Below are 71,657 nucleotides of genomic sequence, written 5' to 3' on the forward strand. Positions count from 1 at the left end.
TATATATATATTTTTTTTGGTGGATTATTTATTTATTTATTTTTTTTTATATTTTTACAATTTTTTTTTCCATTTTTTAACACTTTTTGAACTTTTATTCTGTTTCCCACTATGGGACTTTCACTTTTTTTATTCTGATCGCCTGTATAGCACAGGGATGGAGCACCATCCCTGAGCTATACAGGCTGTCAACGCTGCAGATGCAGAAGATACTTTGGTCATGCACTGCGCATGACCAAAATATCTTCCTGCTGTCTGATGACCTGGATGTTGTCATGACGACATCCGGGAAGCTGCGGCAAACAGCGCTGGAGGCCGGGAGAGGAGGTGAGTATTGCGATCACCTCCCCTTGCCCCCGCAATGTTGCGATCGACTTCGATCGCAGCATTGAGGGGGTTAATGTGCCGGGAGCAGTGCGGGACCGCTCCCTGCACATAGTCACAGCTAATACCTGGTGCTATCAGCTGACACCCGGCGGCGATCGCCCCGCACCGCTTGTGTGCGGGCGCGATGGCCATATGACCTAATAGTACGTCATTGGTCCAATCGGCCCAGCTCACCATGATGTACTATTAGGTCACACATCAGAAAGGGGTTAATTTTTAGTGTATTATTGGTTTTAATGATTTGTAATCATGAAAATTATATGTAGATTTATTTATTTCTAAAGCCTGTATGCAATTATCAATCACATCAGTGCCTATCTATTTAAAGCACTCAGCGTGGTATACATTCTGGAATCACCTGATGAAGGGGACAGATCGTCTCTGAAACGCGTTAAGTGTTGAATAAATCGACTTCTCTTGCCTAACCTGGTGGTTCCTAACTCAGAGCGTGGCGACCTGTGGATCTCCACCACCCACTGTTCATTATCTTTCGCTGTATCATGGCTCCTGAGCATGATGCCGTGGAGGGCAGAAGGTGCTGCAGTGCTCCAGGACCGCAGTCATTACCGCTTAGTATCAGCTTTGTGTCTGGCATGCACAACTACCAGAGGTGAGTGGAATACCTCTCACCCCTCCATCTATATGCTGGGACATTCTTCACATGGCGTGCCTTCTCTTTTTGGTTTATTTTCTCATTTTTCTGTCTGTGAGCATAGAGCTGATGTGACTTGCCAAAAAGCACAGGTTTGTTTCATCTGTCCAAAGGACATTCTCCCAGAAACTTTGGAAAATTCCCGTCTTGCCTTTTTTCTGATTTGCTTTGAACAAAGGTTTCCTCCTCCTCTTCTTCCATGAATTTCACTTTGGTCAAGACAGCGACAAATGGTGCGATCTGACACTAATGTACCCTGACCTTGGAGTTCACCTTTAATCTCTTTGAAAGTTGTTCTGGGCTCTTTTGTAACCATTCAAATTATCCATCTCTTCAATTTGTCATTAATTTACTCTTGTGGCCACATCCAGGGACATTGGCTACCGCCTCATAGACCTTAAAGCTCTGAATAATATGTGCAAATGTTGTAACAGGAACATTTGTTTGGAGATGGTCTTATAGCATCTACCTTTAACATGTTTGTCTATAATTTTCTTTCTAATTTCCTGAGACAGCTCTCTCCTTACCTTTCTTTGGTCCATGTTCACACACCATGATACCTTTGCAGGAATTGTCTGGTCCAAATTGATAAGTCTGCGGTCACTCTGTGTGACTGCAATAAGATGAAAAACTTGGCACTCAAGATGACTCAATGAATTTTGAGAATTTAATAGTAGAAAAAGTAGTACAAAACAAACGTTTCGGTCATGTAAGACCTTCCTCTGTGTACAGAAATTTTGTTAGTGGACATGTGTAGCTCCCCGAGGGTTCGGCCGCTACAGGGGTATTGCACCTCTACCAGAGGTGTGATATTCCACTCCCAGGTAAGGATGGAGTGTGGACCAGGACTCAGTTAGCTGCATGCAGCACACACACCCCATTTCCGAGGGACAGCTCAACGGTGCTCCCACTAGACAGAAGTGCAGGCACGACCGACCATGTCCCTGCTGGAGTGGGGAGGGAGGGGTGGAACACCCAGTGCTGTAGGGGCAGATAGGGGGCGGTTCCTGAGCATAGGAAGGAGCCCATTGGTTGCTGGTCACCTGGGCTCATGGCTAGAGGGAGGTATAAAAGGTGGGCACCATCTTAGATCTAGGTTCGTTCTGTGGAGAGGAGAAGACAGGGAGCAGCAGCTCAGGCTGAGTGCTGCTCCAGAGGCAGGCCTAGGGAAGAGGCCGGGGCCTGAGAGGAGAAGGAGAAGTGGGCCTGGAGAAGAGGCCGAGGAGGAGGTGAAGGGGAGCTGAGATTCTAGCTCATCTCAGCTCCAAGAGAAAGGAACAGAAGCAGAAAGGAACTGCAAAGAAGGAGAGACAGAGAAACAGAAGGGCTCAGGAACAAGAAGGTGGAAGGGACCCTAAGAACCCACGAGAATCCAGGGTGAAGGGTCAGGCAGATTAAGGGTACCGGATCCCAAGTTGGTGGAGGAGAAACTACCCTCAGCCAAAGACCGGTCGTCGTGATCATATATTGGTGCGACACCTCATCAAACCTGCTAGGAAGGCACCATATAGGACAGCGGAGGACGGGGCCCACGTTTAACCGCACAGGTCCGCGGCAGCTGGACAAAAGTGGGTCACTGGTGAGGCAGGCCAGAGAAAGGATAAAAGGGGGTCCTGTGCCATGCTCCTGAACTGCCTGGGAGTTGACCGAGCCCCTCACCTGGTGGATGCAGCACGGCTCGGGCGGTCACTGCTGGCCGAAGTGACCTGGAACAAACGAACTGTGAGTAAAGACCCTGGACTGTAACTTGTTGTCTGTGTGCTCCTTCGCGCCTCCAGCACTATCAGCACCGGGACCCGCACTACCATCACTCCCAACATCCACTACAGTGCCCTGGGGCTGCACTCTTCCCGTGGGGAGTCACATCACCTCAGCTGCACCCATCATCAGCCCCAGCTGACTGCCTTGCAGCGGCGGTTCCTAATAACCGCAATCCACGGGTGGCGTAGTCGGACATTATTTGGAGCGCATAGCAGACTACCACTGGCCTGACCACCCTGAGCCGCGGGACCGGGCCGCCACTACTACTACCCCCATCGTTCCCCTATCGCCCGGATCCGCGTGCCCCACGGCCCAGGGGGCGAGTCACATGAATGAGAGGTGCAGTGTCCAGCTTCTATATAAACCACTGTGTGGTATCTTATAACAAGGGTGATGGCGGTGGGAACACGGTGTCTGTATACGTCACTATCAATGCTGATCTGTGTAACATCCCCTCCATCACCTGATGTGACCCTGTTGAGTGTTGCGTCTCACATATTGGAGACAGCACCCACATTCCAACAGGTAAACAGTAAATGACATACCACAGGTTAGATGTTGGTAAAACAGAAAAGTTTCTCCTGTCACCTTCGATTGAAAGTAGGTACATCCATGCTTCAACACTGTGTAGCATAAACGCTTAATGTTTGCATTTGGGAGCTATTGGGAGATTCTTAGAAGGTTTATCCCTACTGTTAAAGGAAACCTGTCATCAGGATTTTGCTAAGTAAACTATAGGCATTGTCAGGTTGGTGCTGTTACACTGATTAAAATGATATCTGGTTTGAAGAAATCTGTCTAGTGGTTCTTGTTTAATCTGTTTGCAGCTTGGAGTTAATGAGATGCTTGTGCTTCGAGACCGGCCTGTGGGCAGGTCTTTTTTTTGGTTCTCTGGCCTCATTGTCATCATTCTGGGCTTAAATGACAGGTCACTGAACCTTTAAATACTGCGCTTGCACAGATAGATGCTACTGTGCATGCACCGGCGCCATTTTGTTGGAGGCAAATTTTTTTTTTTAAGACCACAATATTAAATGTGCAGTATTTAAAATAGGAGGAAGGTCATGGAAGGTTATTTAAGCCCAGAGCACGAGCATCTCATTAACTGCAAACACAGATTAAAATGATACCTGGGTTGAAGAAATCTGTCTTATGGTTCTTGTTTAATCAGTGTAACAGTGCCAACCTTTCACTACCTGTAGTTTACTTATCAAAATGCTGAGACAGATTAATTGACCACCAAGGTCACATACACAATTAGTTCTCTATAGTAGGACAATGAGACTCTGTTCAATGTCTATAATAGCAAATCATATAGAAAAAATGACGTATAGGAACATAATTTTGCAAAAAAATCATAAATTTATTAATACACATTAATTAAAAAAACATCCATATTGAAAAAGTGGCATAAATACATAAGTAGTGAGCTGTAATAGAGATGCCAAGACCAATACAATCATATAATAAATAGATTAAACCTACATAGTTGAAGAAAATACGGGCATGGGTATGTAAACCACATGCCCTATCCCAGCTGTAAGCATAATATCAAAGCTTCAATGCAAATGCTAAGGTGCGCAGTGCATAAATAGTTGATATAAAAGTAAATCCATTTAGCACTTGAAAATAAGTGGGAATGTAGTATTACTCACATATGTATTGTTTGTCAGTTCAGGTATCGTCACCCCTACGCGCGTTTCGGCGCTGTGCCTTCTTCTGGGGGTTATAGTATGTCTGGAACCGGTATCCCTTAAGTATTGCTTATTGTCCAATGGGTGAAAGTAAGACAGGACGCAGCTATTAGAATAGCCAACCTCTCACCATAATACATACATATAGAGTCACGTGTGCCCCTGTATTACCACTCACATCTGGAAGTATATAGTAGGACCCCTTCGCTTCAGGACGCAATCATCCGCCCCTCGCCCCCCGTGATAACAAACCACACCTCCCAGGTCACATGAGCGGGAGTTGCTATGACGCGTCGGGACACAGTCATCTGCCCCTCGCCACACATAAATACAAGCCACACCCCCCAGGTCACATGGACGAAAATCACTGTGACATCACAATCTGACCGACGGGGAAAGCCCATAACAGGGGACATAGCGCTATAATGTGGTAAGTATACATTATAAAACGCCCAACAAAAGTGTAGATAAATGAATATAGGAAGTGGACAATCGGATCTAATGAGAAGAGTCGTGGCTAAACCACAGCTATTTAACCCAATAGTGCCCAACTAACGCAATAATGAACCAATCACAGAATAATAAGTGTGAACAGATAACATATCACAACGGAAACAAATCGCAGATCAAAAGAAGCAGGATATATCTCAGTAGATGCATAGCTGTGGGACCCCTTCCCCCATATAATTGCCATCAGTAGCCAATTATAATCAAAAGACATTCTTCATATCAATTGTATGGCTAATGTTAATCCAATATTGTAACTAAATATTACCGAAAAATACTGTCCATGGGGGCATGACGCCATTGCCCCAACGGAGCGCACCAGTCAAAAACCACAAAAAATGCGGTGTAATATGTACATATAAAAGATACAGTACACTGTGTAATGGAGAAAAATGATAGAAACATTCAACAATTAAATCCTACACAATAGGTTGTAAGCATAAAATACAAAAAACACAATACACCGCATAATACAGCTCAATATCAAGTATATCCAGCAATTAGATGAATTCATTCGTTGCGTAGCTTTTCTTTGTCCCAGTAGATGATAATATCTCTGTGACCTATTGTCAGTAGTCCAGGAGAATCATTGATTAATCAAGATGTATAAATCGTCCACAGCCATCCATCAATAGGAGTAACCAGCAGAAAGAGACACGGAAGGCAGCCGCAACCAAGGACAAAAGAGTATGTACTAAGGAAAAAATGAACATTAATTAGACAACAGAGGATAAAACAAGGGGGGGGGGTTAAAAACATCATTAAAATACCGATAAATCTAGCGGGTGCAGGGGTGGGGGAGAGATAGAGGCAATCAGAGGAATGGTGAAAAGCTTAAGGACTCCTTGAGGCCCTGAGGATGTAATGTTTGCAATAGCCAAATCCATCTGGATTCTTTCTGTGCAAGTAGGCGACTAGCACTACCTCCACGCAACGTACTATAAACATCATCGATGCCTTTAACTTGAAGACCTGATGGATCACAGGCATGATAGTTTTTAAAGTGTCTAGGGATTGTTTTCAACAACTCCAAATTATCCTCAGTGGCTGCTGCCATAATATCACGTCCATGTTCCCTCGCTCTGGTCTTTAACATCCTAGTGGTCAGACCTATGTATACCAAAGAGCAAGTACATGTAACGTGATAAATGACATTACGTGTTGTACACGTAATGGAGTGTAGGATAGTCAATTCTTTCCCACTAGATGAAAGAAACTTTTTAGTATGTTCAATGTTTGGACACGAAATACATGAACCACATTGGGTACAACCCCACGTTTGTCTTATTTTAGCCAGTCCTATTTCGGCAATTTTCTTCTGAGTATTAGGTGTAAGGTAGCTCCTTACCAAGTGATCTCGGAGGCTCGGAGATTGACGGGCTGTGACTGACGGATACATAGGCAAATATTGGCGCAACGTCTGATCTGCAAGTAAAATGGGCCAGTGTTTCCTAAGCACATCACACATTTTGCGCCATTGTGTATGGTACTGTGTCACCATCCTGACACAGTTCTCTTGTTTGTGAGCTCGATTAGAATACATTAATTGTTGACGATTACTGTTTTTGGCTCGATTATAGGCATGCTTAATACTTCTTCGACTATATCCGCGATCTAAGAACCTGTGTTTCAATTCCTCCGCTCTCCTTTCAAAATCAACCTCTGTTGAACAAATACTCAAAATTATCAAAATCCTGATGACAGGAGCGCCGCATAAAATCAGGAATATGCGGCTATTATGCTGCGTGGGAAACTAAGTCTAAGGGACTCCATCTTTAATTAAAAAAAATCCTCGCTCCGACGTCATCCATGGGTCTTCAGCTCTGCTAGATCTTTGCCATCAGACAAATATGTCTGCTGACAGATGAGCAGGCACAGAATGACACTGGAGCACTGTTACTGTGTAGTGCGGCGCTATGTTGCTTTTTTTGTCATTTCATGTAGTGTAGAAATCTTGGGAAAAGTGTGGATTGTGCTCTGGAAGTGATCAGTTATAGCTAACTATGTTATTTTCTGCAGAGATAAGTCCTGCATAGAAGATGTGATATATCGGTCTGCAGATAAAGAACTTGTGAGTATGTGTATTACCTATACATTCACACTGACACTATATACAGAGCTCCTGTGTATAATATCAATGGTGATCATTGTATTACCTGTACACTGACACTATATACAGAGCTCCTGTGTATAATGTCACTGGTGATCACTGTATAACCTGTACACTGACACTATATACAGAGCTTTTTTACATTTTTATTATTTTAGTACTATTTGTCACTATGTGGTGCCATTGTGTGCTTTGGTCATGACATGACGATATTTGTCCCTTGTATGTGGTATTATTCAGTCACTATGTGGTGGTAATATGTGGTCTCATGGTGTGTCAGTATTTATACCTTGTATCTGGTACCATTTGATCACTATGTGGTGGTATTATGTGCTTTGGTCATGGTGTGGCGGTATTTGTGCCTTGTATGTGGCATTATTTGGGCACTATGTGGTGGTAATATGTGATCTGGTCACGGTGTGGTGGTATTTCTGCCTTCTATCTGGTAATATTGGTCTTGGTAGAGTGGATTGTGGTTGGTCATTTGTTTTATCTGATATCAATAAGGGGAAACCTCTTTATTTCCAATAGATATTAAATACTTGGATGTTTAACCCCTCCCTAACCCCTCTGCAGTTACAGAGGTTCACCAGAGAAAGCAAGTTGGCATCTGGTGTGATTTTCACCTCTGTATTTATAAGACAAAACCAGGAGTGGGTGAGAAATGCATAAAACATGACCTCGGATTGCTCCACTCCTGGTTTTGTCTTATAAATACTGAGGTAAAAATCTCACCAAATACTCAAAGTGCCACAATCTTCTGACAGTGCGGATTCCACCAATAAATAAGTGATCACCTTCCCAACTTGTGCATCGCTGATAACTTGTTTTCACCAATAAAAACCCTTTAATGCAAACTACAGTAATTGTACATCGCAGTTCTGGTGAGCGCACAGTGATGGGCAGGAGCCGCCAGTATAATGGGTATAACGGCTAACAGGTATTTGCAAATAGCTGAAGGGTGGGCCCGGGTGGGTGGGCCCCTGGAGTTAATTTCCCTGGTGGGCCCCAGACACCCCAGTCCAGTAGGATCTTGTCTGTGTTGTCAGAGGAGAAAAAATATATTTTTTCCCTTCTGGGGATTCTGAGCAGATCTTGCCTTCTTCATCCTGATCAGAATCAAGGGATTGTATGTCCTCTTCTGAGCTTAGCTCCAGCTCCCATCTTGGTCTCTTAGCACGGGGACCTGGCTGAGATGTCTGTGGGGGAACGAAATTAGAGATTGAAGTTTGCACCTCCTCTCTAATCATGGACCTCATGTCAGATAGAAAATTAGACTGTTCATCCCTGATGATTTTAGAGGTCCACCTCTCACATAGCTGTTTCCCAGGCAATTTTATACTGCAGAGAGCACATCTTCTAGATTTCCCTGAGACCTAGACAGCCCTTTTGGGTGCAGATACTGGTGCAGCAGGGGCTCCCTTGTCCTAGAATTGTAAGAATGGGGAAGATACTAAGTATACAGGATTTTTAATAGTGAGTAATTGACGCGCCCCCTCGGCCGTGGGGTACTCGGCAGCCGGGCCTCTGTGTATGCCGGTGGGGGATATCACGGTGGCTGGCCCGGTCTGTGACCCAGGGCGGTCAGCAAAAGGGGAAATATATAGGGGATTTGGAAAGTTCGTGGAACGCGGCAAAAGGGAGCCGCCGCTGTGGAGCAGTCCTCTGAAGCTGATGTTACTGCAGCAGGGATGGTCTGGCTCCAGGGCAGTGTAGGTAGTGTAAGTTGCGCTGGGCGTTGTAGTGCAGGGAAGGAAAGATGGCGCAGATGAAAGGAATGGACGGAGGCAGTGTGGTGCAGTCATCCGAGTCTTTACTCACAGTTCTTATGATAGTTCCACTCGTGCACTTTACAGGTGTCAGCCTCCCACGTCGCGCTGCGTTCACCAGGCAGGGGTTCAGCACTTCCTCAGGCCGATTAGGAGTACCTGACAGAACCCCACTTTCTTGTGTTCCTAGCTAGACCGTCTTCACGCTGGGTCTTTCTCCCTCCTGCCCTGCGCTTCCCCACTCTCAATCCCGCTCGGGTGCTCTGAAGTCCTTCCTGTCTCGTCGGAGTTCCCGGACCTGCTTGACCCTCACGGGGATTAGAATGAGGCTTCGGCAACTGACTATATAAGCCAGAAGTCTCCGGTTTTCCCAGCCGAGACTTAGAGTCACACGGCTGGACCAGGGGCCGATCCCCTTCTTGCGGCCTACGATCCCTCTGTCTTCTGGCAGATTCGGGGCGTACGGGTGCTGTCCTGCACTCGCCGTACCCCCTGGGATCCCTTACTTAGAACGGAGCCTACTCCTCTGCTCCCCACCTGGGCCTCTAGGACTGGGCCCTACATATGGAGCAGAGGTCCTAAAAAGCCTCTGCTCCCAGACTGTCCTCACTCACTCACTCCTCTTACTCCACTGCCACCCTAAGATGGCTTCCCTTTATATACCTACTGTCAAAGTGCTCCCTCTAACTACTTCCTCCACCCACACCCACTACTGGTTCCCCCTACCTTTAGGTTCCCCCCACTCCAGCCAGGGACAGGGCTCAGCAGGAAAACACATTGCATCTTGCCCTTCCAGCCGGCCTGGAGTAGTGTAGTGTTGGATGCAGGTTTTGGGGTTCCGGGCAGCACTCCCTCCTTACCTGAGAGAAGGTGATACCACACCTCTGGGTGAGGTGCAGTACCTCTGTGGCGACTGAACCCTCAGGGGCGCCACATAATCTCTTTACCAAATACTCACATGTACCAGGGTCTGCTCTGCAGGGGCATCTGATCGACCAGAATCCAAAAGGAGGAGACAGTTAAGCAAAAGGCATCAATAGGTGGGAAATACAGCTGGGAAGAGCGGAGGCATTGGAAGTGCTTCCACACACCCAAAGTACTTCAGCCTCGTTTGCTTATCGATTCAAATGCAGCTTTCTCTGTAACGGAGGAATAGACTCTAGCAAAAGGAAATACTGTACTTGTATTTGCAAGAGTTACATGTGCATATAAATAGTTTGAGGCGTGTAATCCTTCTGACAGATTCCTTTTAAAGGGTACCTGTCCTTTCAGGTGACTAGTCAGAACAGGCTGTCACTATTTCTGGTTATTATATGACTTGAATCGTGTGTTTTCATCAGTTTCCCCTCTGCAGGCTCTATCTCTGATTTTCAGTCCTCTCTGAGCTAGTGGGTGGAGATTAGCTACTATGATGTCTATACCGTACACGGACATGATGGATTCTTGCTGCTCTTGCTCTAAGCACAAAGACAGTAGCAACAGAAGCAATGTGGACATTATACAGCATTACTGTGCTGTGGCTGTAAATCCATCAAAGAGAAATACATTACCTATAAGCTGTGGCTCCATCCACCTGTGTCTTTTTGTCTCTGCCCCCTCCTCTCTCTTCCCTCTCCTTGCAGTATAAATGCAGGTGTAACCTGACACCTCACTGTTCTGGCAGTCTATCTTGTTTTGTCCAAGACAGATTTGAGTTTGTTTTTATTCCTGAGCAGGGCAGTATTAGCCGCTAGGCACTGGAGGGCGGGTGCCTAGGGTGGCAGGTTGCTGGGGCGCACTAATCAGCTTCTTGTCCAAATGGAAGAAAACACATCTGAGTAGTAAGGGGTGTGGGATAAAGGGGTGCAGGGTGTGTGGTATAGTAGGTCGACTCAGCTTCTTAGAGGTAGATACAGGAACATTTTCTGTTTAAGTTTTCAACTGATTTATTAAAATTGTACTGCATAAACCAGTCCAAAATTAGGAAAACAAATAGGTTCAGTTCTTTTTAACATGAGCACAGCTCTGGTGCTCTCATCTACAGACACACCAAACACTGAATGAGTCCAAAAGCTTCGTATTTACCTTCTGCCCCATACCCTGGGGTGGAGATATGGTGAACAGCCTCCTACCCACTCTTTAGCTGTTCACTAAACCCAGCCCTTAGCATGGTCGATTAACCCCTCTCAGCACTTAGTATGCTGGAGCATTTTTCCGGGTTCATATCACTGATGGTAACATCCTGATTGACACATATTTCCCCTCCAGTATTTTACCAGTGACCTTCGCACAGTTGATAAGTGTGCATGGATATGCAGGGTGTGTGGGATAGAGGGATGCAAGGGGGTGCTGTGTGCGTGAGCTAGCGGGGTGCGAGGCGGTGCAGGTTGCTTGAGTTAGTGAGCGAGAGCGGTGCAGACTTTGAGAGGGATGCTCTGCCAATATATATGACGCGCCCCCCTGGGCCGTGGGGTACCCGGTGCCGGGCCGGTAGATGCTGGGGGATGTCACAGTGGCGGTGACCCGGTCCGTGATCCAGGGCGGTCAATAAAAGGGGTTATATTTACAGGGGATTTTTATAGTTTATGTTAAAGTTTGTGACGCCACCTGTGGAATGCGGCTAAAGGGAGCGGCCGCTGCGGAGCAGTCCTCTGAAGCTGATGTTACTGCAGCAGGGATGGTGTGGCTCTCCACAGGAAGAGCTAGCTCCAGGGCAGTGTAGATGTTGTTGTAGGTTGCGCTGGGCGTTGTAGTGCAGGGAGTGATGGCGCTGCAAGAAACACAGACAAGGTGGTGCAGTCCTCTGGATCTTTACTCACGGTTATTGCAGTCCAAGTTACAGACGTCAAGGTAACTTCCCATGCCGTGCAGCATTTACTCAGTGAGGGGTTCAGTCCACCCCCAGGTAACTCCGGAGTACATAGCAGGACCCCCTTCTGTGTCCTCTCTCTGGCTGTCTCCCTGAACCTCATACCAAGTGTCCCAGTCCAGTACCTGTGGGCCTTGGCGGGCGACGTCTGTTCCGTCCCCTGGGTCCTATATAGCTACCTTCCTGGTGAGACTGGTATGGAATGTTGGCTACTGGACATGAAATACTGCAGCCTCCGGTTTCTAGCTAAGACGTGCAATCTTCTACTAGTTGAGGGACCAGTTCCCTGTATGCAGCCTGACCCCTCCACCTCCCGGCAGATTCGGGCGCACGGGTGGCCTCTCGCACTGCCTGTACCCCTGGGATCCTTTCTTCTGGTTCCTGGAGCCTTCCTGCTCCCTCTCCTCTCCTTCTCTTCTTCCTCTCAGCCTTGGAACTCACTGGCTAGGCCCGCCTCTGGAAAAGAGCTCCTACAGAGCCTCTGCTCCTGGCACTTTCCTCCTCAGACTAATCTGTCTTTCTAAGATGGTTTCTCTTTTTATATCTTCCTTCTATGTGCTCCCCTTAACTACGTCCTCCACCCACACCCCTTTCCTAGGTTCCCCCCACTCCAGCCAGGGACCAGGGACTGTGCTCTCCCGTAGGAGCAATCTCGCCCCACCCTCTGAAGTGTGGTATAATGAATGCAGGTGTTGGGGTCCTGAGCTGTACTCCTTCCTTACCTGAGAGTGAGATACCACAGCTCTGGGTGAGATGCAGTACCTCTGTGGTGACCGAACCCTCAGGGGCGCCACATATATATGTGTGTGTGTATATAATATAATGTGTGTATGTATATAATGTGTGTGTGTATATATCTATATATATCTATATATACACAGCTCATTTTCATTTTCTCTGATTTTTCTCTTTCTAGGTCTATTTTTGAGTAAAATGTACATTGTTGTTTTATTCTATAAGCTACTGACAACTTGTCTCCGAAATTCAAAGCTAAAAATTTTGTATTTATTTGCAGCAAATGAGAAATCGTCAAAATAATAAAAAAGAAACAGAGAACCAGAGAACCAGTGCTGTCAGACCTCAAATACTGCAAAGAAAACATGTTATTATTCATTTAGAAACAACAATACTCCTGTTTTAACTCAGGAAGAGTTCAGACATCAATATTTGGTGGAATAACTATGATTTTTAATCCCAGCTTTCATGCGTCTTGGCTGCTTTCCACCAGTCTTTCACGCTGCTTTTGGGTGACCTTATGCCACTCCTGGCACAAAAATGTAAGCAGTTCTTCTTTGTTTGATGGCTTGTGACTATCCATCTTCCTCTTGATTACATTCCAGAGGTTTTCCATGGGGTTCAGGTCTGGAGATTGGGCTGGCCATGACAGGGTCTTGATGTGGTGCTCCTTCATTCACACATTGATTGACCTAGCTGCGTGGCATGGGGCATTGTCCTGCTGGAAAAACCAGTCCTCAGAGTTGGGGAACATTGCCTGAGCAGAAGGAAGCAAGTGTTTTTTCAAGAATAACCTTGTATGCGGCTTGATTCATACGTCCTTCGCAAAGATTAACCTGCCCAATTCCAGCCTTGCTGAAGCATCCCCAGATCATCACCGATCCTCCACCAAATTTCACAGTGGGTGCAAGACACTGTGGCTTGTATGCCTCTCCAGGTCTCCGTCTAACCATTAGACGACCAGGTGTTGGGCAAAGCTGAAAATTAGACTCATCAGAGAAGATTACCTTACTCCAGTCCTCTATGGTCCAATCCTTATGGTCTTTGGCAAACTTCAGCCTGGCTCTCCTTTGCTTCTCATTGATGAAAGGCTTTTTTTGTCGCTTTACATGACTTGAGGTCTCTAGGAGCCAGTTATGAACTGTTCTTGCCGTGCACTTCACCTCAGCTGCCATTTGCCATTCCTTTTGTAGGTCACTTGATGTCATCCTGCGGTTGCTGAGTGACATTAGAATAAGATGACGGTCATCCCGGTCAGTGGAGAGTCGCTTTCGCCCTCTGCCGGTCTGTAGCTTTGTTGTCCCCAATGTCTGCTGCTTGACCTTGTTGTAATAGACTGCCGTCTTTGAAATTTTAAGGATGGAGGCAACATGACTCTCACTGTATCCCTCTGCTAGAGAAGCCAGAATTGAGCCCTTCTTTTCCTCACTCAAGACTTTTCTTTTCAACTCCTTTGGCATGGTTAAAAGTTAGTTTTTCATTCAAATTACTTTTGGGCTCTTCCTAGCACTTGTTTTGCCATCCAGCTTGTCCTATTGCAAGAGGATTGTGAAGACCACAGCAGTGTTTTTTATCCTTTCCCTCGTTACATAAGATTTGGTTCAGGTGATCACCTAATCAGCAGCACATTAAGTAGAATGAGGTGGACTGTGGTTGGAATTCAGCTGACGCTGGAATAGAATGGCTGTCAGACATGTAGAGATGGGGATTTTTTCCATTGATTTGAACAAAGGCAAACCGAGCCTAAAGTATGAATCTTTAGGCGCCATTTGCTCTGCTTTCAGATGTCTCATTTCAGACAGCACAATCCTGAATTTCAGGGATTCAGTTGTAAGCCTTGTGTAAAGACCTGAATGCAGCGCTGAATGTAGTGTGAATAGGTCCTTACATCCTACACCACCTCAGGGGATTGTTGTTATGGAGTATTGCCCCTGGGTGGCCGCAGTTATGACCACCACCAGGGCTCGCGGTCACCCACCCTAGCTTTGGTATTCTGGGGAGCTGGTATAATGAATATCTGAGAAGAGCCCTAGAGAAGGAAGAACATTGGACAACCAAGAGGTGGTGGCCTCAAGTCAGGTGTAGTGTTCAACAGGGCAAGACTTTCTACCTTGTATCTATTGTGTATGGGTATCGTGGTTGTGGGGGACTTCATGTGTCCAGTAACCATAGTGGATGCCCATTCCTAAACTAATCAAGGATTCCTGTGGACCTATTGAGCTAATAGAACCAGCAGTCAAATTAATGTCCCAAATTATCCCCACAAATTAATAACTAATAGGGAATTAGGTAATGCACACGGAGCATGATGCTTCGCACTTGTCTTTGGTTTGCTGCTGATTGCAGGAGGTTTATGGACTAGTTGATGTGCGGCCCCACAACTTGTCTATAGTAGATACCAGCCCCATCATCTTTTTTTCAACCTTTGTATGTGAGGACCCTGCACACGACTGGTCCCATTTCCATACATTTTCCATTAATAGCCGGTCATAATAGAGTAAACCAGAGATGTGGGTCATCCATTTCAGGTGTTGTAGGTGTTCTCAGTCTTCTGAAATCCCTTTAAAGAGAACCTGTCACTTTCCATAACGATGTAATTTTTTACCTGGTGTAAATGCCCCTGTTCTGAATACGGCGTTGCTTTTCTTGTGTTCCTGCCCCTCTGTCCCTCTTCCCTGGATGTAAATCATCTTTTTAGCCAAGTGGACTAAGAGTGGGATATATCAACCAATTCATCTCCACCCACCTGTCAGACAGATGTGTGTCCATCTCCTCAGATGGATGCCAGCTCTGCAGGTAATTATTTGACATAAAGAGGTTGTCCGGCGCCACTCACATCTGCATTGGTGGTGAGCGACACTGATGACATTGCTCTGGGAGATACAAAACAGGACATGTACTTTATTAAAGGGAATCTGTCAGCAGATTTTTGCTACTTAATCTGAGAGCAGCATGATGTAGAGCAAGATATCCTGATTCCAGGGATGTGTCACTTATTAGGCTGTGTGTTGTAGTTTCAATACAATCCATGTTTTATCACCAGGAGATGATCACTGCCTGACTAGGTCTCAGGTACAGGCCAGTCAGGCTCATCTGTGTAACCCCGCCCTCACCACTGATTTGCAGTTTGTACACAGGAATCTGCCAGCGTGGGCGGGGTTACACAGGGCTTAACATTCTGAGCACTGCTTCATTTACAACAGAGAAAGCAGGGATTCTATCAAAACTGCACCAAGCAGTCTAGTAAGTGATACATCGCTGGAATCAGGCTCTCTGCCCCTACATCATGCTGATCTCGGATTACGTAGCAAAACCTTCTGACAGATTCCCTTTAACTGGAATTGTGTATCTGTCCTACCCTATTGCAATAACTATAGATGCAAGTCGGAAACGCATTTGCGGTTAAACATTATTCTGGTTAGGATCGCGACCTATGGTGATGTTTTTATATATTTTTTGCTACAAATAAACTCACAAGATTTTTAACCCTATCCTGACCCTGTAACACTATTTTCTTCGTTCTAATAAATAGGTGGAAAATTTGGCACAAATCCCTCCAAGTATCTGCTTTCCTACCTATAGCCAGCCTTGGTAAATGGGCTATTGTGTTCATTTCTGAGTGAGGCCCTAGTTTTGTCTTGGGGCCCATGGCTACTTATTTCACCCTGTGACACCTATTTAGCCATTTTCCTGGGTTTCCTGCATTCTGCTTTGCTGTGATCTGGTCATCAGTCTTTCAGGTAGTGTGTTTTATAGGACCAATACAATATAAGTGCCCCCATCACAGAGACCGACCCCCAAAACACTGGTGATGTAACTTGGGCTGGAGTTATATGTGACCTGCTCTATGTACAGGTGCATCTCACAGAACTAGAATATTATCAAAAAGTTACTTTATTTCAGTTCTTCAATACAAAAAGTGAAACTCCTATATTATATAGAGTCATTACACACAGAGGGATCTATTTCACGTGTTTATTTCTGTTAATGTTGATGATTATAGCTTACAGCCTATGAAAATACAACAGTCATTATCTCAGTAAATTAGAATACTTTATAACAGCTTGAAAAATTATTTTAAAATCCGAAATATTGGCCTATTGAAATGTATATTCAGTAAATGCACTCAATACCTGGTCGGGGCTCCTTTTGCATCAATTACTGCATCAATGCGGCATGGAGGCAATCAGCCTGTGGCCCTGCTGAGGTGTTATGGAAGCCCAGGTGGCTTTGATAGCAGCCTTCAGCTCGTCTGCATTGTTGTGTCTGGGGTCTCTCATCTTCCTCTTGACAATACCCCATAGATTCTCTATAATAGATTCTCTATGGGGTTAAGGTCAGGCGAGTTTGCTGCCAATCAAGCACAGTGATACTGTTGTGTGTAAACCAGGTATTGGTACTTTTGGCCGTGTGGACAGGGGCCAAGTCCTGCTGGAGAATGAAATTTCCATCTCCAAAAGTTTGTCTGCAGAGGGAAGCATGAAGTGCTCTAAAATTTCCTGGTAGGCGGCTGCGCTGACTTTGGTCTTGATAAAACACAGTGGACCTCCACCAGCAGATGACATGGCTCCCCAAACCATCACTGATGGTGGAAACTTCACACTAGACCTCCAGCAGCTAAACAAATGAAATGAAACAAATTAAAATTGGAACTCTGGGACCTTGTGGAGTGTGTCAATGACTGCCTTCTGGACATCTGTCAAGTCAACAGTCTTCCCCATGATTGCGGAGCCTACTGAAACAGACTAAGGGACTTTTTAAATGCTTAGGAAGCCTTTGCAGGTGTTTTTTGTTAATTATTTAAGTTTACTGAGATAATGACTGTTGTGTTTTCATTGGCTGTAAGCCATAACCATCAACATTAACAGAAATAAACACTTGAAATAGATCACTCTGTTTGTAATGACTCTATATAATATATGACTTTGACTTTTTATATTGAAGAACTGAAATTAACTTTTTGATGATATTCTAATTTTGTGAGATGCTCCTGTATGTAGCACCCTCTATACTCCCTGGTCCTGCAGCAGCTGCCATCATGTATACAGCAGATGAGACAGACACTTTATTATATGCCGGATGAGCCAAGTCTGGTTCTAGTTCTGGAATATTGAGCGTCAGCGTTCACTCTCATCATTGTTTCTGTAGGGTGAAGTCCACACAAATAAAACACACAACACAATATATTATTATTAATTTTTTTATTGGAATAGCAATAAGCCACATTGTAATAAAAATATTACTGGCCCTTTAATAAATTAAAGTTCACAATGACTCTCAGGTCAGGCCCGATAGAGACTACAGAACTTGCTGCGGATAGTGCAGACCTGATGAGAGCCACTGGAACCAAAGATCCAGAGGAAGGCGAAGAAAACCCCCTAGGGGGGAAAAAAATTCCTTCCTGACCCCAGTTCTGGCGATCGGATATCTCCCTGGATCTTGTCTCTCCTGCTGCATATTGCTGTATATCTGTACGTCAGGGGCGGACACAGCCAGAAGAGGGCCCCTCTATCAGAACAGTATATCTAGCCCCGTGTCTGAACTGTTGGGCGGGCCGCCTCGGGCATGGCCCCGTGTCTGGACTGTTGGGCCGCCCACCTCGGGCCTGGCTTCGTGTCTGGACTGTGGGACTTCCCGCCTTGAGTCTGGACTGTTGGACCTCCTACTTCGGGTCTGGACAGTTGGGCCGCCCGCCTCGGGTCTGGACAGTTCCCCTCTATCAGTATATTGGCATAGCTCATCATAATGCACAATTCACCTGATTAGGAGGTGGTGGTGGCCCCTTTACATCTTGGGTCCCTGTGGAACTGCACATGTTGCACCAATTGGCCACCCTCCTCGGGTCTGGCCCCATGTCTGGACTGTTGGGCCGCCCGCCCTGGGTCTGGACTGTTGGGCCGCCCGCCCTGGGTCTGGACTGTTGGGCCGCCCGCCCTGGGTCTGGACTGTGGGGCCTGTCCGCCCTGTGTCTGGACTTTGGGGCCGCCTGCCCTGGGTCTAACCCAAGGTCTGGCTTGTGGGGCCGCCTGCCCCGGGACTATCCCCGTGTCTGGACTGTGGGGCCCGTCCGCTCCGAGCCTTGACTGTGGGGCCCGTCCGCCCCAAGCCTTGACTGTGGGGCCCGTCCGCCCCGAGCCTGGACTGTGGGGCCCGTCCGCCCCGAGCCTGGACTGTGGGGCCCGTCCGCCCCGAGCCTGGACTGTGGGGCCCGTCCGCCCCGAGCCTGGACTGTGGGGCCCGTCCGCCCCGAGCCTGGACTGTGGGGCCCGTCCGCCCCGAGCCTGGACTGTGGGGCCCGTCCGCCCCGAGCCTGGACTGTGGGGCCCGTCCGCCCCGAGCCTGGACTGTGGGGCCCGAGCGTGGACTGTGGGGCCCGACCGCCTCGAGCGTGAACTGTGGGGCCCATCCGCCCCGAGCGTGGATTGTGGGGCAAGAACGTGGACTGTGGTGCCCGTCCGCCCCGAGCCTGGACGGTGGGGCCCATCCGCCCCGAGCCTGGACAGTGGGGCCCGTCCGCCCTCTGTCCGTACTGTGGCCGCCCCATGTCCGGACTGTGAGGTTGCCTGCCCCGGGTCTAGCGCCAGGTCTGGACTGTGGGGCATGCCCACCCCGTGTCAGGACTGTGGGGCCCGTCCGCCCCTTGTCCTAACTATGGGCCCGCCCGCCCCGTGTCCTGACTGTGAGGCCCGCCCACCCCGTATACAGACTGTTGGGCCTGCCCGCCCAGTGTCCTGACTGTGGAGCCCGCCCGCCCCGTGTCCTGACTTTGGGGCTCGCCCGCCCCAACTCCAGACTGTGGGGCCCATCCGCCCCGAGTCCGGACTTTGGGGCCGCCTGCCCCGGGTCTAGCCCCAGGTCTGGACTGTGGGGCCACCAGTCCCGGGACTAGCCCCGTGTCCGGACTGTGGGGCACGCGCGCCCCGAGCCTGGACTGTGGGGCACGCCCGACCCGAGCGGGAAAGGGGGGCCCGTCCGCCCCGAGCCTGGACTGGACTGTGGGGACCATCCGCCCCGAGCCTGGACTGTGGGGAACATCCGCCCCGAGATTGGACTGTGGGGCCCGAGCGTGGACTGTGGGGCCTGTCCGCCCCGAGCCTGGACTGTGGGGCCCCCCGTCCACCCAGGGTCTGGACTGTGGGGCCGGCTGCCCCCGGGTCTAGCCCCGAGCCTAGACTGTGGGGCCCGCCGGCCCTATGTCCGTACTGTGGCCGCCCCGTGTCTGGACTGTGGGGCCGCCTGCCCCGGGTCTAGCCCCAGGTCTGGACTGTGGGGCATGCCCACCCCGTGTCAGGACTGTGGGGCCCGTCCGCCCCGTGTCCGGACTGTGGGGCCGCCTGCCCCGGGACAAGCCCAGTCCCCGGACTGTGGGGCCCGCCCCATGTCCTAACTATAGGCCCGCCCACACTGTGTCCTGACTGTGGGGCCCGTCCGCCCCGAGCCTGGACTGTGGGGCCGGTTGCCCCCGGGTCTAGCCCCGAGCCTGGACTGTGGGGACCGCCCGCCCTATGTCCGGACTGTGGCCGCCTCGTGTCCGTATTGTGGGGCCCGTCCACCCCGTGTCCGGACTGTGGGGCTGCCTGCCCCGGGTCTAGCCCCAACTCTGGACTGTGGGGCATGCCCGCCCCGTGTCAGGACTGTGGGGCCCGTCCGACCCGTGTTCGGACTTTGCGGCCGCCAGCCCCAGGACTAGCACCGTGTCCTAACTATGGTCCCGACTGTGGGGCCAGCCCGCCCTGTGTCCTGACTGTGGGGCCCCCCGCCCCGGGTCAGAACTGTGGGGCCGACTGCCCCCGGGTCTAGCCCCGAGCCTGGACTGTGGGGCCCGCCCGCCTTATGTCCGGACTGTGGTCCCCCCCCGTGTCCGGACTGTGGGACCGTCCACCCCGTGTCTGGACTGTGGGCCGCCTGCTCCGGGTCTAGCCCCAGGTCTGGACTGTGGGGCATGCCCGCCCCGTGTCCGGACTGTGGGGCCCGTCCACCCCGTGTCCGGACAGTGGGCCGCCTGCCCGGACTGTGGGCCGCCTGCCCCGGGTCTAGCCCCAGGTCTAGACTGTGGGGCCGCCTGCCCCGGGATTAGCTCCGTGTCCGGACTTGTAGGGCCCACCCGCCCCGTGTCCTGACTGTGGAGCCCGCCCGTCCCGTGTCCTGACTGTGGGCACCGCACGCCCCGAGCCTGGACTGTGTGGCACGCCCGCCCCGAGCGGGAAAGGGGGGCCCGTCCGCCCCGAGCCTGGACTGAGGGGCCCGTCCGCCCCGAGCCTGGACTGTGGGGCCCGTCCGCCCCGAGCCTGGACTGTGGGGCCCGTCCGCCCCGAGCCTGGACTGTGGGGCCCGTCCGCCCCGAGCCTGGACTGTGGGGCCCGTCCGCCCCGAGCCTGGACTGTGGGGCCCGCCCTATGTACGGACTGTGGCCGCACTGCATCTGGACTGTGGGGCCCGTCCACCCCGTGTCCGGACTGTGGGGCCGCCTGCATCGGGTCTAGCCCCTGGACTGGACTGTGGGGCCCCCCACCCCAGGTCCGGATGGTGGGGCCCCCCGCCCGCCCCGAGTCTAGCCCCAGATCTGGACTGTGGGCCCCCGCGTCAGCCCCGGGCACGGACTGTGGGGCCCCCCACCCGCCCCGGGTCTGAACTGTGGGGCCGGCTGCCCCGGGTCTAGCCCCGAGCCTGGACTGTGGGGCCCACCCTATGTCCGGACTGTGGCCGCCCCGTGTCCGGACTGTGGGGCTCGTCCACCCCGTGTCCGGACTTTGGGGCTGCCTGCCCCGGGTCTAGCTCCAGGTCTGGGCTGTGGGGCATGTCAAGCCCGTGTCAGGACTGTGGGGCCCATCCTCCCCGTGTCTGGACTGTGGGGCCGCCAGCCCTGGTACTAGCCCCGTGTCCGGACTGTGGGGCCCGTCCGCTCCGAGCCTGGACTGTGGTGCCCGTCCGCTCCGAGCCTAGACTGCGGGGCCCGTCCGCCCCGAGCCCGGACTGTGGGGCCCCTCCGCCCCGAGCCTGGACTGTGGGGCCCCTTCGCCCCGAGCCTGGACTGTGGGGCCCCTCCGCCCCGAGCCTGGACTGTGGGGCCCCTCCGCCCCGAGCCTGGACTGTGGGGCCCCTCCGCCCCGAGCCTGGACTGTGGGACCCCTCCGCCCCGAGCCTGGACTGTGGGGCCCGTCCGACCTGAGCCTGGACTGCGGGGCCCATCCGCAGCGAGGATGGACTGTGGGGCCTGTCCGCCCTGAGCCTGGACTGTGGGGCCCATCCGTTCCGGGTCTAGCCCCGAGCCTGGACTGTGGGGCCCGCCCTATATCCGGACTGCGGCCGCCCCGTGTCCGGACTGTGGGGCCGCCTGCCCCGGGTCTAGCCCCAGGTCCGGACTGTGGGGCCCCCCGCTCGCCCCGATTCCAGACTGTGGGGCCCCTCGCCCGCTCCGGGTCCAGACTGTGGGATCCCCCGCTTGCCCCGGGTCTGGACTGTGGGGCCGACTGCCCCCGGGTCTAGCCCCGAGCCTGGACTGTGGGGCCCGCCAACCTTATGTCCAGACTGTGCCCCCCCGTGTCTGGAATGTGGGGACCGTCCACCCCTTGTCCGGACTGTGGGCCGCCTGCCCCGGGTCTAGCCCCAGGTCTGGACTGTGAAGCCGCCTGTCCCGGGATTAGCCCCGTGTCCGGCCTGTGGGTGTCCTGACTGTAGGGCTCGCCCGCCCCGAGTCCAGACTGTGGGGCCCATCCACACCGTGTCCTGACTTGGGGCCGCCTGCCCCGGGTCTAGCCCCAGGTCTGGACTGTGGGCCCCCGCGTAAGCCCCGGGCACGGACTGTGGGGCCCCCCACCCGCCCCGGGTCTGAACTGTGGGGCCGGCTGCCACGGGTCTAGCCCCGAGCCTGGACTGTGGGGCCCACCCTATGTCCGGACTGTGGCCACCCCGTGTCCGGACTGTGGGGCTCGTCCACCCCGTGTCCGGACTTTGGGGCTGCCTGCCCCGGGTCTAGCTCCAGGTCTGGACTGTGGGGCATGTCAAGCCCGTGTCAGGACTGTGGGGCCCATCCTCCCCGTGTCTTGACTGTGGGGCCACCTGCCCCTGGTCTAGCCTCAGGTCTGGACTGTGGGGCCGCCAGCCCTGGTACTAGCCCCGTGTCCGGACTGTGGGGCCCGTCCGCTCCGAGCCTGGACTGTGGGGCCCGTCCGCTCCGAGCCTGGACTGTGGGGCCCGTCCGCCCCGTGTCCGGACTGTGGGGCTGGTTGCCCCGGGTCTAGCCCCGAACCTGGAATGTGCGGCCCGCCCACCCTATGTCCGGACTGTGGCCGCCCCGTGTCCAGACTGTGGGGCCCGTCCGCCCCGAGCCCGGACTGTGGGGCCCGTCCGCCCCGAGCCCGGACTGTGGGGCCCGTCCGCCCCGAGCCCGGACTGTGGGGCCCGTCCGCCCCGAGCCCGGACTGTGGGGCCCGTCCGCCCCGAGCCCGGACTGTGGGGCCCCTCCGCCCCGAGCCCGGACTGTGGGGCCCCTCCGCCCCGAGCCCGGACTGTGGGGCCCCTCCGCCCCGAGCCCGGACTGTGGGGCCCCTCCGCCCCGAGCCCGGACTGTGGGGCCCCTCCGCCCCGAGCCTGGACTGTGGGGCCCCTCCGCCCCGAGCCTGGACTGTGGGGCCCCTCCGCCCCGAGCCTGGACTGTGGGGCCCCTCCGCCCCGAGCCTGGACTGTGGGGCCCCTCCGCCCCGAGCCTGGACTGTGGGGCCCGTCCGACCTGAGCCTGAACTGCGGGGCCCGTCCGCAGCGAGGATGGACTGTGGGGCCTGTCCGCCCTGAGCCTGGACAGTGGGGCCCATCCGTCCCGGGTCTAGCCCCGAGCCTGGACTGTGGGGCCCGCCCTATATCCGGACTGCGGCCGCCCCGTGTCCGGACTGTGGGGCCGCCTGCCCCGGGTCTAGCCCCAGGTCCGGACTGTGGGGCCCCTCGCCCGCCCCGGGTCCAGACTGTGGGATCCCCCGCTTGCCCCGGGTCTGGACTGTGGGGCCGATTGCCCCCGGGTCTAGCCCCGAGCCTGGACTGTGGGGCCCGCCAACCTTATGTCCGGACTGTGCCCCCCCCCCCGTGTCTGGAATGTGGGGACCGTCCACCCCGTGTCCGGACTGTGGGCCGCCTGCTCCGGGTCTAGCCCTAGGTCTGGACTGTGGGGCATACCCGCCCCGCATCCGGACTGTGGGGCCCGTCCACCCCTTGTCCGGACTGTGGGCCGCCTGCCCCGGGTCTAGCCCCAGGTCTGGACTGTGAAGCCGCCTGTCCCGGGATTAGCCCCGTGTCCGGCCTGTGGGTGTCCTGACTGTAGGGCTCGCCCGCCCCGAGTCCAGACTGTGCGGCCCATCCGCACCGTGTACTGACTTGGGGCCGCCTGCCCCGGGTCTAGCCCCAGGTCTCGACTGTGGGGCCACCTGCCCCGGGACTAGCCCCGAGCCTGGACTGTGGGGCACGCCCGCCCCGAGCGGGAAAGGGAGGCCCATCCGCTCCGAGCCTGGACTGTGGGGCCCGTCCGCCCCGAGCCTGGACTGTGGGGCCAGTCCGCCCCGAGCATGGACTGTGGGGCCAGTCCGCCCCGAGCATGGACTGTGGGGCCAGTCCGCCCCGAGCATGGACTGTGGGGCCAGTCCGCCCCGAGCATGGACTGTGGGGCCAGTCCGCCCCGAGCATGGACTGTGGGGCCAGTCCGCCCCGAGCCTGGACTGTGGGGCCCGCCAGCCCCGAGCCTGGACTGTGGGGCCCGCCAGCCCCGAGCCTGGACTGTGGGGCCCGCCAGCCCCGAGCCTGGACTGTGGGGCCCGTCAGCCCCGAGCCTGGACTGTGGGGCCCGTCAGCCCCGAGCCTGGACTGTGGGGCCCGTCAGCCCCGAGCCTGGACTGTGGGGCCCGTCAGCCCCGAGCCTGGACTGTGGGGCCCGTCAGCCCCGAGCCTGGACTGTGGGGCCCGTCAGCCCCGAGCCTGGACTGTGGGGCCCGTCCGCCCCGAGCCTGGACTGTGGGGCCCGTCCGCCCCGAGCCTGGACTGTGGGGCCCGTCCGCCCGCCCCGGGTCTGGACTGTGGGGCCCCCCGCCCGCCCCGATTCCAGACTGTGGGGCCCCTCGCCCGCCCCGGGTCCAGACTGTGGGATCCCCCGCTTGCCCCGGGTCTGGACTGTGGGGCCGATTGCCCCCGGGTCTAGCCCCGAGCCTGGACTGTGGGGCCCGCCAACCTTATGTCCGGACTGTGCCCCCCCCGTGTCTGGAAAGTGGGGACCGTCCACCCCGTGTCCGGACTGTGGGCCGCCTGCTCCGGGTCTAGCCCTAGGTCTGGACTGTGGGGCATACCCGCCCCGCATCCGGACTGTTGGGCCCGTCCACCCCTTGTCCGGACTGTGGGCCGCCTGCCCCTGGTCTAGCCCCAGGTCTGGACTGTGAAGCCGCCTGTCCCGGGATTAGCCCCGTGTCCGGCCTGTGGGTGTCCTGACTGTAGGGCTCGCCCGCCCCGAGTCCAGACTGTGCGGCCCATCCGCACCGTGTCCTGACTTGGGGCCGCCTGCCCCGGGTCTAGTCCCAGGTCTCGACTGTGGGGCCACCTGCCCCGGGACTAGCCCCGAGCCTGGACTGTGGGGCACGCCCGCCCCGAGCGGGAAAGGGAGGCCCATCCGCTCCGAGCCTGGACTGTGGGGCCCGTCCGCCCCGAGCCTGGACTGTGGGGCCCGTCAGCCCCGAGCCTGGACTGTGGGGCCCGTCAGCACCGAGCCTGGACTGTGGGGCCCGTCAGCCCCGAGCCTGGACTGTGGGGCCCGTCAGCCCCGAGCCTGGACTGTGGGGCCCGTCAGCCCCGAGCCTGGACTGTGGGGCCCGTCCGCCCCGAGCCTGGACTGTGGGGCCCGTCCGCCCCGAGCCTGGACTGTGGGGCCCGTCCGCCCCGAGCCTGGACTGTGGGGCCCGTCCGCCCCGAGCCTGGACTGTGGGGCCCGTCCGCCCCGAGCCTGGACTGTGGGGCCCGTCCGCCCCGAGCCTGGACTGTGGGGCCCGTCCGCCCCGAGCCTGGACTGTGGGGCCCGTCCGCCCGCCCCGGGTCTGGACTGTGGGGCCCGTCTGCCCGCCCCGGGTCTGGACTGTGGGGCCCGTCCGCCCCGAGCTTGGACTGTGGGGCCAGTCCACCCCGAGCATGGACTGTGGGGCCCGAGAGTGGACTGTGGGGCCCGCCCACCCCGAGCCTGGACTGTGGGGTCCGCCCGCCCCGAGCCTGGACTGTGGGGCTCGTCAGCCCCGAGCCTGGACTGTGGGGCCCGTCAGCCCCGAGCCTGGACTGTGGGGCCCGTCAGCCCCGAGCCTGGACTGTGGGGCCCGTCCGCCCCGAGCGTGGACTGTGGGGCCCGTCCGCCCCGAGCCTGGACTGTGGGGCCCGTCCGCCCCGAGCCTGGACTGTGGGGCCCCACCGCCCGCCCCGGGTCTGGACTTTGGGGCCAGCTGCCCCCGGGTCTAGCCCCGAGCCTGGACTGGCCCGCCCTATGTCTGGACTGTGGGGCCCGTCCACCCCGTGTCTGGACTGTGCGGCCGCCTGCCCGGCTCTAGCCCCGTGTCAGGACTGTGGGGCCCGTCCGCCCCGTGTCCGGATTGTGGGGCCGCCTGCCCTGGGACTAGCCCCGTGTCCGGACTGTAGGGCCCGCCCACAGGGCCCGCCCCGAGCCTGGACTGTGGGGCCCGTCCGCTCCAAGCGTGGACTGTGGGGCCTGTCCATCCAGAGCATGGACAGTGGGGCCCGAGCGTGGACTGTGGGGCCCGTTCGCCCCGAGCCAGTACTGTGGGGCACATCCGCCCCGAGCCTGGACTGTGGGGCCCGTCCGCCCCAAGCCTGGACTGTGTGGCTCCCCGCTCCAGGACAGAAATGTGGGGCCGGCTACCCCGGGTCTAGCCCCGAGCCTGGACTGTGGGGCCAGCCCACCCTATGTCTGGACTGTGGCCTCCCCGTGTCCGGACTGTGGGGCTCGTCCACCCCGTGTCCGGACTTTGGGGCTGCCAACCCCGGGTCTAGCCCCAGGTCTGGACTGTGGGGCCCGTCCACCCCGTATCTGGACTGTGGGGCCGCCTACCCCAGGTCTAGCCTCAGGTCTGGACTGTGGGGCCTGTCCGCCCCGAGCCTGGACTGTGGGGCCCGTCCGCCCCGAGCCTGGGTTGTAGGGCCCGTCCGCCCCGAGCCTGGGCTGTGGGGCCCGTCCGCCCCGAGCCTGGGCTGTGGGGCCCGTCCGCCCCGAGCCTGGGCTGTGGGGCCCGTCCGCCCCGAGCCTGGGCTGTGGGGCCCATCCGCCCCGAGCCTGGGCTGTGGGGCCCGTCCGCCCCGGGTCTAGCCCCGAGCCTGGACTGTGCGGCCCGTCCGCCCTATATCCGGACTGCGGCCGCCCCGTGTCTGGAGTGTGGGCCCGTCCGCCCCGTGTACGGACTGTGGGGCCGTCTGCTTCGGATCTAGCCCCAGGTCTGGACGGTGGGGCCGCCCGCCCCGAGTCTAGCCCCAGCTCTGGACTGTGGAGCCCCCCGCCAGCCCCGGGTACGGACTGTGGGGCCCGCCCGCCCCGTGTCCGGACTGTGGGGCCCCCCGCCCGCCCCGAGTCTGGACTGTGGGGCCGGTTGCCGCAGGTCTGGCCCCGAGCCTGAACTGTGCGGCCCGCACACCCTATGTCCGGACTGCGTCCACCCTGTGTCCGGACTGTGGGGCCGCCTTCCCCGGGTCTGGACTGTGGGGCATATCCGCCCCATGTCAGGACTGTGGGGCCGCCTGCACCGGGAATAGCCCCGTGTCCGGACTGTGGGGCCCGTCCGCCCCGAGCCTGGACTGTGGGGCCCGTCCGCCCCGAGCCTGGACTGTGGGGCCCCCCGCCCCTGGTCTGAAATGTGGGGCCGGCTGCCCCGGGTCTAGCCCCGAGCCTGGACTGTGGGGCCCGCCCACCCTATGTCTGGACTGTGGCCGCCCCGAGTCCAGACTGTAGGCCTCGCCCTATATCCGGACTGCGGCCGCCCCGTGTCCGGACTGTGGGGCCGCCTGCCCCGGGTCTAGCCCCAGGCCCGGACTGTGGGGGCCCGACGCCCGCCCCGATTCCAGACTGTGGGGCCCCTCGCCCGCCCCTGGTCCGGACTGTGGGATCCTCTGCTTGCCCCGGGTCCGGACTGTGGGGCCACCCGCCCCGGGACTGGACTGTGGGGCCGACTGCCCCCGGGTCTAGCCCCGAGCCTGGACTGTGGGGCCTGCCCGCCTTATGTCTGGACTGTGGCCCCCCCCCGTGTCCGGACTGTGGGGACCGTCCACCCCGTGTCCGGACTGTGGGCCACCTGCTCTGGGTCTAGCCCCAGGTCTGGACTGTGGGCCGCCTGCTCCGGGTCTAGCCCCAGGTCTGGACTGTGGGGCATGCCCGCCCCGTGTCCAGACTGTGGGGCCCATCCACCCCGTGTCCGGACTGTGGGCCACCTGCCCCGGGTCTAGCCTCAGGTCTGAACTGTGGGGCTGCCTGCCCCGGGTCTAGCCCCAGGTCTGGACTATGGGGCATGCCCGCCCCGCGTCCGGACTGTGGGGCCCGTCCACCCCGTGTCTGGACTGTGGGCCGCCTGCCCCTGGTCTAGCCCCAGGTCTGGACTGTGGGGCCACCTGCCCCGGGATTAGCCCCGTGTCCGGACTGTGGGGCCCGCCCGCCCCATGTCCTGACTGTGGAGGCGGGCGACATGTGGGCCCGCCCACCCCATGTCCTGACTGTGGGGCCCGCCCTGTGTCCTGACTGTGGGGCCCGCCCTGTGTCCTGACTGTGGGGCCCCCCGCCCGCCCCGAGTCTAGCCCCAGGTCTGGACTGTGGGGCCCCCAGCCAGCCCCGGGTACGGACTGTGGGGCCCCACGCCCGCCCCGGGTACGGACTGTGGGGCCCACCGCTCGCCCCGAGTCTTGACTGTGGGGAAGCCTGCCCCGGGTCTGGACTGTGGGGCATGTCCGCCCCATGTCAGGACTGTGGGGCCCGTCCACCCCGTGTCTGGACTGTGGGGCCGCCTGCCCCTGGTTTAGCCTCAGGTCTGGACTGTGGGGCCGCCTGCCCCGGGACTAGCTCCGTGTCCGGACTGTGGGGCCCGTCCGCCCCGAGCCTGGACTGTGGGGCCCGTCCGCCCAGAGCCTGGACTGTGGGGCCCGTCCGCCCAGAGCCTGGACTGTGGGGCCCCCCGCCCGCCCCGGGTATGGACTGTGGGGCCCCCCGCTCGCCCCGAGTCTGGACTTGTGGGGCCGCCTGTCCCGGGTCTGGACTGTGGGGCATGTTCGCCCCATGTCAGGACTGTGGGGCCCGTCCACCCCGTGTCTGGACTGTGGGGCCGCCTGCCCCTGGTCTAACCTCAGGTCTGGACTGTGGGGCCGCCTGCCCCGGGACTAGCCCCGTGTCCGGACTGTGGGGCCAGTCCGCCCCGAGCCTGGACTGTGGGGCCCGTCCGCCATATGTCCGGACTGTGGCTCCCCCCGTGTAAGGACTGTGGGGACCGTCCACCCCGCGTCCGGACTGTGGGCCGCGTGCTCCGGGTCTAGCCCCAGGTCTGGACTGTGGGGCATGCCTGCTCCGTGTCCGGACTGTGGGGCCCGTCCACCCCGTGTCCGGACTGTGGGCCGTCTGCCCCAGGTCTAGCCCCAGGTCTGGACTGTGAAGCCACCTGCCCCGGGATTAGCTCAGTGTCCGGACTGTGGGGTCCGCCTGCCCCATGTCCTGACTGAGGAGCCCGCCCGCCCCGTGTCCTGACTGTGGGCCCCGTGTCCTGACTGTGGGGCCCGCCCGCCCTGTGTCCTGACTGTGGGGCCCGTCCGCCCCGTGTCCTGACTGTGGGTCCCGCCCGCCCCGTGTCCTGACTGTGGGTCCCGCCCGCCCCGAGTCCTGACTGTGGGGCCCGCCCGCCCTATGTCCGTACTGTGGGGCCCGCCCTGTGTCCTGACTGTGGGGCCCGTCCGCCCCGTGTCCTGACTGTGGGTCCCGCCCGCCCCGTGTCCTGACTGTGGGTCCCGCCCGCCCCGTGTCCTGACTGTGGGTCCCGCCCGCCCCGTGTCCTGACTGTGGGTCCCGCCCGCCCCGTGTCCTGACTGTGGGTCCCGCCCGCCCCGTGTCCTGACTGTGGGTCCCGCCCGCCCCGTGTCCTGACTGTGGGTCCCGCCCGCCCCGTGTCCTGACTGTGGGTCCCGCCCGCCCCGTGTCCTGACTGTGGGGCTCATCCGCCCAGTGTCTGGACTTTGGGGTCGCCTGCCCCGGGTCTAGCCCCGTTTCCGGTCTGTGGGGCACGCCCGCCCCAAGCTTGGACTGTGGGGCCCGTCCGTCCCGGGTCTAGCCCCGAGCCTGGACTGTGGGGCCCGGCCACCCTATATCCGGACTGCTGCCGCCCAGTGTCCGGACTATGGGCCCGTCCGCCCTGTGTCCGGACTGTGGGGCCGCCTGCATCGGGTCTAGCCCCAGGTCTGGACTGTGGGGCCCCCCGCCCGCCCCGAGTCTAGCCCCATGTCTGGACTGTGGGGCCCCCAGCCAGCCCCGGGTACGGACTGTGGGGCCCCCCGCCCGCCCCGGGTACGGACTGTGGGGCCCCCCGCTCGCCCCAAGTCTGGACTGTGGGGAAGCCTGCCCCGGGTCTGGACTGTGGGGCATGTCCGCCCCATGTCAGGACTGTGGGGCCCGTCCACCCAGTGTCTGGACTGTGGGGCCGCCTGCCCCTGGTTTAGCCTCAGGTCTGGACTGTGGGGCCGCCTGCCCCGGGACTAGCTGTGTCCGGACTGTGGGGCCCGTCCGCCCCGAGCCTGGACTGTGGGGCCCGTCCGCCCCGAGCCTGGACTGTGGGGCCCGCCCTATGTACGGACTGTGGCCGCACTGCATCTGGACTGTGGGGCCCGTCCACCCCGTGTCCGGACTGTGGAGCCCGTCCGCCATATGACCGGACTGTGGGGCCCGTCCACCCCGTGTCCGGACTGTGGGCCGTCTGCCCCAGGTCTAGCCCCAGGTCTGGACTGTGAAGCCGCCTGCCCCGGGATTAGCTCAGTGTCCGGACTGTGGGGTCCGCCTGCCCCATGTCCTGACTGTGGAGCCCGCCCGCCCCGTGTCCTGACTGTGGGCCCCGTGTCCTGACTGTGGGGCCCGCCCGCCCTATGTCCGTACTGTGGGGCCCGCCCTGTGTCCTGACTGTGGGGCACGCCCGCCCCGTGTCCTGACTGTGGGTCCCGCCCGCCCCGTGTCCTGACTGTGGGTCCCGCCCGCCCCGTGTCCTGACTGTGGGTCCCGCCCGCCCCGTGTCCTGACTGTGGGTCCCGCCCGCCCCGTGTCCTGACTGTGGGTCCCGCCCGCCCCGTGTCCTGACTGTGGGTCCCGCCCCGTGTCCTGACTGTGGGTCCCGCCCGCCCCGTGTCCTGACTGTGGGGCTCATCCGCCCAGAGTCTGGACTTTGGGGTCGCCTGCCCCGGGTCTAGCCCCGTTTCCGGTCTGTGGGGCACGCCCGCCCCAAGCTTGGACTGTGGGGCCCATCCGTCCCGGGTCTAGCCCCGAGCCTGGACTGTGGGGCCCGGCCACCCTATATCCGGACTGCGGCCGCCCAGTGTCCGGACTATGGGCCCGTCCGCCCCGTGTCCGGACTGTGGGGCCGCCTGCATCGGGTCTAGCCCCAGGTCTGGACTGTGGGGCCCCCCGCCCGCCCCGAGTCTAGCCCCAGGTCTGGACTGTGGGGCCCCCAGCCAGCCCCGGGTACGGAATGTGGGGCCCCCCGCCCGCCCCGGGTTCGGACTGTGGGGCCCGCCGCTCGCCCCAAGTCTGGACTGTGGGGAAGCCTGCCCCGGGTCTGGACTGTGGGGCATGTCCGCCCCATGTCAGGACTGTGGGGCCCGTCCACCCAGTGTCTGGACTGTGGGGCCGCCTGCCCCTGGTTTAGCCTCAGGTCTGGACTGTGGGGCCGCCTGCCCCGGGACTAGCTGTGTCCGGACTGTGGGGCCCGTCCGCCCCGAGCCTGGACTGTGGGGCCCGTCCGCCCCGAGCCTGGACTGTGGGGCCCGCCCTATGTACGGACTGTGGCCGCACTGCATCTGGACTGTGGGGCCCGTCCACCCCGTGTGCGGACTGTGGAGCCCGTCCGCCATATGTCCGGACTGTGGGGACCGTCCACCCCGTGTCCGGACTGTGGGCCGCGTGCTCCGGGTCTAGCCCCAGGTCTGGACTGTGGGGCATGCCTGCTCCGTGTCCGGACTGTGGGGCCCGTCCACCCCGTGTCCGGACTGTGGGCCGTCTGCCCCAGGTCTAGCCCCAGGTCTTGACTGTGAAGCCGTCTGCCCCTGGATTAGCTCAGTGTCCGGACTGTGGGGCCCGCCTGCCCCGTGTCCTGACTGTGGGCCCCGTGTCCTGACTGTGGGGCCCGCCCGCCCTATATCCGTACTATGGCCGCCCCGTGTCCGGACTGTGGGGCCCGTCCACCCCGTGTCCGGACTGTGGGGCCGCCTGCCAGGGGACTAGCCCCGTGTACGGACTGTGGGGCCCGCCCGCCCCGAGCCTGGACTGTGGGGCCCGTCCTCCCCGAGTCTGGACCGTGGGGCCCGTCCGCTCCAAGCGTGGACTGTGGGGCCCTTCCACCCCGTGTCTGGACTGTGGGCCGCCTGCCCCGGGTCTAACCCCAGGTCTGGACTGTGGGCCGCCTGCCCCGGGTCTAGCCCCAGGTCTGGACTGTGGGGCATGCCTGCTCCGTGTCCGGACTGTGGGGCCCGTCCACCCCGTGTCCGGACTGTGGGCCGTCTGCCCCAGGTCTAGCCCCAGGTCTGGACTGTGAAGCCGCCTGCCCCGGGATTAGCTCAGTGTCCGGACTGTGGGGCCTGCCCGCCCTGTATCCTGACTGTGGGGCCTGCCCGCCCTGTATCCTGACTGTGGAGCCCGCCCGCCCAATGTCCTGACTGTGGGGCCCGCCCTGTGTCCTGACTGTGGGTCCCGCCCGCCCCGTGTCCTGACTGTGGGTCCCGCCCGCCCCGTGTCCTGACTGTGGGTCCCGCCCGCCCCGTGTCCAGACTGTGGGTCCCGCCCGCCCCGTGTCCAGACTGTGGGTCCCGCCCGCCCCGTGTCCAGACTGTGGGGCTCCTCCGCCCCGTGTCCAGACTGTGGGGCTCATCTGCCCCATGTCCGGACTTTGGGGCCGCCTGCCCCGGGTCTAGCCCCGTTTCCGGTCTGTGGGGCACGCCCGCCCCAAGCTTGGACTGTGGGGCCCGTCCGTCCCGGGTCTAGCCCCGAGCCTGGACTGTGGGGCCCGGCCGCCCTATATCCGGACTGCGGCCGCCCAGTGTCCGGACTATGGGCCCGTCCGCCCCGTGTCCGGACTGTGGGGCCGCCTGCATCGGGTCTAGCCCCAGGTCTGGACTGTGGGGCCCCCCGCCCGCCCCGAGTCTAGCCCCAGGTCTGGACTGTGGGGCCCCCAGCCAGCCCCGGGTACGGACTGTGGGGCCCCCCGCCCGCCCCGGGTACGGACTGTGGGGCCCCCCGCTCGCCCCAAGTCTGGACTGTGGGGAAGCCTGCCCCGGGTCTGGACTGTGGGGCATGTCCGCCCCATGTCAGGACTGTGGGGCCCGTCCACCCAGTGTCTGGACTGTGGGGCCGCCTGCCCCTGGTTTAGCCTCAGGTCTGGACTGTGGGGCCGCCTGCCCTGGGACTAGCTCTGTGTCCGGACTGTGGGGCCCGTCCGCCCCGAGCCTGGACTGTGGGGCCCGTCCGTCCCGAGCCTGGACTGTGGGGCCCGTCCGCCCCGAGCCTGGACTGTGGGGCCCGCCCTATGTACGGACTGTGGCCGCACTGCATCTGGACTGTGGGGCCCGTCCACCCCGTGTCCGGACTGTGGGGCCCGTCCGCCATATGTCCGGACTGTGGCTCCCCCCGTGTCCGGACTGTGGGGACCGTCCTCCCCGTGTCCGGACTGTGGGCCGCGTACTCCGGGTCTAGCCCCAGGTCTGGACTGTGGGGCATGCCTGCTCCGTGTCCGGACTGTGGGGCCCGTCCACCCCGTGTCCGGACTGTGGGCCGTCTGCCCCAGGTCTAGCCCCAGGTCTGGACTGTGAAGCCGCCTGCCCCGGGATTAGCTCAGTGTCCAGACTGTGGGGCCTGCCTGCCCCGTGTCCTGACTGTGGAGCCCGCCCGCCCCGTGTCCTGACTGTGGGCCCCGTGTCCTGACTGTGGGGCCCGCCCGCCCTATATCCGTACTATGGCCGCCCCGTGTCCGGACTGTGGGGCCCGTCCACCCCGTGTCCGGACTGTGGGGCCGCCTGCCACGGGACTAGCCCCGTGTACGGACTGTGGGGCCCGCCCGCCCCGTGTCTTAACTATGGGCCCGCCCGCCCCGAGCCTGGACTGTGGGGCCCGTCCGCCCCGAGTCTGGACTGTGGGGCCCGTCCGCTCCAAGCGTGGACTGTGGGGCCCTTCCACCCCGTGTCTGGACTGTGGGCCGCCTGCCCCGGGTCTAACCCCAGGTCTGGACTGTGGGCCGCCTGCCCCGGGTCTAGCCCCAGGTCTGGACTGTGGGGCATGCCTGCTCCGTGTCCGGACTGTGGGGCCCGTCCACCCCGTGTCCGGACTGTGGGCCGTCTGCCCCAGGTCTGGACTGTGAAGCCGCCTGCCCCGGGATTAGCTCAGTGTCCGGACTGTGGGGCCTGCCCGCCCTGTATCCTGACTGTGCAGCCCGCCCGCCCAATGTCCTGACTGTGGGGCCCGCCCTGTGTCCTGACTGTGGGTCCCGCCCGCCCCGTGTCCTGACTGTGGGTCCCGCCCGCCCCGTGTCCAGACTGTGGGCCGCCCCGTGTCCAGACTGTGGGTCCCGCCCGCCCCGTGTCCAGACTGTGGGGCTCCTCCGCCCCGTGTCCAGACTGTGGGGCTCCTCCGCCCCGTGTCCAGACTGTGGGGCTCCTCCGCCCCGTGTCCGGACTTTGGGGCCGCCTGCCCCGGGACGACCCCCGTGTCCGGACTGTGGGGCCCGTCCACCCCGTGTCCGGACTGTGGGGCCCGTCCACCCCGTGTCCGGACTGTGGGGCCCGTCCACCCCGTGTCCGGACTGTGGGGCCCGTCCACCCCGTGTCCGGACTGTGGGGCCCGTCCACCCCGTGTCCGGACTGTGGGGCCCGTCCACCCCGTGTCCGGACTGTGGGTCGCCTGCCCCGGGTCTAGCCCCAGGTCTGGACTGTGGGGCCGCCTGCCCCGGGTCTAGCCCCAGGTCTGGACTATGGGGCATGCCCGCCCCGTGTCCGGACTGTGGGGCCCGTCCACCCCGTGTCTGGACTGTGGGCCGCCTGCCCCGGGTCTAGCCCCAGGTCTGGACTGTGGGGCCAGCCCGCCCCGTGTCCTGACTGTGGGGCGGGCCGCCCGCCCCATGTCCTGACTGTGGGGCGGGCCGCCTGCCCCATGTCCTGACTGTGGGAGGGGGCCGCCCGCCACATGTCCTGACTGTGGGGCCCGCCCGCCCCATGTCCTGACTGTGGGGCCCGCCCGCCCCGTGTCCTGACTGTGGGGCCCGCCCGCCCCGTGTCCTGACTGTGGGGCTCGCCCGCCCCGTGTCCTGACTGTGGGGCTCGCCCACCCCGTGTCCTGACTGTGGGGCTCGTCCGCCCAGTGTCCTGACTGTGGGGCACATCCGCCCAGTGTCCTGACTGTGGGGCACGCCCGCCCCAACCTTGGACTGTGGGGCCCGTCCGTCCCGGGTCTAGCCCCGAGCCTGGACTGTGGGGCCCGGCTGCCCTATATCCGGACTGCGGCCGCAAAGTGTCCGGACTATGGGCCCGTCCGCCCCATGTCCGGACTGTGGGGCCGCCTGCATCGGGTCTAGCCCTAGGTCTGGACTGTGGGGCCCCCCGCCCTCCCCGAGTCTAGCCCCAGGTCTGGACTGTGGGGCCCCCAGCCAGCCCCGGGTACGGACTGTGGGGCCCCCCGCCCGCCCCGGGTACGGACTGTGGGGCCCTCCGCTCGCCCCGAGTCTGGACTGTGGGGCATGTCCGCCCCATGTCAGGACTGTGGGGCCCGTCCACCCCGTGTCTGGACTGTGGGGCCGCCTGCCCCTGGTCTAGCCTCAGGTCTGGACTGTGGGGCCGCCTGCCCCGGGACTAGCTCCGTGTCCGGACTGTGGGGCCCGTCCGCCCCGAGCCTGGACTGTGGGGCCCGTCCGCCCCGAGCCTGGACTGTGGGGCCCGTCCGCCCCGAGCCTGGACTGTGGGGCCCGTCCGCCCACCCCGGGTACGGACTGTGGGGCCCCCCGCTCGCCGCGAGTCTGGATTGTGGGGCCGCCTGCCCCGGGTCTGGACTGTGGTGCATGTCCGCCCCATGTCAGGACTGTGGGGCCCGTCCACCCCGTGTCTGGACTGTGGGGTCGCCTGCCCCTGGTCTAGCCTCAGGTCTGGACTGTGGGGCCGCCTGCCCCGGGACTAGCCCCGTGTCCGGACTGTGGGGCCAGTCCGCCCCGAGCCTGGACTGTGGGGCCCGTCCGCCATATGTCCGGACTGTGGCTCCCCCCGTGTCCGGACTGTGGGGACCGTCCACCCCGTGTCCGGACTGTGGGCCGCGTGCTCCGGGTCTAGCCCCAGGTCTGGACTGTGGGGCATGCCTGCTCCGTGTCCGGACTGTGGGGCCCGTCCACCCCGTGTCCGGACTGTGGGCCGTCTGCCCCAGGGCTAGCCTCAGGTCTGGACTGTGAAGCCGCCTGCCCCGGGATTAGCTCAGTGTCCGGACTGTGGGGCCCGCCTGCCCCGTGTCCTGACTGTGGAGCCCGCCCGCCCCGTGTCCTGACTGTGGGCCCAGTGTCCTGACTGTGGGGCCCGCCCGCCCTATGTCCGTACTATGGCCACCCCGTGTCCGGACTGTGGGGCCCGTCCACCCCGTGTCCGGACTGTGGGGCCGCCTGCCCCGGGACTAGCCCCGTGTACGGACTGTGGGGCCCGCCCGCCCCGTGTCGTAACTATGGGCCCGCCCGCCCCGAGCCTGGACTGTGGGGCCCGTCCGCCCCGAGTCTGGACTGTGGGGCCCGTCCGCCCCGAGCGTGGACTGTGGGGCCAGAGCGTGGACTGTGGGGCCCGTTCGCTCCGAGCCAATACTGTGGGGCCCATCCGCCCCGAGTCTGGACTGTGGTGCCCATCCGTCCCGAGCCTGGACTGTGGGGCCCCCCGCCCCGGGTCTGAAATGTGGGGCCGGCTTCCCCGGGTTTAGCCCCGAGCCTGGACTGTGGGGCCCGCCCACCCTATGTCTGGACTGTGGCCGCCCCGTGTCCGGACTGTGGGGCTCGTCACCCCGTGTCTGGACTTTGGGGCAGCCTACCCCTGGTCTAGCCCTAGGTCTGGACTGTGGGGCATGTCCGCCCCGTGTCAGGACTGTGGGGCCCGTCCACCCCGTATCTGGACTGTGGGGCCGCCTGCCCCGGGCCGAGCCTCAGGTCTGGACTGTGGAGCCCGTCCGCCCCGAGCCTGGACTGTGGGGCCCGTTGGCCCCGAGCCAATACTGTGGGGCCCATCCGCCCCGAGCCTGGACTGTGGGGCCCATCCGCCCCGAGCCTGGACTGTGGGGCCCCCCGCCCCGGGTCTGAAATGTGGGGCCGGCTTCCCCGGGTTTAGCCCCGAACGTGGACTGTGGGGCCCGCCCACCCTATGTCTGGACTGTGGCCGCCCCGTGTCCGGACTGTGGGGCTCGTACACCCCGTGTCCGGACTTTGGGGCAGCCTACCCCGGGTCTAGCCCCAGGTCTGGACTGTGGGGCATGTCCGCCCCGTGTCAGGACTGTGGGGCCCGTCCACCCTATGTCTAGAATGTGGGGCTGCCTGCCCCGGGTCTAGCCTCAGGTCTGGACTGTGGGGCCGCCTGCCCCGGGTCTAGCCCCAGGTCTTGACTATGGGTCATGCCCGCCCCGTATCCGGACTGTGGGGCCCGTCCACCCCGTGTCTAGAATGTGGGGCCGCCTGCCCCGGGTCTAGCCTCAGGTCTGGACTGTGGGGCCGCCAGCCCCGGGTTTAGCCCCAGGTCTTGACTATGGGTCATGCCCGCCCCGTATCTGGACTGTGGGGCCCGTCCACCCCGTGTCTGGACTGTGGGCCGCCTGCCCCAGGTCTGGACTGTGGGGCCACCTGCCCCGGGATTAGCCCTGTGTCCTGACTGTGGGGCCTGCTCGCCCTGTATCCTGACTGTGGAGCCCGCCCGCCCAATGTCCTGACTGTGGGGCCCGCCCTGTGTCCTGACTGTGGGGCCCGTCCGCCCCGTGTCCTAACTGTGGGGCCCGTCCGCCCCGTGTCCTGACTGTGGGTCCCGCCCGCCCCGTGTCCTGACTGTGGGTCCCGCCCGCCCCGTGTCCTGACTGTGGGTCCCGCCCGCCCCGTGTCCTGACTGTGGGTCCCGCCCGCCCCGTGTCCGGACTGTGGGTCCCGCCCGCCCCGTGTCCGGACTGTGGGTCCCGCCCGCCCCGTGTCCGGACTGTGGGTCCCGCCCGCCCCGTGTCCGGACTGTGGATCCCGCCCGCCCCGTGTCCGGACTGTGGGGCCCGTCCACCCCGAATCCAGACTGTGGGGCCCGTCCACCCCGTGTCCGGACTGTGGGGCCCGTCCACCCCGTGTCCGGACTGTGGGGCCCGTCCACCCCGGGTCTAGCCCCAGGTCTGGACTGTGGGGCATGTCCGCCCCGTGTCAGGACTGTGGGGCCCGTCCACCCTGTGTCTAGAATGTGGGGCCGCCTGCCCCGGGTCTAGCCTCAGGTCTGGACTGTGGGGCCGCCTGCCCCGGGTATAGCCCCAGGTCTTGACTATGGGTCATGCCCGCCCCGTCCCCGGACTGTGGGGCCCGTCCACCCCGTGTCTAGAATGTGGGGCCGCCTGCCCCGGGTCTAGCCTCAGGTCTGGACTGTGGGGCCGCCAGCCCCGGGTTTAGCCCCAGGTCTTGACTATGGGGCATGCCCGCCCCGTATCTGGACTGTGGGGCCCGTCCACCCCGTGTCTGGACTGTGGGCCGCCTGCCCGGGGTCTAGCCCCAGGTCTGGACTGTGGGGCCACCTGCCCCGGGATTAGCCCTGTGTCCGGACTGTGGGGCCTGCCCGCCCTGTATCCTGACTGTGGAGCCCGCCCGCCCAATGTCCTGACTGTGGAGCCCGCCCGCCCAATGTCCTGACTGTGGGGCCCGCCCGCCCCGTGTCCTGACTGTGGGGCCCGCCCGCCCCGTGTCCTGACTGTGGGGCCCGCCCGCCCCGTGTCCGGACTGTGGGGCCCGCCCGCCCCGTGTCCGGACTGTGGGGCCCGCCCGCCCCGTGTCCAGACTGTGGGGCCCGCCCGCCCCGTGTCCAGACTGTGGGGCCCGCCCGCCCCGTGTCCGGACTGTGGGGCCCGCCCGCCCCCTGTCCGGACTGTGGGGCCCGCCCGCCCCGTGTCCGGACTGTGGGGCCCGTCCACCCCGTGTCCGGACTGTGGGGCCCGTCCACCCCGTGTCCGGACTGTGGGGCCCGTCCACCCCGTGTCCGGACTGTGGGGCCCGTCCACCCCGTGTCCGGACTGTGGGGCCCGTCCACCCCGTGTCCGGACTGTGGGGCCCGTCCACCCCGTGTCCGGACTGTGGGGCCCGTCCACCCCGTGTTCGGACTGTGGGGCCCGTCCACCCCGTGTCCGGACTGTGGGGCCCGTCCACCCCGTGTCCGGACTGTGGGCCGCCTGCCCCGGGTCTAGCCCCAGGTCTGGACTATGGGGCATGCCCGCCCCGTGTCCGGACTGTGGGGCCCGTCCACCCCGTGTCTGGACTGTGGGCCGCCTGCCCCGGGTCTAGCCCCAGGTCTGGACTGTGGGGCCCGCCCGCCCCATGTCCTGACGGTGGGGCCCGCCCGCCCCGTGTCCTGACTGTGGGGCCCGCCCGCCCCGTGTCCTGACTGTGGGGCCCGCCCGCCCCGTGTCCTGACTGTGGGGCCCGCCCGCCCCGTGTCCTGACTGTGGGGCTCGCCCGCCCCGTGTCCTGACTGTGGGGCTCATCCGCCCCGTGTCTGGACTTTGGGGCCCCCTGCCCCCGGTCTAACCCCGTTTCCGGTCTGTGGGGCACGCCCGCCCCAAGCTTGGACTGTGGGGCCCGGCCGCCCCAGGTCTAGCCCCGAGCCTGGACTGTGGGGCCTGGCCGCCCTATATCCGGACTGCGGCCGCCCAGTGTCCGGACTATGGGCCCGTCCGCGCCGTGTCCGGACTGTGGGGCCGCCTGCATCGGGTCTAGCCCCAGGTCTGGACTGTGGGGCCCCGCGCCAGCCCCGGGTACGGACTGTGGGGCCCCCCACCCACCCCGGGTACGGACTGTGGGGCCCCCCGCTCGCCCCGAGTCTGGACTGTGGGGAAGCCTGCCCCGGGTCTGGACTGTGGGGCATGTCCGCCCCATGTCAGGACTGTGGGGCCCGTCCACCCAGTGTCTGGACTGTGGGGCCGCCTGCCCCTGGTCTAGCCTCAGGTCTGGACTGTGGGGCCGCCTGCCCTGGGACTAGCCCCGTGTCCGGACTGTGGGGCCCGTCCGCCCCGAGCCTGGACTGTGGGGCCCCCCGCCCGCTCCGGGTACGGACTGTGGGGCCCCCCGCCCGCCCTGAGTCTGGACTGTGGGGACGCCTGCCCCGGGTCTGGACTGTCGGGCATGTCCGCCCCATGTCAGGACTGTGGGGCCCGTCCACCCAGTGTCTGGACTGTGGGGCCGCCTGCCCCTGGTCTAGCCTCAGGTCTGGACTGTGGGGCCGCCTGCCCTGGGACTAGCCCCGTGTCCGGACTGTGGGGCCCGTCCGCCCCGAGCCTGGACTGTGGGGCCCGTCCGCCCCGAGCCTGGACTGTGGGGCCCCCCGCCCGCCCCGGGTACGGACTGTGGGGCCCCCCGCTCGCCCCGAGTCTGAACTGTGGGGACGCCTGCCCCGGGTCTGGACTGTGGGGCATGTCCGCCCCATGTCAGGACTGTGGGGCCCGTCCACCCCGTGTCTGAACTGTGGGGCCGCCTGCCCCTGGTCTAGCCTCAGGTCTGGACTGTGGGGCCGCCTGCCCCGGGACTAGCCCCGCGTCCGGACTGTGGGGCCCGTCCGCCCCGAGCCTGGACTGTGGGGCCCGTCCGCCATATGTCCGGACTGTGGCTCCCCCCGTGTCCGGACTGTGGGGACCGTCCACCCCGTGTCCGGACTGTGGGCCGCGTGCTCCGGGTCTAGCCCCAGGTCTGGACTGTGGGGCATGCCTGCTCCGTGTCCGGACTGTGGGGCCCGTCCACCCCGTGTCCGGACTGTGGGCCGTCTGCCCCGGGTCTAGCCCCAGGTCTGGACTGTGGGGCCGCCTGCCCCGGGATTAGCCCTGTGTTTGGGCTGTGGGGCCCGCCCGCCCCATGTCCTGACTGTGGAGCCCGCCCTCCCCGTGTCCTGACTGTGGGGCCCGCCCGCCCCGTGTCCTGACTGTGGGGCCAGCCCGCCCGTGTCCTGACTGTGGGGCCAGCCCGCCCCGCCCGCCCCGTGTCCTGACTGTGGGGCCCGCCCGCCCCGTGTCCATACTGTGGGGCCCGCCCGCCCCGTGTCCAGACTGTGGGGCCCGCCCGCCCCGTGTCCAGACTGTGGGGCCCGCCCGCCCCGTGTCCAGACTGTGGGGCCCGCCCCGTGTCCAGACTGTGGGGCCCGCCCGCCCCGAGTCCAGACTGTGGGGCCCGCCCGCCCCGAGTCCAGACTGTGGGGCCCGCCCGCCCCGAGTCCAGACTGTGGGGCCCGTCCGCCCCGAGTCCAGACTGTGGGGCCCGTCCGCCCCGAGTCCAGACTGTGGGGCCCGTCCGCCCCGAGTCCAGACTGTGGGGCCCTTCCGCCCCGAGTCCAGACTGTGGGGCCCATCCGCCCCGAGTCCAGACTGTGGGGCCCATCCGCCCCGAGTCCAGACTGTGGGGCCCATCCGCCCCGAGTCCAGACTGTGGGGCCCATCCGCCCCGAGTCCAGACTGTGGGGCCCATCCGCCCCGAGTCCAGACTGTGGGGCCCATCCGCCCCGAGTCCAGACTGTGGGGCCCTTCCGCCCCGAGTCCAGACTGTGGGGCCCATCCGCCCCGAGTCCAGACTGTGGGGCCCTTCCGCCCCGAGTCCAGACTGTGGGGCCCATCCGCCCCGAGTCCAGACTGTGGGGCCCATCCGCCCCGAGTCCAGACTGTGGGGCCCATCCGCCCCGAGTCCAGACTGTGGGGCCCATCCGCCCCGTGTCCGCACTTGGGGCCGCCTGCCCCGGGTCTAGCCCCAGGTCTGGACTGTGGGGCCACCTGCCCGAGGACTAGCCCTGTGTCTAGACTGTGGGGCACGCCCACCCCGAGCCTGGACTGTGGGACATGCCCGCCCCGAGTGGAAAAGGGGAGCCTGTCTGCCCCGGGCCTGGACGGTGGGGCCCGTCCGCCCTGAGCCTGGACTGTGGGGCCGGCTGCCCCCGGGTCTAGCCCCGAGCCTGGACTGTGGGGCTGCCTGCCCCGGGACTAGCCCCGCATCCGGACTGTGGGGCCCCCCGCCCGCCCCGTGTCCTGACTGTGGGGCCCCCCGCCCGCCCCGTGTCCTGACTGTGGGGCCCCCCGCCCGCCCCGTGTCCTGACTGTGGGGCCCCCCGCCCGCCCCGTGTCCTGACTGTGGGGCCAGCCAGCCCCATGTCTTGACTGTGGGGCCCATCGGCCCCATGTCCGGCCTTTGCGGCCGCCTGCCCCGGGTCTAGCTCCAGGTCTGGACAGTGGGGACCCACGCCTGCCCCGGGTCCGGACTGTGGGGCCCCCCACCCGCCCCGACTCCGGACTGTGGGGCCCCCCGTCCGCCCCGATCCTGGACTTTGGGGCCTGTTCGCTCGAGCCTGGACCGTGCGGCCCGTCCTCCCCGAGCCTGGACCGTGGGACCCGTCCTCCCCGAGCCTGGACCGAGGGACCCGTCCTCCCCGAGCCTGGACCGAGGGGCCCGTCCGCCCCGAGCCTGGACCGTGGGGCCCGTCCGCCCCGAGCCTGGACCGTGGGGCCCGCCCGCCCCGGGTCCGGACTGTGGGGCCCGCCCGCCCCGGGCTACTTTCAGTGGTATGTCAGCCGATTGTGGTTTGTAGGCTTCTTTTCTTTACTGTCTCAATGCTTCATTAACTAGCAATTCTGCTGATATTGGTAAGAATGACTTCCGGGTGATAACGGCTGATCCTATCAAACAACAAGGAGGTGCCTTAATAAAGTACAGTCCTGAGGGTAGCTGGTGAGGCCAACAAATTTCCAGTCCATCCCTCATACTTAGATGATAAAGGCAGACCTGTTCAATATGCTATCCATGTCCCAGTTTGGCCTCTTGTTGGTAGGAGGTGTAAATGGTTGCTTTAAACAGAATGAAGCTATTTTAAGTCTGATGTCGGGAGTCTCAGAATGGACTGGTCGACATTTTACTTAGCAAAATATTTATGTCCCAGTTATCCTTCTAGTTGAAGTTGGTCATGGTTGTGATTAGTAGGGGAGTAACGACTGCGGTCGCAGCAAGTCACAAAGGCCCGGAGGATCAGGGGCCCGCCGACACCAGCAGAACCTTTAATTAGATGTGTGTCCTCCTACGCACATCCAGTTGAAGTGTATTGCTGTGGTCATACCTATTGGGTCCTTTAGCGACAATGCATTCTGTCGGCCAATCATAGGCCAGCACATGACGGGGCGCATGGCAGTAACGTCATGCACTCCCGTCACAGGCCGAAGTCAGCTGCCTGCTTCACAACAGGACTTGCGGAGCGGGAGTGAAGGGAAGGTGGGTAGAGTATTTAAATATTTATTTTAAATAAGTTGCCATACTACTATATGTAGCATCGGCATCTCTGCCCCCTGCTAGGCAGAGACGCCGTCCCATTCACCTCCTCGCTCCCCGCTCTGCGTTCACCAGCGCTCCTCTTCCTGCAGCCGGCGCGCGCAGCTCCCCGGGCACTGTGCTTAGGGCGCGCTCGCTCCCTCCCTCTTAAAGGGGCCGCATGCGCCGTCCTAAGGAGTCCTCGGCCAATAGCCGAGGGTCCTCCCATATATAAGGCACCTCCTCCAAAATGGAGGTGCCCGAGCAAAAGTTGTTGCACAGTGTTTCTGACTTCTGCTTCAGCCCTCAGGTCCCGCTGCTAGCCTGACTACCAGTCTTGCCCACCAGCCTGTTACCTGCCGTGCCTGTCAGCCCGCTCACCTGGGAGCACTTGCCTGTTGCCTGCCTGGTACCTGCCGTGCCTGTCAGCCCGCTCACCTGGGAGCACTTGCCTGTGACCTGCCTGTTACCTGCCGTGCCTTCCTGGAGGCTCCTGCCGTCACTTGCCGTGACCACTTGCCAGCCCACCTAGAGACTCCTGCCGTCACTTGCCGTGACCACCTAGAGACTCCTGCCGTCACTTGCCGTGACCACCTGCCAGCCCACCTAGAGACTCCTGCTCGCCAGCCTGCCTGCTGTGCCTACCTGCTATTCCGGTCAGTCCCTGCCATCTGTACCGTGAAGGTCACCTGCTCCCTTACAAGGTCATCCCCAGAGTAGCACCTGGTCCCTCGGCTCGGTCCCTCACTGGTCACGGAGTCGTTAGCCGCCGTACGACCAGGGTCGGTCCGGGTTGATACTTAGTTACGCCCCTCTGGGTCCCTCCTTGCACCATAGCACAGAGGTTCTACCCCCCGGACCCATAACACTATATATGACTATGAGGTGCTTTATACTACTATATATGACTACGGGGTGCATTATACTGCTATATGACTATGGGGTACATTATACTACTATATATGAATATGGGGTATACTATACTACTATATATGGCTATAAGGGTGCATTATACTGTTATATATGACTATGATGTACATTATACTGCTATATATGACTATGGGGGTACATTATACTGCTATATATGACTGAAGTGCAATATAGTGCTATATATGACTATAGGGTGCATTTTACTACTATTTATGACTATGGAGGTGCATTACACTACTATATATGACTATGGGGGTTGTATTATACTACTACGGATGACTATTGGGGTTGTATTATACTACTACGGATGACTATAGGGGTGCATTATACTTCTGTATATGACTATGAAGGTGTATTATACTACTATATATGACTATGTGGGTGCATTATACTACTATATATGACTATGGGGGTGCATTATACTGATATGACAGTGGGGTGCATTATACTACTATATATGACTATGGGGGTACATTATACTACTATAAATGACTATGGGGTGCTTTATACTACTATAAATGACTATGGGGTGCTTTATACTACTATATATGACTATGGGGTGCTTTATACTACTATATATGACTATGGGATGCTTTATACTAGTATATATGACTATGGGGGTGCAGTATACTATTATATATGACTATGGGGGTACATTATACAACTATATATGACCAGGAGGTGCAATATACTGCTATATATGACTTTGGGGTGCATTATACTACTATATAAACTATATGGGGGTACATTATACTGCCTTATATGACTATGGAGTGCATTATACTGCTTTATGTGACGATGGGGGTGCATTATACTTCTATGGATGACTATGAAGTGTATTATACTACTATATATGACTATGAGGATGCATTATACTACTGTACATGTCTATGGGGTGCATTATACTACTATATATGACTGGGGGTGCATTATACTGCTATATAGGACTATGGCTTGCATTATACTGCTATATATGACGATGGGGTGCATTATACTGCTATATATGACGATGGGGGTGCATTATACTGCTATATATGACTATGGAGGTGCATTATACTACTATATATGACTATGGGGTGCATTACACTACTTTATATGACTATGGAGGTACATTATATTACCATATATGACTATGGGGGTGAATTATACTGCTATATATTATGATGTGGTGCATTATACTACTATGTATGACTGTGGAGGTGCTTTATACTTTATTGAAAACTATGGGGTGCATTATACTACATGTATGACTAGGAGCTGTGCATTATACTTTATGGACGACTATGGGCTGTACAGTATATTATATAGAGGAGAATGGGATGCATTATACTATATGGAGGACTATGGGATGCATTATACTATATGAAGGACTATGGGGAGTGCGTTATACTTCTGCTCTGGAGCCCCATGACTTGAATGTACACCCCTGGTGAGTATAATGGCTTAGTTTTTTTTTTATACAATAAAGAACAGCGGCAGAATGGGGGACATATTCGGGATATATATATTCAGACTCTAGTTACGCCACTGGTCATAAGACACATGAAATCATTGTAAGTTCAATTAATATTCGGGGTCTGGAGTCATAAATTGGACTGGTTGGCGTTTAAGTTGGTTAACCATTTAGTTTCCAGGTTATCCTTTAAGTTGGATTTGTAAGTTGGGTATGGCTGAGCTGAGCAAAACCAGTGTAAGTCCAGCTGCTCCTCCTGGTCCGGTGTCATAGGATGGACTGCTCAGCATTTAAGCTGATAAACATCTACATTTCAGTTTACTCTCCTTGTTGGAGGTGCAAGCTGGACATGGCTGCAATAAGCTGAATAAAACCACTGTAAGTCCAGTTAAGGCTCCTAGTTGGAAGAGATGGCCTTGTGGACACAAAGTGATTAAACTGTTAATGCCCCAATCTACCCTCCTGGTATGGAGTGGTAAGATGAGCTTGATGGTGTCATGTTGGACAGCACTACAGTGGAGAAAATAAGTATTTGATACACTGCCGATTTTGCAAGTTTTCCTACCTACAAAGAGTGTAGAGGTCTGTCATTTTTATCGTAGGTCACTTCATCTGTGAGAGACAAAATCTAAAAATCAGAAAATCACATTATATGATTTTTAAATAATTAAATTGCATTTTATTGCATGAAATAAGTATTTGATCACCTACCAACCAGCAAGAATTCTGGCTCTCACATACTTGTTAGCTTTTCTTTAAGAAGCCCTCCTACTCTGCACTCATTACCTGTATTAATTGCACTTGTTTGAACTTATTACCTGTATAAAAGACACAAGGCTGGGATGGGCTACAGGACAATAAGCAAGCAGCTTCACGAGACGGCAACAACTGTTGGCGCAATTATTAGAAAATGGAAGAAACACAAGATGACTAAGTCTTCCTCGGTCTGGGGCTCCATGCAAGATCTCGCCTCGTGGGGTAAGGATGATTCTGAGAAACGTCAGGAATCAGCCCAGAGCTACATGGGAGGACCTGGTCAATGACCTAAATAGAGCTGGCACCACAGTCTCAAACATTACCATTAGTTACACACTACGCTATCATGGATTAAAATCCTGCAGGGCACACAATGTCCAGTGCTCACCCCAGCACATATCCAGGCCTGTTTGAAGTTGCCAATAACCATCTGGATGATCCAGAGGAGGCATGGGAGAAGGTCATGTGGTCAGATGAGATCAAAATAGAACTTTTTAGTGTCCACTCCACTCACCTTGTTTGGAGGAAGAAGAAGGATGAGTACAACCCCAAGAACACTCTCCCAACCATGAAGCATGGCGGGGGAAACCTCATACTTCGGAGGTGCTTTTTTTTGCAAAGGGGACAGGAAGACTGCAATGTATTGAAGGGAGGATGGATGGGGTCATGTATCTTCCTTCCCTCAGTAAGCACGTTGAAGATGGGTTGTGGTTGGGTCTTCCAGCATGACAATGATCCGAAACACACAGCCAGGGCAACCTAAGGCGTGGCTCGATAAGAAGCATTTCAAGGTCCTGTAGTGGTCTAGCCAGTCTCCAGACCTGATCCCAGTAGAAAAGCTTTGGAGGGAGCTGAAACTCAATATTGTCCAGCAACAGCCCCGAAACTTGAAAGATCTGGAGAAGATCCGTATGGAGGAGAGGGCCAAAATCCCTGCTTTATTATGTGCAAACTTGGTCAAGAACTACAGGAAATATCTGACCTCTGTAATTGCAAACAAAGGTTTCTGTACCAAATATTAAGTTCTATTTTTCTATTGTATCAAATACTTATTTCATGCAATAAAATGCAAATGAATTATGTAATGTTAATCATACAATGTGATTTTTCTGGATTTTATTTTTAAACTCGGTCTCTCACAGATGAAGTGACCTACGATAAAAATTACAGACCTCTACATTCATTGTAGGTGGGAAAACTTGCAAAATCGGCAGTGTATTAAATACTTATTTTCCCCACCGTATAGCAGTCTGCCCTCCTAATGGAAGTTGGATCTGGATTCGCCAGTGTGGGGCTGATAAACCATCAATGTCCCAGTCTATCCTCCTAACTGGAGGAGCATGATGGACATAGTTATACCGGTTCTAGTGAAAATATTCCAAGACCAGCATATCCTCTTGGTTGAAGTTGGAAAATGGACATATTAGAAATTAAGTCGGTGAAGCCATTATACCCAATAAGTATTTCAGGATTGAAGTCCTAAAATTGCTAGATTGAACTAAGTGGTGAGTTGGTTAAATATCCGGTCAATGTGCTTTTTGGGTGATTAAAACGGCAATTCTGCAATAAATCTACAAGGGGAGGAATTGATGGATGAGTTAAAATGTCCACTTACCTGTCAGACTCCTGTAGCAAAGGAGTAACCTCTCCGCTAGTCAAGACGAATGTCTTCTCACTGCGTTTCTTCAGACGACTTAACGTTCCGCCCTATGGGACAAACCAAAAAGAAAAAAAGATTGGTGAAGTCTGATTGAAATAAGGTATTAAATATTCTGGTTTCTGGATCCCCTTTGGCATTCTGGGATGCTCAGTCTACACTTTATAGCAAAAAGTGGGGTAGATATTTTTGAACCATTAGGTGGTCATTGACACTGGAAGGGTTTCTTACTGTCCAGACCTTCGCCTTAGGGGGGACCTTACTTCAATGGAAAATATCAACAATATTGTGTTTGTGATCCAATTCTCTCGCATGCGAGATTCGGATCACAGATGTGGAGAAGATGGAGCATTTAATTTCTCCATCTTCTCAATTGTGTGTCAGCCGGCGTATATTGGACTGCACTCGGATGACATCTGAGTGCAGTCCGATGTTTTTCACGGATCCATAGACTTGTATGGGTGCGTCGTCTGATATACTCTGCCAATTGCAGCATGCAGCAATTTTTTTCTCATGCCGACTTGGCATGAGAAAATAAACACTAGTTGGCACTGCCCCATAGTATAACATTGGAGTGAGTGCTATACTCATCCGAGTTATATGCCGGCTACTCAGCAGTGTCAGCGATCCCTAAAGGCATCACCTTGACAATCACAGCAATAAGCACATGACACAGACGTGTTGCCTCTGATTTTTTGGGGGGCAACATGGTGCAGTGCTGAACTTCACCACAAACACCCCCAGCTACATGATGGGTAAACAGGACCCCAAGATTGTGTGAAGAGACGCTTACCTGGACCAGTCTCCTTCAAGCTGTCCGGGGTTAAAGACATAAAATGATTCCGGTTTAGAAATGTGCACATTCTATTTCATCTGTGATGTCATGGGATGTCGATGACATCACGCGCCCTGTGTTGTCATTAAAACTCTCACTGCTTTTTATGGATCCAGTTTACAACATCAACAACAAATTAATTCAATAAAAAGACAAAACCCCGACCTCATTTTATAATTCTATGACGCACATTTAAAAGGAGCCTTTTATTTTATCTATATTACCTACTGCTCTATGTACTAAAATACCACCCAGGACCCCATACTGCCATCCCTGACCCCAGTAACCTACAACTCCAATGTCCCCCCCGAATTCAACAGGAGCAAAAGAGCTGACAACAGAGAATGATGGCATACGCTACTAAATTTCTGTTACAAAGTGCTGTAATTCTACCATGTCAATGGCAAAACGATCCAAAAATGGAGCCCCATAAAGATGTCCCAACTTGAGCCCCCCTATCTACATGCCTTACTAGAGCATAGGGGTGACATAGGGGGCGAGCTCCATTGTAGTCTGCCATAGTGGGGGGGCAGTGCAAAGAGCTGGAAGACCCCCAACAAATATGTACCATCACATTGTCATCCTCCTTCTATAGGGGGCATGGAAAACGCTGCTTCCCCAGCAATATAGCAGCTCATTGCTGGGGGTTTAGCTGCCATACTTGTTAATATCAACAGATCATCAGTGACTCCTCATTTAGGTAAGGGGTGGTCCTGAAAATGTCTTATTACAGAGTGTTTCTGGCGATCCATGATAAATCCGGGGGATACGCTATAAGTATACCAAAGCTTAAAAGTAATGTGCTCCCTACCTGGACTCGTCCCCTTCCAGCTGTCAGATCCTAGTGACACAAGATGGCTCTGGTGCAGAGCTTCATACATTCTACTCCAGCTGTCATGTCTATGATGTCATGTGCATTGTGATGTCATCATGGCTGTCACTGTTATTTCACATTTACAACCACAAGAAAAAGTTTATATTAATTGTTTAAAAAAACAAAACTAAAAAACATTGTGGGTAATTGCAGCCTGTGATTATTTTACACACTATCATTAATATTTGGGGGGATTAGTCAGGTCCTTCGCCTTCCCCTCCTGCACTGCACTTTATATGTTGTATATTAGAATAATGGACAATCCACAAGCCCTGCTTGTAGAATATGTAATATATATACAGTACAGACCAAAAGTTTGGACATACCTTCTCATTTAAAGATTTTTCTGTATTTTCATGACTTTGAAAATTGTACATTCACACTGAAGACATCAAAACTATGAATTAACACATGTGGAATTATATACTTAACAAAAAAGTGTGAAACAACTGAAAATATGTCTTATATTCTAGGTTCTTCAAAGTAGCCACCTTTTGCTTTGATGACTGCTTTGCACACTCTTGGCATTCTCTTGATGAGCTTCAAGAGGTAGTCACCGGAAATGGTTTTCACTTCACAGGTGTGCCCTGTCAGGTTTAATAAGTGGGATTTCTTGCCTTATAAATGGAGTTGGGAACATCAGTTGTGTTGTGCAGAAGTCAGGTGGATACGCAGCTGATAGTCCTACTGAATAGACTGTTAGAATTTGTATTATGGCAAGAAAAAAGCAGCTAAGTAAAGAAAAACGAGTGGCCATCATTACTTTAAGAAATGAAGGTCAGCCAGTGCGAAAAATTGGGAAAACTTTGAATGTATCCCCAAGTGCAGTTGCAAAACCCATCAAGAAAACAAAGAAACTGGCTCACATGAGGACCGCCCCAGGAAAGGAAGACCAAGAGTCACCTCTGCTTCTGAGGATAAGTTTATCCGAGTCACCAGCCTCAGAAATCGCAGGTTAACAGCAGCTCAGATTAGAGACCAGGTCAATGCCACACAGAGTTCTAGCAGCAGACACATCTCTTCAACAACTGTTAAGAGGAGACTTTGTGCAGCAGGCCTTCATGGTAAAATAGCTGCTAGAAAACCACTGCTAAGGACAGGCAACAAGCAGAAGAGACTTGTTTGGGCTAAAGAACACAAGGAATGGACATTAGACCAGGGGAAATCTGTGCTTTGGTCTGATGAGTCCAAATTTGAGATCTTTGGTTCCAACCACCGTGTCTTTCTGCGACGCAGAAAAGGTGAACGGATGGACTCTACATGCCTGGTTCCCACCGTGAAGCATGGAGGAGGAGGTGTGATGGTGTGGGGGTGCTTTGCTGGTGACACTGTTGGGGATTTATTCATAATTGAAGGCATACTGAACCAGCATGGCTACCACAGCATCTTGCAGCGGCATGCTATTCCATCCGGTTTGCGTTTAGTTGGACCATCATTTATTTTTCAACAGGACAATGACCCCAAACACACCTCCAGGCTGTGTAAGGGCTATTTGACCAAGAAGGAGAGTGATGGGGTGCTACGCCAGATGACCTGGCCTCCACAGTCACCAGACCTGAACCCAATCGAGATGGTTTGGGGTGAGTTGGACCGCAGAGTGAAGGCAAAAGGTCCAACAAGTGCTAAGTATCTCTGGGAACTCCTTCAAGATTGTTGGAAGACCATTTCCGGTGATTACCTCTTGAAGCTCATCAAGAGAATGCCAAGAGTGTGCAAAGCAGTCATCAAAGCAAAAGGTGGCTATTTTGAAGAACCTAGAATATAAGACATATTTTCAGTTGTTTCACACTTTTTTGTTAAGTATATAATTCCACATATGTTAATTCATAGTTTTGATGCCTTCAGTGTGAATGTACAATTTTAATAGTCATGAAAATACAGAAAAATCTTTAAATGAGAAGGTGTGTCCAAACTTTTGGTCTGTACTGTATATACTAGATGGAGGCCCGATGCTATCGCATCGGGAGGTCAGTAATGTCACGATGGGGGCAGGCTTTGCAGTGCTGAGAATCTCTCCCCCCCATGTGCTCACTCACCTATTCACTCTCTCTTTCCCCCATGTGCTGACTTCTCCCGTCTGTGATCTCTTCTTTGACCTATCTTCTCCATGTGCTCTCCCTCTTGTCTGCTGTCTCTCTCCTTCCTGTGCTGTGTTCTCCCCTCATGTGCTGTCCCGTTTGAGCTGTCTCCCCCCTGTGCTCTGTCTCTCTCCCCCTGTGCACTTTCTCTCTCCCCCATCTGCTGTCTTCTCCTCTCATGTGATCTCTTCTTTGACCTATCTACCCCATGTGCTCTCCCCCTTGTCTGCTGTCTCTCTCCTTCCTGTGCTGTGTTCTCCCTTCATGTGCTGTCCCGTTTGAGCTGTCTCCTCCCTGTGCTCTGTCTCTCTCCCCCTGTGTGCTTTCTCTCTCCCCCATCTGCTGTCTTCTCCTCTTATGTGCTCTCTTCTTTGACCTGTCTACCCCATGTGCTCTCCCCCTTGTCTGCTGTCTCTCTCCTTCCTGTGCTGTGTTCTCCCCTCATGTGCTGTCCCGTTTGAGCTGTCTCCCCCCTGTGCTCTGTCTCTCTCCCCCTGTGCGCTTTCTCTCTCCCCCATCTGCTGTCTTCTCCTCTTTTGTGATCTCTTCTTTGACCTGTGTACCCCATGTGCTCTCCCCCTTGTCTGCTGTCTCTCTCCTTCCTGTACTGTGTTCTTCCCTCATGTGTTCTCTCGTTTGAGCTGTCTCCCCACGCAGTAAATCAGATCGCCGCCATCTTTGTGCAGGCAGATAGCGGCGGTCACATTAAAACTGCGCATGCGCTCCTCCTGTACAAAGATGGCGGCAGTCAGTGAATCATTCGGCTGATCCCGGCGGCGGCGTTTTTGCGACAGTGTTCCGCTGGTGGTACCACGCAAGAGGCTGCGTACGGCGTATACAGTGTGTGTGGTGCGTACGGTGTATACAGAGTGCGTGTGTGTGGTGCATACGATGTATACAGACTGCGTGTGTGTGGTGGTGCGTACGGCGTATACAGTGTGTGTGGTGGTGCGTACGGCGTATACAGTGTGTGTGGTGGTGCGTACGGCGTATACAGTGTGTGTGGTGGTGCGTACGGCGTATACAGTGTATGTGGTATGTATGGCGTATACAGTGTGTGTGTGGTGCGTACGGCGTATACAGTGTGTGGTGGTGCGTACGGCGTATACAGTGTGTGTGTGGTGTGTACGGCGTATACAGTGTGTGTGGTGGTGCGTACGGCGTATACAGTGTATGTGGTATGTACAGCATATACAGTGTGTGTGTGTGTGTGTGTGGTGCGTACGGCGTATACAGTGTGTGTGTGTGTGTGTGTGGTGTACGGCGTATACAGTGTGTGTGTGTGGTGTGTACGGCTTATACAGAGTGTGTGTGTGTGGTATGTACGGCGTATACAGTGTGTGTGGTGTACGGCGTATACAGTGTGTGTGTGTGTACGGCGTATACAGTGTATGTGGTATGTACAGCGTATACAGTGTGTGTGTGTGTGTGGTGTGTACGGCGTATACAGTGTGTGTGTGTGGTGCGTACGGCGTATACAGTGTGTGTGGTATGTACGGCGTATACAGTGTGTGTGTGGTGCGTACGCCGTATACAGTGTGTGTGTGTGTGTTGCATGCGGAGTATACAGTGTGTGTGTGGTGCGTATGGCGTATACAGTGTGTGTGTGGTTCGTACGGTGTATACAGAGTGCGTGTGTGTGGTGCATACGATGTATACAGACTGCGTGTGTGTGGTGGTGCGTACGGCGTATACAGTGTGTGTGGTGGTGCGTACGGCGTATACAGTGTGTGTGGTGGTGCGTACGGCGTATACAGTGTGTGTGGTGGTGCGTACGGCGTATACAGTGTATGTGGTATGTATGGCGTATACAGTGTGTGTGTGGTGCGTACGGCGTATACAGTGTGTGGTGGTGCGTACGGCGTATACAGTGTGTGTGTGGTGTGTACGGCGTATACAGTGTGTGTGGTGTTGCATACGGCATATAGAGTGTATGTGGTGTGTACGGCGTATACAGTGTGTGTGGTGTGTATGGCGTATACAGTGTGTGTGTGGTGTGTACGGCGTATACAGTGTGTGTGGTGGTGCGTACGGCGTATACAGTGTATGTGGTATGTACAGCATATACAGTGTGTGTGTGTGTGTGTGGTGCGTACGGCGTATACAGTGTGTGTGTGTGTGTGTGTGTGGTGTACGGCGTATACAGTGTGTGTGTGTGGTGTGTACGGCTTATATAGAGTGTGTGTGTGTGGTATGTACGGCGTATACAGTGTGTGTGGTGTACGGCGTATACAGTGTGTGTGTGTGTACGGCGTATACAGTGTATGTGGTGTGTACGGCGTATACAGTGTGTGTGTGGGTGTGGTGTGTACGGCGCATACAGTGTGTGTGTGTGGTGCGTACGGCGTATACAGTGTGTGTGGTATGTACGGCGTATACAGTGTGTGTGTGGTGCGTACGCCGTATACAGTGTGTGTGTGTGTGTTGCATGCGGAGTATACAGTGTGTGTGTGGTGCGTATGGCGTATACAGTGTGTGTGGTGCGTACGGCGTATACAGTGTGTGTGTGTGTTGCATGCGGTGTATACAGTGTGTGTGTGTATGTAAATTAACCTTAAAGAGTAAATCAACTTTTGGGACGTTTTTTAATGTGATTTAGGGTCATTAATTCTGAGCAGATTTGTGGGGACCCCAATCCTTTGCTCCTTTGCTTAAAAGACCTCCTAGAAGAGCGCAGCTCAGTAGATAGGAGAGTACACTGAGCAGAGCAAATGCAGCAGAAAGTCATAGTCATGTCTCCTCACCTCTTCACTTCTAAGAGATCTTCTGAGTGATCAGGGTCTCAGATTCGCACTAATCTGCTCAAAATTATAGGACCTAAATCATGTAATATATATCCCAAAATGTAAGTTACTTTTTAAACTTTTAATAGTTCCACTGCTTGCATCTAATCAGTACATTGGTTCCTATATGGTCCACAGTCTGATGATGACTGGTGACAACTCCCAGTATCTCCTTACCATTGCTAAGGACATACTGGGAGTTGTAGTTAAGTCCTCCATTCTCTGGAATTCCTATTGTTAGCAATTAGAGATGAGCGTTGTTCTACTCGAACTGTTCGCCAATCTCAAATTCGAGCTGTTTTGGGCGGTGTTCGAGCCGTTCGGCGAACACGAACAATTTGAGAAAAATTCGGCTGTTCGAGGTTATGTTCGATAACTGTTCGTGCACCAAAATCATAACTGGATTTTTTCTCAGTAATGATGAAAATTAATGTTAATACGCAGTTTGAGTGTACAGCGGGGCGGGGGGAGGGGCAGGGGATGGATCTCTGCAGGAATAATGAAGACCTCCATTTTTTTTTCTCTTTCCCGCATTTACAGTGGGGAGGTGCAATCTGTCAGCCTATCAGCAGCGCACACACGGAGCGAAGTGCTTTTTTTCACACAAGCAAGGGCATGTGTCATTGGCAGTGTATGTCACATGTCCTTGCCCTATAAGACCAAGCCATTTTCCCCGTCGCCACCATTTTCTCACTGCTGCAGCTGCGTGTTAGACGGCACCGCTGTTGCTGTGTGCGCTATACCTTGTTAATTTCAAGCCAATTTTCGCACAAATCTACAGATAGCTTGGGAGTAGGGAATAGTTGTGATTGCAGTCCTTTTAAGGACTAGGTTACAGCATTTCCTACGACTTTTATCAGGCAGGTCTGTGCTCTTAAATAGATAGGTTGTGGGAGTAAAGACTAATTGTAATTGGAGTCCTTTTCAGGACTAGGTTACATCAGTTCCTATCAGTTTTTGCCAGGCAGGTCTGTGCCAGTGCTGTGCAAGTTTTTTTCACAGCATTTGGCTGAATCTAGCAAAGCTAATCCTTTTTGGCCTATTGCAGAGTGTGTTAGTCAGTGGAGTAGCCTATCTGTGTTGCAAGATATACCACCTGTGTATAGAATACCAATTTTTTTACTGCACCTAGTGAAGTAAAATCTTTTGGGCATAGCATCATTCTATTAGTCCATCTATACTGACCTCCATCAGGTTGCAAACTGAATCTAATTTTTTTCTGCATCTAGCTCTGAAAAAATATTTGGCCTTCTAGCAGTGTGTGGGACTTGTTCTATTAGTCCATCTATACTGACCTCCATCAGGTTGCAAATTCAAAATAATTTTTATCTGCATCTACCTCTGAAAAAATATTTGGGCTTCTAGCTGTGTGTGGGACTTGTTGTATTACTCCATCTATACTGACCTCCATCAGGTTGCAAACTGAATATATTTTTTTCTGCATCTGACGCGCCCCTGGGCCTGTGTCGCGCTGCGTTGCGCACGCGGGAGCTTACCCGGAGCCGGATCTGTTTAGGGTTGTAGTCTCGTGGCGGTGACCCGGTCCGTGCCCAGGGAGTCAAACTGGACGGCAGTCTGTTAGCGGTAGAAAACGGTTGATGACTACGCCACCCGTTGAATGCAGCCAGGGGGCTGCTGCTGCAGGGCAGACCGCTGAGGCCGGTGGTAGGATTGTGCAGCGTGATAGTATAACCCCCAACGGGAGGGGTATGGCCTCAGGGCAGCCGACGTGGATGATGGGGGGTAGCAGGAACCACTCAGAGACGGTATGGTAGCGTTCAGGGTCTTTACTGGTAACAACGATAGACCCTCCCGGAGTACTTGCTAGCGAACGGGGCCTGGTCAGTCCTTGAGCAGATGGGATCTCCCCTGGCCAGGCGTAGTTGTAGGCCTCCCAAGCTGACTGTACTCTTCTGGCTACCTTGCTAGAAGCTGATGTAAGTAGCCCACGTCCCTGAGTGTACCGTGTGGTGCTCACCCGTATGGCCGGTGACTCGGGGCCTTCTAATGGCTTCCGCTCCACGATGGCGGTGCTGATCCCATGCGTGTGACCGGGCCTTCGGGCTTCTGGGCCAGGGGACCTGAAATCCCCTGCCTGACGGATTCTGCTGCTGGGTAGAAGTTAGTCCCCACAGCCTCGGACTCCGGGTCCGGTAAAGAATCTTCTTAGTCAGGGCGAGCTCTTTAGCTGCCAGCCCCTGACTCCTTGTGACTCTGCTGCTTCCTATGCTGCTCTTGTCTCTACTCTTCCTGGACTCACTAACTCTGCCTCAGCCCCGGGTTTATACAGGGGAAGTTCTTCCCCTCCCAAGGCTGGGCAGGAGGTGTGGCATGCACAGGATCCCTGACCAAAGGACCTCCCACCTGCTCTCAGACGTAATATCTCTATCACTGTGACAACCAGACCCCTGGGGTGTCACACTCCCCCCTAGTGAAATTTAGTACTCCGGGACTAAACACTTTTTAGAAAAATATAACAAGGTATATCAAAGAACAATAAAATACAATAAGGAAACACAATAAGATGGTCACGGATGTCCGCAACCGGGTGCAGTCTTTGAAGAAAAGCAAAGGTGTCCATTTCACCAACACAGGGAGACGTAACCAGGTAGGGGTCTGTCCTACCCCGAGTCCTTAACAGTCTCTAGTCCATCCTGGGTTACGCTCCAACTATATACAAAGGATTCCCGGTAAATCCACCGAAGACTCCTAAAAACAACTAGAAACACAAAATTACACACAAGCAACAATAAACAGGTAAACATTGTAAAACAACTTAAACATTTAGATCCTCCAACGTGCGGGTAACTGGCCTCTAGTGGCCCTAGTGGACCTACGGAGCTGACTGTCTGGCCCTGAACTACAGGGTGTAGGAGCTGTCAAGGGTAAACTGGGCAGCTGTCTACCGGCTCTTTGTCTCACTAGGGGTACGGCAGGCTCACTATAAGCAGAGGGTGGATTCTCCTGTTCCGCTTGGGTGGAGTCTTCTGCCTCCTGGACCGGCTGCTCTTCCAGCTCTACCCGTTGCTCCGTAGGTTCTTGGGATGATGGTTGGAGGAAGGTGAGTACGGGTACCACAACTGCACCATTGACTTGAGTCCAAGACCGAGGGAAGTCCCCGAGCACGGTACTAACCATATCTTCCCTTTCTTCCACGGGTCGATGGTCTTCCTGTTCCTCCTCAGGGTTCCTCAGTTGTTCGGGGCACTTCTTCAGGTGGTCCCGGGATACAATGGCTGTGGTTTCCCCTCCGTCTTTACTGATGGTACAGACCTTCGGGTTCTCGTGGCTTGAGGGCAGTACGGTGTACGGGTCCTTCTCCCACTGGTCGTCCAACTTGTGGAGCCGTCTCTTCCTCTTCAAGACCTGCTCTCCGGGTACCAGGGGAACAGCGGGAGCATACTGGTTGTAAGTCTTCTCTTGTCTTTCCCTAGCCTGACAAAGACTTCGCTCCACGCTCTCCTGTACTTTCCGGTACTGCTGCTGCCTCTCTGTGTCCCAGTCTGTTTCTGGTGAAGTGTCCTCGGGCGTCAGGACTCCCATTTCCAGGTCAACAGGTAACTTACCAGGTCTTGCCCTCATTAGGTAAGCCGGGGTACAGTTGGTGGAACCTACCGGGATGTGGTTGTATAGGTCCACCAGATCGGGCAACTTCTCAGGCCACAGACTGCGTTCTTCCAGGGGCAACGTTTTTAGAAGATCCATTACCACCTGGTTCATTTTCTCACAAAGTCCATTAGTTTGCGGATGGTAGGGTGTCGTCCTTATCTTCCGGCAGCCATACAGATTGCAGAATTCCTGGAAGACCTCCGCTTCAAAGGCAGGTCCCTGGTCCGTCAGCACTTGGTCCGGGTACCCGTGTGGGCGGCAAAAGTGCTGCTGGAAGGCTCTAGCTGCTGTTCGAGCCGTTAAGTCCTTGACGGGGACGACAACCAGAAACCGGGAGTAATGATCCACGATGGTTAACGCGTAGACGTAGCCACTTCTGCTGGGGGTCAGTTTTACATGATCCAAGGCTACCAGTTCCAACGGTTGCCGGGTGACGATGGACTGCAGGGGAGTCTTCTGGCTGGCCCGGTCCTTCCTTCTCAGATTGCACGGGCCACAGTCTCTGCACCACTTCTCGATGGTTCCCCTCATGCCTACCCAGTGGAACCGCTCGCGCAGCAGGAACTCCAGCTTTTTCCACCCGAAGTGTCCAGCTCCGTCGTGGTATGCCTCCATCACCATGGCTGCGTCTCTTCGTGGCACCACTACTTGCCAGAGTAGTTCATGCGTCCTGGAGTTAACCATTCTGCGGCACAACTTCCCCTTGTAAAGGAACAGTCGACTCTTCTCTGCCCATAGTTGTTTGGCTTCCTCTGGAGCGTCTGATTCCAGGCTAGCCTCCGGGCGAGTCAGCATCTCCTTCACCAGTCGGACGGCAGGGTCGCTGTCTTGCGTTTCCGCCCAGTTGTAGTGAGGTAAGGGGTTCAACGTAGCAGCCTGCTTACTCCTTACCCGGTGGGAATACTGGATAGTCCCATGACGGTGGAACGCAGGGAGTTCAACTTCTTCCAGTCCCTCCGGATCTTCTCCTCCGTCCGGCAGGTTGGGCATCCTGGACAGGGCGTCCGCGTTGGTATTGGAGCGCCCTGCCCGGTATTTAATTGTGAACTCGTAGTTGGACAGACGGGCCATCCACCTCTGCTCCAGGGCACCGAGTCTTGCCGTGTCCAGGTGTATCAACGGGTTGTTATCCGTGTATACGGTGAACCGGGAAGAAGCGAGGTAATGCCTAAAGCGCTCGGTGACTGCCCATACCACGGCCAGGAACTCTAGCTTAAATGAGCTGTAATTCTCGGGGTTCCTTTCGGTGGGTCGCAGTTTTCGGCTGGCATAGGAGATCACTCGTTCTCTCCCCTGCTGAATCTGGGATAGTACGGCTCCTAGCCCGATGTTACTGGCGTCGGTGTAGAGGATGAAGGGCTGGCTATAGTCTGGGTATGCCAAGATTTCATCCCCCGTGAGGGCCATCTTCAGCTGGCGGAAGGACTCTTCTTCTAGCTCTTCCCATTTGAAGGGCGGCTTCTGGTTCTTGGCCTTCCGGGACTGGCCTATCAGGAGGTCCTGCATAGGCGCTGCCTTTTTGGTGAAACCGGGAATAAACCTTCGGTAGTAGCCTACCAACCCTAGGAACTGCCGCACTTCTTTTACGCTGGAGGGGCTTGGCCATCCCTTAATTGCGGTGATCTTATCGGGGTCGGGAGCCACTCCGTCAGCGCTCACCACGTGTCCCAGGTATTGCACCTTTGGTTTCAGGAGGTGACACTTGGAGGGTTTCACCTTTAGGCCATAACTCGCCAGAGCTTCGAACACCTCCGCCAGGTGTTTCAGGTGGTCCTCATAAGTTTTGGAGTATACGATGACATCGTCCAGGTACAACAGGACCGTCTCGAAGTTTCTGTGGCCCAGACAGCACTCCATTAATCGTTGGAAGGTTCCTGGGGCGTTGCAGAGTCCGAACGGCATACAGGTGAACTCACCAAGTCCCATCGGGGTGGTGAATGCAGTCTTCTCCCGGTCTGCCTCTGTTACAGGAACCTGCCAGTACCCGCTAGTGAGATCCAAGGTAGAGAAGAAGTTAGCAGATCTTAAAGCAGCCAATGACTCCTCTATCCTTGGTAAGGGGTACGCATCCTTGTGTGTGATACGGTTGATTTTCCGGTAATCTACACACATCCTCATGGTGTTGTCTTTCTTTTTGACTAAAACTAGTGGGGCTGCCCAGGGGCTACAGCTATCCCGGATTACCCCAGCCTCCTTCATGTCTCTAAGCATCCCCTTGGCGTGTTGGTAATGTGCAGGGGGTACGGGTCGATACCTCTCTTTTATGGGAGGATGATCTCCCGTGGGGATGCGGTGTTCTACCCCCTTGACTCGCCCGAAGTCTAACGGGTGTTTACTAAACACTCTCTCATACTCTTGAACCACCCGATAGACTCCTTGTTTCTGGTGTGAGGGAGTGGAGTCAGTACCCAGATGTAGTTGCTGACACCAGTCCTCCATGTCTTTCTTAGAGCCGTTACCTTCCTCCGGGTGAGATGGAGGCAAGGGTTCCACAGATTGTATAGAATTTTGATTAGTGGTATATAATTTGGCTAGCGTGGCATACCGGGGCAGGTACACTTCCCTCTCCCCGATATTTATTATGCGAACGGGCACCCTCCCATGGCGTACATTGACCACCCCCCGTGCTGTCAAAATGGTGGGCCTACTGTCTGAGTAAACTGGTTCTACCATTGCCTGGTAATCTCTACCTCTCAGACCAATAGCTGCCCGGCACCAAATCATCATTTCACTTTTTGGGGGCATGGCAATAGGAAAAGGGTCACACATTCTTACGCTACCAATCTCACCGCCGGAGAGTTCCACTTGTTGCCGTTGCATCAGTGCCCGGATCTCTTTTTGGAGCACTCGCTGCTCGCCGGAGCTGGCGTTCTTGGCAACCTGCTGTAAAAGGAAAATCACCTCTGCAAGACAATTTTCAATTACGTTAGTTCCTAGAGTTATTTTTGGGTGACTCTCATGTTTATCAATATCTACAATGATCAGTCCCTGTGCGGCCAGTTCGACTCTACCGATTTTGAGGGCCACCTCTTTAAATCCGATCTGTGGCACGGGCTGGCCATTGCTGGCGATGATACTCAAGTCGTCGTCAGGGTAGTGGGTAATATCCGAGTCATTCCAGTACTGCTTGAAGAGCACGTACGGGATGGTGGTGACCTGTGACCCGGTATCCAGTAGGGCACTCATGGGAATGCCATCCAGTACCACAGGCAAGACTGGACGTCCTCCCACATATCTGTCGCGCCAGTTCGATGGGCCTGGTGATCTTTTTCCTGGGGGTTGGCCCTCTACCCCAGGTTGTGCCCGTTTAAAGAACAGTACCTTTCCATATGTCCGGGTTGATTGCAGCGGCGGCAGATGGGTCGTCCGTCCTCGCTGTATCGGTCACTGGGTCTTCCTCTGGCCGGTGGGGTCCTCCTTGGTCGACGCCACGGGATGTCCTCCGGTCCGGATGCCAGCTGGATCTTCCCTGGAGTGGAAACCTGTAAAGACTGCACAGTTCGGGTTAGCGCAGCAACGCTCTTAACTAGCTCTTGGACCTGATGGTGTAGGTCTGGAGCTGGGTCATTGTCCAAAGCCTGCGCATCAGCTCCCACAGGCCCTGCCGACAAGGGCGCCGCCTCCTGGTGGTAAGTAATAGCTGGGCGCCTGTGGGTCACAACGCCACCCGGTGCTGGTTCTCGGAGCACCCGGATAGCTCTATCCTTGAACTGTGCAAAGTCCAGATGGGGATCCTGTAAGGCCATTGCCCGCAACTGGGTTCGGTGGGCATTGCAATATAAACCCTCTATAAATTGTTCAGTCAACAGCCTGTCCTCGTTTCCCACCCCATCAGGGTCGGTCTGCTTTATGGCCCTCAGGGCCTCTTGTAGGTTTAGTGCATAGTCCCTTATACTCTCATGCGCTCGCTGCTTGCACCCGTAGAATCTAAGCTTAATCTCGGCTGAGGTGCGGGTATCAAAGGTGTCCCTCAGCCGGGTTAGTATCTCTGCGACAGTCTTCCTCCCAGGTGGCCAGGATTTTACTTCCCTTTTGGCTGCCCCGGTTAGTTGGGCCACCAGGATGCTCACTTTTTGCTCTTCTGTGAGGGGGTACACCTGGAAGAGGCTATCCAGCTTTTCTCTAAAGTCATGCAGGGTATGTGACTCCCCTGAGTACTGGGGTAGCCAAGCTGCTCCCGGGATATAGGGCATTGTGAAGGGCATAACTGCAGCAGCGGTAGCGCTGGCGGGGTTTGGGGCAGTGAAGCTCTCCTCCGTATCCGACATCTTCCTCCCCCCTAGTGGACCGTGGCCTACCTTGCGATGATCCTCTTCCGTAGGCCGCGGCTCCGCAGTGGATCGTCAGGGTTGAGGACCTTCCGTCGCGCTCCTGTGACGTCGGCGTCTGCTGGGCTCCTTCCAGGACCTTACGCAACGTCCGGACGTGAGGCGGGGCTTCAGTTCTCGCGCGCTTTCGGAGTCCACGCCCCTCTTCTTCCCGCGCGGCGTCCTCAAGATGGCGTCCAATGGCGGGAAAACTCCACGGATGGCGGGAAGAAGGCTGAAGATGGCGCCGGATGGCGGGAAACTTCACCGATGGCGGGAAGAAGGCTGAAGATGGCGCCGGATGGCGGGAATCTTCACCACTGGTAAGTTTGAACAGTCTTTGCTTTTCAGGCACGCAGTACCCGGTGGTTGCGGGCACGTGATCCTGCCGACTACGCCAAAGTTGACGCGCCCCTGGGCCTGTGTCGCGCTGCGTTGCGCACGCGGGAGCTTACCCGGAGCCGGATCTGTTTAGGGTTGTAGTCTCGTGGCGGTGACCCGGTCCGTGCCCAGGGAGTCAAACTGGACGGCAGTCTGTTAGCGGTAGAAAACGGTTGATGACTACGCCACCCGTTGAATGCAGCCAGGGGGCTGCTGCTGCAGGGCAGACCGCTGAGGCCGGTGGTAGGATTGTGCAGCGTGATAGTATAACCCCCAACGGGAGGGGTATGGCCTCAGGGCAGCCGACGTGGATGATGGGGGGTAGCAGGAACCACTCAGAGACGGTATGGTAGCGTTCAGGGTCTTTACTGGTAACAACGATAGACCCTCCCGGAGTACTTGCTAGCGAACGGGGCCTGGTCAGTCCTTGAGCAGATGGGATCTCCCCTGGCCAGGCGTAGTTGTAGGCCTCCAAAGCTGACTGTACTCTTCTGGCTACCTTGCTAGAAGCTGATGTAAGTAGCCCACGTCCCTGAGTGTACCGTGTGGTGCTCACCCGTATGGCCGGTGACTCGGGGCCTTCTAATGGCTTCCGCTCCACGATGGCGGTGCTGATCCCATGCGTGTGACCGGGCCTTCGGGCTTCTGGGCCAGGGGACCTGAAATCCCCTGCCTGACGGATTCTGCTGCTGGGTAGAAGTTAGTCCCCACAGCCTCGGACTCCGGGTCCGGTAAAGAATCTTCTTAGTCAGGGCGAGCTCTTTAGCTGCCAGCCCCTGACTCCTTGTGACTCTGCTGCTTCCTATGCTGCTCTTGTCTCTACTCTTCCTGGACTCACTAACTCTGCCTCAGCCCCGGGTTTATACAGGGGAAGTTCTTCCCCTCCCAAGGCTGGGCAGGAGGTGTGGCATGCACAGGATCCCTGACCAAAGGACCTCCCACCTGCTATCAGACGTAATATCTCTATCACTGTGACAACCAGACCCCTGGGGTGTCACACATCTACCTCTGAAAAAATATTGGGCTTCTAGCTGTGTGTGGGACTTGTTGTATTAGTCCATCTATACTGACCTCCATCAGGTTGCAAACTGCATATAATTTTTTTCTGCATCTAGCTCTGAAAAAATATTTGGCCTTCTAGCAGTGTGTCGGACTTTCTCTATTAGTCCATCTATACAGACCTCCATCAGGTTGCAAATTAAAAATAATTTTTATCTGCATCTACAGTACCTCTGAAAAAATATTTGGGCTTCTAGCTGTGTGTGGGACTTGTTGTATTAGTCCATCTATACTGACCTCCATCAGGTTGCAAACTGAATATATTTTTTTCTGCATCTACCTCTGAAAAAATATTGGGCTTGTAGCTGTGTGTGGGTCTTGTTCTATTAATCCATCTATACTGACCTCCATCAGGTTGCAAACTGAATATAATTTTTTTCTGCATCTAGCTCTGAAAAAATATTGGGCTTCTAGCTGTGTGTGGGTCTTGTTCTATTAATCCATCTATACTGACCTCCATCAGGTTGCAAACTGAATATATTTTTTTCTGCATCTACCTCTGAAAAAATATTGGGCTTCTAGCTGTGTGTGGGTCTTGTTCTATTAATCCATCTATACTGACCTCCATCAGGTTGCAAACTGAATATAATTTTTTTCTGCATCTAGCTCTGAAAAAATATTTGGCCTTCTAGTAGTGTGTCGGACTTTCTCTATTAGTCCATCTATACTGACCTCCATCAGGTTGCAAATTAAAAATAATTTTTATCTGCATCTACAGTACCTCTGAAAAAATATTTGGGCTTCTAGCTGTGTGGGGGACTTGTTGTATTAGTCCATCTATACTGACCTCCATCAGGTTGCAAACTGAATATATTTTTTTCTGCATCTACCTCTGAAAAAATATTGGGCTTCTAGCTGTGTGTGGGTCTTGTTCTATTAATCCATCTATACTGACCTCCATCAGGTTGCATACTGAATATAATTTTTTTCTGCATCTAGCTCTGAAAAAATATTGGGCTTCTAGCTGTGTGTGGGTCTTGTTCTATTAATCCATCTATACTGACCTCCATCAGGTTGCAAACTGAATATAATTTTTTTTTTCTGCATCTAGCTCTGAAAAAATATTTGGCCTTCTAGTAGTGTGTCGGACTTTCTCTATTAGTCCATCTATACTGACCTCCATCAGGTTGCAAATTAAAAATAATTTTTATCTGCATCTACAGTACCTCTGAAAAAATATTTGGGCTTCTAGCTGTGTGTGGGACTTGTTGTATTAGTCCATCTATACTGACCTCCATCAGGTTGCAAACTGAATATATTTTTTTCTGCATCTACCTCTGAAAAAATATTGGGCTTCTAGCAGTGTGTGGGTCTTGTTCTATTAATCCATCTATACTGACCTCCATCAGGTTGCATACTGAATATAATTTTTTTCTGCATCTAGCTCTGAAAAAATATTGGGCTTCTAGCTCTGTGTGGGACTTGTTCTATTAGTCCACCTATACTGACCTCCATCAGGTTGCAAACTGAATATAATTTTTTTCTGCATCTAGCTCTGAAAAAATATTTGGCCTTCTAGTAGTGTGTCGGACTTTCTCTATTAGTCCATCTATACTGACCTCCATCAGGTTGCAAATTAAAAATAATTTTTATCTGCATCTACAGTACCTCTGAAAAAATATTTGGGCTTCTAGTAGTGTGTCGGACTTTCTCTATTAGTCCATCTATACTGACCTCCATCAGGTTGCAAATTAAAAATAATTTTTATCTGCATCTACAGTACCTCTGAAAAAATATTTGGGCTTCTAGCAGTGTGTGGGACTTGGTCTATTAGTCCATCTATACTGACCTCCATCAGGTTGCAAATTCAAAATAATTTTTTTCTGCATCTCACCCAGCCAATAGTTTTGGCCTAATACCACAGTTTGGCCACTCAGCTCTGCTCGGTTACCATCCATTGTTTTTTTGTGCAAACAACTCCAGAGTTGTGAATTAGTTAACCACCAAAATGAGTGGAAAAAGGCCTGCTGCTGGTGGAAAGGGGAATAGGCGTGTTGGGAAGGGGAAAAAAGGTTGTGTCCGTGGGGTAGGTGTTAAAGCAACAGTAACATCTGCAGAAGAAAGACCATCTTCCAGCCAAACTAAAATGTCTACTTCTTTTAGCGAACAATGTGATAAGATCCCTTTCTTACGGCCACGCCAATCGCTACAAATTCCAGATGAGGCACAAAAACAGCAGGTGCTTCAACGGATATCAAGTGCTCCTTTAAGTGGGCTCTCCTCCACATCAACTTCAACATCACAAATACTCCAGTCCTCAAAGGTGTCACCCAAATCGCACTTGCTTCCTCACAGCTCCCAAATCTCCAGCTGCCCGTCTGAGTATGAGGTAGAACAGATGGTTGAGTCTGCAGAGCTGTTTACTCATACTATAGCCTGGGAATCAGAGGTCGACTCCAGCGCTTCTGTGAATCCAGACGAGGAAATGATCTGCACTGATGCCCAGAATCTTTATGAGTCGGATCCAGGACCAGACGCAGAAGGTTCTGACCATAATGTAGACCCTCATTCCCAAACTGTAACTCCTGTTGGTGGAGACAATGAGGAAGACGATGATAAGACTCAAATACCTGATTGGAGCGACAACTTTAGTTTTTTGTCAGGGCAGGAACAGGTTGGCTCTGAGGACGACGGGTGTGATAACGCACAGGGTGATGATGATGAGGTCGGAGATCCCACTTACTGTCAACCCACAGTCAGCCAAGAGATGAGGTCAGCAGAGGAGGTGGAGGAAGATGCTAGTGACGACGAGGTCAGGTTGCGCCTTCCTGGACAGAGACGTAGTACTGGAAGCACGTCAACAACTGCATCCTCAAACACAACTCTGCCTCTCACCACAAGTCGTGGTGGCTCTTCAGGTCGCATGGGTGCTAAGCCTTGCATAGCCTGGGCATTTTTTCAGATCGATAAAGATGACCCAACTCGTGTTATCTGTAACATTTGTCAGCAAAAGCTAAGTAGAGGCCAAAAAATACATAGTTTGAGTACTTCATGCATGAACCGGCACATGGACATGAAGCATAAGTTGCAGTGGGAAGCTCAGTGTGCTACAATGCGGTCTAGCCGGCCGGGCCAACCACCGTCTGCCATATCTTGTGCATCCGCGGCCTCTTCATCCTCTGTGACTGGGGGGACAGCAGTCACACCTGTTTTGGGGCGCAGACCTGCCACCTCTTTACCCGCAACAGCCAGCGTGATTGGCAGGTCATCATTTTCTTTGGAGGTGGTAACACCAGCTGGTGTTGAGCGCTGTCCGACATCGATAGCACCACCTTTGGATCAAGGCAACCTAACATGTCCGCCTGCATCTTCCTCACAGACCGGCAGTTTGCCGGGGACACCCTTATCAACCCCGTCTAAGCACAATAGCCAGCCCTCGGTCCCTCAGATGTGGACAAGTAAAAGACCATTTCCTCCTAGCCATGAGAAAGCTAAGAGGTTGAATTTCACCATCTGCAAGCTCTTGGCTACAGAAATGCTGCCTTTCCGCCTGGTGGACACAGAGGATTTTCGAGACCTTATGTCCGTCGCAGTGCCCCAGTACCAGATGCCCAGTCGGCACTACTTCTCAAAGAAAGGTGTGCCTGCGCTACACCAGCATGTCGCACACAACATCACCGCTTCTTTGAGAAACTCTGTGTGTGACAGGGTGCATTTCACCACAGACACTTGGACGAGTAGGCATGGACAGGGGCGTTACATGTCGCTGACTGGGCACTGGGTAACTATGGTGACAGCAGGACAAGGGGCTGCTGTCCAAGTCTTGCCGTCCCCACGAGTTGTGCGTCAATCCTCTTTATGTCAAAGTTCCTCCACTGCTTCTGCCTCCTCAACCTCCTCTCGGTCTTCCACCTGCACCCAAAACCTGTCTGGTCATGCCACAAGCTTTCTAACTGCGCAGAAGGGATCCTGCACACCTCCTTACTATGCTGGCAGTAGGGCTCAACGTCATCAGGCGGTTTTTACATTGAAATGTCTGGGAAATGTGAGTCACACAGCTGAGGAGTTGTGGTCAGCTCTGGAGAACCAATTTCATGAATGGTTGTCTCCACTGGACCTGAAACCAGGGAAGGCCGTGTGCGAAAATGCTGCAAACCTGGGTGCGGCCCTTCGCCGGGGCAATGTCACACACGTGCCTTGTATGGCTCACGTGTTGAACCTGGTTGTCCAGCAATTTTTAGCCCACTATCCCAGACTAGATGGCCTTCTGCAGAGGGCACGGTCGCTGTGTGCTCACTTCCGCCGTTCGCATCCCGCAGCTCAGCGACTTACATCTCTACAGAAGTCGTTGGGCCTGCCACTTCACTGGCTAAAATGCGATGTGCCTACCCGGTGGAATTCAACTCTGCACATGTTGCAGCGACTGTGGCAGCACCGACAAGCCCTAGTGCAATACGTTCTGACGTATAGCCTGGGCCAACGAGATTCAGAGGTGGGGCAAATCACGCTGGAGGAGTGGTCTCAGATCAGGGACCTATGCACCCTTCTGCACAGTTTTGAAATGGCGACGAAGATGTTTAGTGCTGACGATGCCATTATCAGCATGACTATTCCGGTGATTTACATGCTGGAGCACATGTTAAACAGAATTCGGAGTCAGGTGGTGGCACAAGAGGAGGTGGAGGAAGTAGAGGAGGAGGAGTTGTATGCGGAAGGGCTAACATCTGCAAGGTCCAGACGGTCGGCAGCACCAAGGCGGCAGGCATGTGAGGGTGGGGGAGATGGTTTTACCAGGGCGCATGGTAGCAGCCAAACTAGTGAGGAAGGTGCAGGAGCCCAGGAAGTAGTGGAGGACGAACTGATGGAAGACTCATCAGATGAGGGAGACCTTGATCACATTTCTGTTGTGCGAGGTTGGGGGGAGAGGACAGAGGAAGGAAGCATGATTGTTACCTCGCCACCAACACAACAGGGACTTGGTGCTCCTGGATGCGCAACACACATGAGTGCCTTCTTGCTGCACTACCTGCAACATGACCCTCGAATTGTGAGAATTAGAAATAATCCTGACTACTGGGTTGCCACACTGTTAGATCCCGGGTACAAAAGTAAATTTGCAGAAATTATTCCTGCCATAGAAAGGGATGCACGCATGCAGGAGTATCAGCAGAGACTGTTGCAGAATCTTACATGTGCTTTTCCACAAAACACCAGTGGTGCACATAGTGAATCTCACAGTTCCAACTTGCCAACCGTGGGACCGTCAAGTGTTCAGCACTCAAACCGTAACAGAACCACAGTATCTGGTGGTAACATCAATTTTGCGGAATCATTTCACCACTTTTTTAGCCCATCCTTTGCAAGGCCACAGGAGACAAGAAGTCTGACACATAGTCAACGCCTAGAGACGATGGTACAGGAGTATCTCCAAGTAAACATTGAAGCCACGACTGTGTCACTGGACCCTTGCTCTTTTTGGGCTTCCAATCTGGATAAATGGCCGGAGCTAGCCACTTACGCCTTGGAGATCTTGTCATGCCCCGCAGCCAGCGTTCTGTCTGAACGTGTGTTCAGCGCTGCTGGTGGTGTGCTGACAGATAAGCGCACGCGGCTCTCCACTGATAATGTAGACAGACTCACGTTCATAAAGATGAACAAATCATGGATCCGAAACGACTTTTCTACCCCTGTGTCATCCTGGGGAGAGTAAAAGCTTGATGATTGGTTAAAATCACCCTACCAACCGTTTTAAGCTTTCAAATTACTAATCATGTTTATCTGTATCTTGACTGGAAAATAATTTGGGCTTTGTAGCAGTGTGCAGCACTGATCCTATTAGGCCATCTATAATAAGCTCCACCAGATTTAAAATTAAAAATAATTTTTAGCTGCATCTAGCCCGGAAAATAATTTTGGGGCTCCGAGATGCGCAAGACACATAAGTGCCTTTTTGCTGCACTACCTGCAGCATGACCCTCATATTGTCAGAATTCGAAGTAATCATGACTACTGGGTTGCCACACTCTTAGATCCCCCAAACTTTTCGATCAACCTTTTCATTTTAATAAAGACCAAAAAAATGGTCATTTTTGAAATTATAAGCATTAGCAGGTTGTTAGAAACTGAAATCAAACAGTTTTCAACTCAAAACTTTATTCTAGGTGATGTTACATTTTCACATAGGACCCCTTGTTCGAAAGGAGCTTCTGAACTCTCTCGTCCATTGAATTTGTCAGGTTTTGGATGGTTTCTGCTTCAATTGTTTTGCATGAGGACAGAATACCCTCCCAGAGCTGTTGCTTAGATGTGAACTGCCTCCCGCCATCATAGACACTCCTTTTAATGATGCTCCAAAGGTTCTGAATGGGGTAGAGGTCAGGGGAGCATGGGGGTCACACCATAAGTTTGTCCCCTTTTATGCCCATATCAGCCAGAGATGCAGATGTTTTATGTGCAGCATGAGATGGTGCATTATCATGCAGAAAAATGATCTTGCTGTGAAATACACGGTTCTTCTTCTTGAACCATGGCAGGAAGTGCTGTTTGAGAAAATCCACATACATTATGGAGTTCATCTTTAGCGCCTTCAGGGATCCTAAAGGGGCCGACAATCTCTCTCCCCATGATTCCAGCCCAAAACATTACTCCACCTCCTCCTTGTTGGCGCTGTAGCCGTGTTTGCGTGGGGTGTCCATCAACCAGCCATCCTCCACTCCATCCATCTGGACCATCGAGCGCTGCACGGCACTCATCCGTGAACAAAACAGTTTTGAAATCAGTCTTCATGTAATGTTTGGCCCACTGGAGCCGTTTCTGCTTGTGTGAAGTGGATAGAGGAGGTCGACAGGATGGCGTATGCACAGCTGCAAACCTCTGAAGGACCCTGCATCTTGTTGTTCGGGGGACGTTGGAGGCACAAGCAGCTTCAAAAACTTGTCTGCTGCTATGACAAGGCTTTTTTGCCACTGCTCTTTCAACCTGACGTAATTGCCTGTAGGAAAGAGTCCTCAATTTGCCCTTATCAGCACGCACACGTGTGTACTGTGAATCAGCTACATACTTCTTGATTGCCAAGACACTTCATCCTGATCATCGCACAATGTTGATTGTAGTCATGCCTTGACCTAAACACTCCACAATTTGTTGCTTCTCAGCAGCCGACACATCCTTTTTCTTTCCCATTTTGGCAGAAAATGTAGGCTGCTTAATAATGTGAGAGAGCCTTCTTAAGTAGTCTTGCCTTTCATTGGACACACCTGCCAAACTAATTAGCACAGGTGTCTGCAATTGCTTACAGTGATATAAAGAGCCCTGACACACATCACCATCAATGAGTTTAACTGACAAACAAACAAATTCTTCCCTTATCACTCCTAAACACTTTTTGCATAATAATTTGGAACACAGTGCACATGTGCTTTTCCACAAAACACCAGCGGTTCACGTAGTGAATCTTACAGTTCTAACTTGCCAACCGTGGTCTGTATGGAATTGTTCAATAAAGGGCCCAAAATTAAGATAACATAGATGGGAGAGGTCTCTATGAATAGGAATTCCTAAGTATTTGATACCCTGTGAGGGCCAGGCAAAGGGAAAGTTGGACTGGATGGAATCCTATATGGATTTAGGGAGGGAGACATCGAGGGCCTCAGACTTCGCTGCATTGATTTTAAAATTTTACCATGTAACAAAGTGATCTATTTCAGCCATAACAGCAGGGATGGATATATGTGATTGAGTGATATATACTAGGACATCATCAGCAAATAGAGAGCACTTGTACTCGGTGCCT

This window comes from Phyllobates terribilis, unplaced genomic scaffold (assembly GCF_046119375.1).
Source record: "Phyllobates terribilis strain yellow unplaced genomic scaffold, ASM4611937v1 Scaffold_197__1_contigs__length_3575590, whole genome shotgun sequence".
NCBI classification, from domain to species: domain Eukaryota; kingdom Metazoa; phylum Chordata; class Amphibia; order Anura; family Dendrobatidae; genus Phyllobates; species Phyllobates terribilis.